Source organism: Pecten maximus, chromosome 19 (genome assembly GCF_902652985.1).
Source record: "Pecten maximus chromosome 19, xPecMax1.1, whole genome shotgun sequence".
NCBI lineage: Eukaryota > Metazoa > Mollusca > Bivalvia > Pectinida > Pectinidae > Pecten > Pecten maximus.
Genome location: NC_047033.1, coordinates 23,071,607 through 23,134,961, shown reverse-complemented (window position 1 = coordinate 23,134,961; position 63,355 = coordinate 23,071,607). Strand labels below are relative to the sequence as shown.

Sequence of the window (63,355 nt, the reverse complement as noted above, 5' to 3'; positions counted from 1 at the left end):
AGTTAGCACATACAAAATTTTGAACGATCTTAAAGCTCTTAAGGAATGTGATTACTGATTCGCACTTTGTCAGTATAATGTGACCGGCTGGGTGACATGCTGGATGTATTCGACAGTATGCCTCATGGAGATAGCACTATACATTAGTCATGAATTTCATGCTGTCACATGGAAAAACATGAATATACTCTAGACTCCGGGAACCAACAGGCACTAACGGCATTACCGTTTATAAATGACCAAAGCTGTAGATACAAAAAAAGTAGGACGTTAAATAATACAAAACTAAACTTTACACACACACATTCGTTTTTCTCTTCATTCCTTCGTGCTACCTGTTATAATGTTGACTCTAGAGACTAACGCACTATGATACGACTGGGTTCCGAAAATATTCCAGCGATTAGTAATAGCATTAAGCCGAAACTTACAAGTGAGTTCTTCATTTTGGTCAACATTTTTCTCTCAAAAAAAAAATGGGGAAAAAAACACCGAACAAAAAACATGAGTTTTATTGTACGTTAGTATAAAGTAAATGTCATATTTAGTTAACCATACGGATATATTTAACCAAGAAAAAATTGTATAACATGATGAACCTTGTTCTAGAGGTTGTTATCAAAACGCGTTCAACTTTAGGACCTTCAGTTTGGTACCAGATCAAAATACATTCCCTGCACAATGAGAACTTTTTGATCGATTACTAAGACTTAAAGGTAATAATAGAGTATATTAAAACAGGGCAATTGCTAAATGTCATAACTAAAGCTACTTTATATCGCTACACTGACTAACAGGGAAACTTACATTCTACACTGCAGAAGTATAATGGACGATGACGTTCTAAGGTGTAAAAGATCATCGGAACATCTGGTAATGTTAACGACATAATTCATTCTGTAAAACAGGAAAAATACCTAATTTCAGCAGTGTCTAACGTCGGACGGCAAACCATGCTTTGGCCTTTGTGGTAACGATACCTGGCCACTTAATCCCAAGCGAACGTCCCAATCGACGGTTTGTTTTGACAGTTATGGGTAATAAATCTCCCCTGTGGATATATCCTACAAATGCATGCTCTTTGGCTGTATACCTTCCCATACACCAATAACTTTGTTTATGGATGTTTGCTCTTAAATTCACCGTTGTTTGTTATATTTCGGTTCTAGTCAATCCATCCAGAAAACGTCATGTAAAATGTTATGGAATCGAAAACGTTTATAAATCCGCCTTTACACTTTCAACTTCAGGACGTTGAATCCCCTTCCAAATTTTGGGAAATATGAAGCATGAAGCCCATGAAAAAGGCACGAGTCGGATAATATATTGTTCTTTGAGTGCGGGTGCGTGCGCTGTGTGCGCGTGCGTGTGTGGGTGCGTGTGTGCCCGTGCGTGCGGGTGTGCTTTACCTCTTATCTTTCTGTTTCTAATGCTATATTCTCGTTATGATATATCGCGTCAACAGTTTGTTTTACCTGAATACCTTGCAACAATGACCAAGTGAGACTATATAGAAGGGGTTACTAAAATATGTGCCGCAGTGGGATGTCTGAAATGACATATGTGATTAATTAGTGTTGACGTCAGTATTTTATTGACCCCGTGTCACACTTTTATCTCCACTTTGCGTATCATAATAATTGATTGTCACTCTGTCATTTAAGTCTACATTATTTCATCCCCACCTGATATTTTAACATAACATTTTTGTTAAATGCACCCATTTTAAACAAACGTTTGACATTGTTTATGCTATATATGAAATATGAATACTGAATTATGTGACAACGCCGCTTCATGGTTAAAGCCAGAATACATATACATATTTGTATAATTTATCATTAATGTAAAAGAAGCGATGTTTGTCCTTTTTAAAGAATAATTTGTTACACTTTTACTTGAATGTTTACAACGGTTATAACATGGTAGTTTCTTGTAGTCACTTTGAAATCGTTATACGTATTAATAAATATTCTCAAAACAAAGGAAGCATACATTTGATTACAGTATATGTCTTGATGTTTATATAAGTCAAATTGCACTTGCGTCCATCTAAATATTTAAAATAACATAAGTGAGTAACGTTGTTCTCATCTTGTCTATTTAACATCCATTACAATTGTACTTTGAGGAAAACGGTGTATCTGTAGTTCCCTATTCTCTATTTAACGGAAATCATCTTTTGTCTGTTGATGTAAACTTACCATTTAGCTGAAAGACAATGTGATTAAAGAATATATCATTTATGCATTGAACTGCTTTCAGTTTGAAGTTATGGGCTGATGAATGCCAACTGGACAAAGGCAAATTAAATGAAGCGAGTTAGCGATTCATGTTGGAATTGCCTTTGTCGATTTGGCATTCACCAGCCCATAACTTCCAACTGCAAGCAGTTCAATGCTTATATTTACATTTGACAACTATTCTTAAAGACTTTATCAAGTAACATCGCTTCTGCGATGAATGAATAAATTATTATCGTCAAAGACGGAACAGCCGTTTTAACAGCCATCTTTCGTTATCACGGACGTGACAATTATGACGTCACAATAATAATGTTTGGAAGTTATGGACTCGTACCTTCAAGTGAGTTTGATAAGTTATATAGTGGAACTGCAGTGTAAATGTAAATATTATTTGTTGAACGCATCACTTGTCTACGAATGACATCAACAAAAAACTTGCGTGTATTTTATAGATATATTTTTAGTCCCCACGAGAAAAGGGAACCCGCGACAATAGGAGAACAGGATATTCTTTGATACATTTACGTGGTCTGACAGGTGAAACATGTACCTTTTCAAGTCCGATCGTGGAATCGAACACCGGTCAGCTGTCTAAATTAAAGGCCAGCTTGTTACCAACCCGACCACCCACAAGTTTTCCAGTATTGTTTATGACCAGACAACATCCATATACATAACATCGTGCTGTACGTCCTACAGATAGCTGTCTGATAAGAGGTGTACCGTCTGATGAGAGGTGTACCGTCTGATGTCCCCCCTATGTTTTCATTCTTTGATTAACTCATATTGTCTTAATAGATACTTCCTCCCACTTTACAAACGGGTATCATTACGGCTTCTTATTCTGGATCTAACCCAAATATTTCAAGTCCTAAAGTACCTACAGGGCATATCAGCATCAATTGTAATCTTAAAACTCCATTATTTATTATATTATTGTAAGAAAATATATATGGTGTCTCTAAACATTTTTTTATCTTAATTTGCTTTGGATGTCGGACGATTGTTGCTCTGAATACGTAATTTGCTAAAGCTAAATGACGCTGTGAAGTGGCAGTAACCACTCAACCTACTGTACATGAATCATAGACGGATCAAAGACAGCATTGTCTCAAGTATAATAAATTTGACGTTTATCTACAGAGACGAGCTTTTTTATTGGCAATATTGCCGTAATTTATTGGCGGCAAGTTAAAGTATTTCACAACGAGAAAGAGGCACAGCTGTTTGACTCCAGCTTTATTTGAATAATGAACATTTTGGCAAGTTAAACGCAAATCAGGGAAGAAAGGAAGAGGGTTAATAAAACAAACGTAAATGAGTTAAAGAGGTTGTACAGCAACTTGTTTCTAAGTCAGTCTAGCGATATTTCCTAGGAATCATATCAGAAACAATGAACTGTTATTGAGAACATCTATGACAAACGCAACTTGTATAATGTATTTTATTACATTTTTACCAGTGAAATATCAAAAATTATCCATTCTATAAAGGTGGTATTTTTTACTAGTGAAAAATATCACTTTTGCTGATTTGACGAATCAAATTAATGATTAGAAAATACCAAAATAATTGACCAATCAGAAAGCCCGACATATATGTCAGCACCTGGACAGGGGGAACTACTTTTTTATGGAACTGTAGGCCTAGTTAGCATACGGGGTAGGTTTTTCGTTGATAAAAAATGTAATAAAAAGAATATCTAACGGTGTCTTCAGTAATGCGCACTCGTGAAAAATATCAAAATATTAGCCCCACTCGTGAAATATATTTGGTATTACTGAAGACACCGTTATATATCTTCTATGTCTTTGAATTTGTAATGTGCTGCCCTAAGATGACGTCTGGATCTTATTTATATTGATTATTGTTTACAGTCTGTCGATATACCGATTAGACCACCTGTTTACAGTCTGTCAATATACCGATTAGACCTACAGTTTACAGTCTGTCAATATACCGATTAGACCTACTGTTTACAGTCTGTCGATATACCGATTAGACCTACTGTTTACAGTCTGTCAATATACCGATTAGACCTACAGTTTACAGTCTGTCAATATACCGATTAGACCTACTGTTTACAGCCAGTTCTGTCAATATATCGAATAGACCTACTGTTTACAGTCTGTCAATATACCGATTAGACCTACTGTTTACAGTCAGTTCTGTCAATATACCGATTAGACCTACTGTTTACAGTCAGTTCTGTCAATATACCGATTAGACCTACTGTTTACAGTCAGTTCTGTCAATATACCGATTAGACCTACTGTTTACAGTCTGTCAATATACCGATAAGACCTACTGTTTACAGTCTGTCAATATACCGATTAGACCTACTGTTTACAGTCTGTCGATATACCGATTAGACCTACAGTTTACAGTCAGTTCTGTCAATATACCGATTAGACCTACTGTTTACAGTCAGTTCTGTCAATATACCGATAAGACCTACTGTTCACAGTCTGTCAATATACCGATAAGATTTGTCGGTATTTTAAGTCACCTAATGGAAATGAATCAAATAAATAATAAGAAATGTGTTAACTTGAAAACAAGGTATCCACCAACGAATACTTGCCATCTTGCCTTGTACACAACTTGTTCTTTGATAGTTTCACAGGCGTTATGGCTTTTCTCTTTTGTAGATATTAAATCAATGACCTGTGAGTAGTCATACCTCCCTCATATAAGCGTTGTGCAGGGATTAATATAAAGGTCGACGTTGGTGTCATAAAAAACACATCTCAAACAAAGATTGTCATCCGACTGGATTTCTATTGTACGTTATTGCTAATCAACAGACGAAGGTCCAAGTACTCACGACTGGTAGAGAATGATGTCTTTATCTACTTGGTGTAGGGGCGTAAAGACGCGACCGACAATGTCAAATTCTGGAAAAGGGAGGGGGGGGGGGGGGGGGGGGGGGGGGGGGTGCAAAATTGTCTCCTTATTTCGTAGTTGTCAACATAGAATTTGAAAAATTGCTTTATGTTTATTTAATTCCTATTAATAAAAAATGCAAGTCCGAATGGGGTTTAAAAGTGTTTACCCCTGCAAGTCCGAGAGGGAGAAATATATACGTCTCTGACTGTTTACTACCTGGTTGTAAGCACTTTCTTGTGATTCGCTGGTATGAACGAATCCTTCCAAATTAATTGTCTTACTTGCCCTTCTCTCTCCTAACTACATACAAATCACAGCCAAGTGTCTGTATGTTGAATTGGACTAACCCCCTTGCCTCAATAACGTATGAAAAAAGGTATCCCTGCTCTCAAAATATTTTCAAGGCACACCTTTAAATGCATACAAATATGGCTTTTAATAGAAGCAATCATGACGAATTTTATGTTTACAATGAAAAGAAGGCTTTCAAAAAAGAGTACCGACATGGATAGATATATTGGGTGCAGGTACTTATGCTTGGAGGAGAAACATTTGTTTTCCGTGAATTAACGCGCCACATCTACTTTACCACCTATTTTAATGTCGAGTGTGTGCGGTCCCTTCCAGAAGTGATGTTCTATATGACCCGACATGTTCCTTTCATGTTGTCCACGATAGATGTGTGCTTCAGAAGTAGGTATTATCTAGGGTTGTTAATTATGCTACATAGGTTACTCATTGAGGAAAAAGTCAATGACAACCTGCCAGGTAGTCCTGGTTCATGCCAATCCCCGATAGATCCCGTTTAGTGTATATTAAATTCTTCGTATATATATTTATATTGTTATATATCCGGCGTTTTTCACATACAATAAAATGAAGGGCTGTGGTATCTGGTGTTAATACAGTATTTGTAAACTAATATTTAAGATTGCCTTTTTTCTGAATCGATCACTTGAGTGTCAGCAAGTCATTTTATTTCATAAAAACTAAAGTTCAGAACGAGTCCCAGTTCCGGCGTATGATTAATATATAACTTCCAAATATATGGCACTGAAAGCAAAGCCTCTAATTTCGGAAAATTTATACATAATTAATATGCCATATTTCAACGATATTGATCACTATTTTTGTTCAGTGTTCCTTATGCAATATTGGCAAAAACAGAATATGTTCAACCTTTCTTTGATGCTTCAATTTATCTGATTTGTTTTAACCTGTATTAAGCTTGGATTGGTCTTTCAATATAGTTATTCATCCCATATGTATGTAGAATGACCAGAAAATTAGATATTACATTTCTTAGCTTGTCCAGTAAGCCATAATGACTGTTTTCCTGATTCCAATTAGGGTGAAAAAAATGTTTAAAGATTGTCTTATGTATTTTCTTTTATTTGTGTAAGAACATACACAAATTCATTTCTGTTGCAATTTATCCAGGTTGAAATTTAAATTAACAGGACTTTTTTTTGAATAATTGTATTGTTAAAAAAAATATATTGCAAATAGAAGTTTAAACTCTAACTTTGTTTAGTTCATGAGATCATCAGTTCAATAAAACAGTCGGTAAATTGTTCGCAACCGTTTCTTGATATCAAAATAATAGAATTTAGTATTAGGATATTTCGGCAATTGTGGAGTATGTTAAAAGTGGAATGAATAGCATTTTGATTCATATCGAATCATGCATATTTAAATTAATTCTTCTTTTGGTGTTCTCGTGAGACTCTCAATTATGCTGCATGTAAATGACATGCTTAATTATTTATTAGCTCAAATTGAAACTTGTATTTACAATGTTTAAAATATGAATTCCTGATTCGTTTACACAATTAGTTGCTAATCTGCATTAATTTCCATTTATACTTCCGAGCTCGATTTTTAATAACATTTAATGTCATATGTATATTATTCGAAAACCAGAACGTTTACTTCCTTCAGGTGATCATTTGAACTATACGCACCAATAACATACACGGGGATGACGTATTTAACAGGTATAAATAGGCACTGGAGGTTTGGAACCGAAAGCAATATTGACATTTAAATAATTAAGAATTGTAGTAACTATCACGAATTGATCTCGTTTAGTATACCAATAAATCATAAATCAAACGTTTTAAAAAAGGATTTTACAATCTGTATTTTTGGGATTTAGTGTGATAATACATTAATAGATATACATGTACATACAATTTCAAATACAATATTTGTGACAACCGTTTCGGTTTTATCTTATCATTGTTTTTATTTGGTAACATTTATCAGTATGTTCATTTTAATTGATGAAATAAATTAACAACAAAAATACATTTAAAACTTTTTTTCCCGTCTGTTAAGCTCAATCTTGCCTGAAATGATCCTGAGATGGTCCTGAAATGATCCTGAGGTCCTATCTAAGTGTTTTAATATTTTGTGTCTGTCCGAAATGTAAAAATAACACAGTTTAAAATTCTCCAGCACCGCTAGTGCCATTCAGCTGAATGTGGTGAAGATGTTATTGAAAAGCAGTGTACAAAGTTTTGTTATTTTTCACCTTAGTTGAAATGTTGACACGGCTGTCATTTTGTAATATAATTGCGCAATCATGATTTTCCTGAACAACATCTATTTTAAACTTCTTTTTTTGAAGTTCCACTAGAGAGAATCATTAGTTTTTCCTGACAAAGTGTTGTTATTATTTAGGTAGGTCCAAGATGTGTGTTTTAGAAGTAGGTACTATCTAAGATTGTAAATTATCCTTTTTAAGTGACTCGTCGAGTGGGGAGAGTCAATGACAACCTGCCAGGTAGTCCTGGCCAATCTCCGATAGAGAATGTTATTGTTTCAAATGTGTATCAACCTTTAATATAAAGTAAGCTCTTTATAAGATAGGTCTTTTGTCACGAAGTAATGACCTATCATAAACATAAACAGCTACAATACGTACATGTATCTAGTGAATTACAGAATTTTGAAAATGTTTGGCACTGAAAGCAAAGCCAGTTACTTAAGATAATTTAATACATATGCCATATTTCAATGCAATTATTCTTGGCTAGTATTGACAATATTGATAATTATTTTTGTTCCATCTTAATTATGCAATATTGACAAAAAGCGAATATGTACAATCTTTTTTTGATGCCATAGTTTTTTTCTTTAGTCTGTGTTATAAATGGACTGGTCTTTTAATATAGTTATTCATCCCATATGTAGAATTACCCACAAATTAGATATAACATTTCTTAGCTTGTCCAGTTAGCAGTTATGATTTTTTTCCTGAATCCAATTAGGGTGAAAACATTTTTGAAAGGTTCTTTTCGTTTTTTTTCTATAGCATCATACATAAATCAACTTATGTTGCAATTATATGAAGGTTGAAATGTAAATTGACAGGACTGATTTTGAATTATGTTATTTTTAAAATGATATATTGTAAATAGAAGTATAAACTATATTTCTGTTTAGTTGATGAGAGCATCAATCAATCAAACAGTCGGTTGTTGTCCGCAAACGTTTCTTGTTTCGTTGCTCGTTGAATATGTTAAAAGTGGAATGTATAACGTTTGGCTTCATATCGACCCATGCATACATATTCAAATTACAGCGTTTTACTTCTAATGTCCCTGTAAGACTCTCACTTATGCTGCATGTAAATGAATGCTAAATTATTTATCAGCTAAAATTAAAAATTAAATCCACAATTTTTAAAATATGAAATCCCGTCAAGTATACACAATAAGTTGTAGGATAATTGATCTTCATACATTTCAATTTCTACATCCAAACTCCATTTTAATAACATTTAAGATGTCATATGTATGGTATTCGAACACAAGAACGTTTATTTCCTTCAGGTGATCATTTGAATTATACTTAAAGAAGCGAACTCGATTAGTATACAAATAAATAATAAATCAAACGTTTTCAAACAGGAGTTTACTATTGTTATATATGAGATTTAGTGTGATAATGAATTAATATATATATAGATATATATTTTAATTTTCTGTCGTAGTTGTACCGACAGAAATGTATATAATATATGTACAATTCGTATCCATGCGGTGCAGCAGTATAAGCTGCGGGTATTTCTGGCTAGGCGATTGGGTGCCGTAGATCGTGAGTTCGAGTCCCGGTCAGGGCACGAGTCATAAAGTTGTCTTCCTTCGTCAATTGTGTTACTATGTTATATATCTATTTATTAGCACACTGTATCATATACACTATGTGTTGGTGATCCGAAGATATAGATTTGAATTTCCTGTCGTAGTTGTACAGAGAGAAATATTTATAACATATGTACAATTCGTATCCATGTATGTAAATACATTACGATCCAGGTATTCATATCATCTTATAAATGACTTCCACAATGATCATGTCAGGGTGTCGGGCCGACCATCACTGCGCCATTGAAACGTTCTTTTTTAAGAACGCCGATGTGGTGCAGCGGTATAAGCTGCGGGTATTTCTGGCTAGGCGATTGGGTTCCGTAGATCGTGTGTTCGAGGCCTGGTCAGAGCACGAGTCAAAAAGTTGTCTTCCTTCGTCATTTGTGTTACTATGTTATATATAATCAATTTTAAATACAATACTTTTGATTATCCATTTCGTAGCAATCGCATTATAGCTGTGATATGGTAAGGTTTATAATTTTATTCATTTTAATTAAATAGCATATCATGTTTACATTTTAGCGTTCCCTCATGTCCCGCCAGTGAGATTCTTGCCTGAAGTGATCCTGAGATGGTTCTAACGAAGTGTTGTTTTAAAGATCCAAGATGGCACCCTCAGTTTTAAATACTTCAGTTTCGCTGGTGCCATTGAGCTGAAAATTGTCGAGGATGTTATCGAAAGGAAGCAGACAAGGTGTTGTTATTTTTCGTCTTAGTTGAATTTTGACCCGACAACCACGCCAACTATTTTCTAACATGATCAGTCGGATGACCATTAAGGACCTCTTTTTCGACCATACATACATATACTATAATAGCTAACAATTTCACCGCTGATTTGCTTTGGAAGTCTGCTTCACACCATAGTTGTCAGTGTAAAATGATAAACACAAGGCAGGAAAAACTATGTAAACTCCTATTGATAGAATGTTTATTTAAAGTCACGTTATATTTATCACCGCTGCAACAAGTACAGATCATTTGGGTTCGCAAACGATAAGAAAATAAGCACGTTGACATAGCTTATGGGGAAAATGGATCAATGTTTAGCCAAGTTATGATACATTACGTACGACACGTTCTACGAAATTACAAACCAGACTCTCTTAATACCAAAGTATGTAATTAACACATTTGCATCATTTGAACAGTTTTTAAAATCAGGAATCACAATGAAGAACATGAACCAATGGATATTAGTTTATCATTATGTAATTCAACTTGAAGTAGCTCATTGTGCTTCACATAACGTCGTGTCAGTGTAAGAATATCATTTGATAACAGGCAAGGTTTTATATTCAACTATCATTACGTTTGATGCAATGTCTTTTCCAAACGATAGTACTGTGTCGTTTTCATTATTGTAGATAGTTTTTTTTACGTTTTTTGTTTAGTTTTCCTTTCGTATATTTTTACATAATTATGTTATTTTGTGCACAGTTTCCTTCAGTGATGTAAAATATTTAATTGTCAAAGGACATTTAACCAAATTATTAATTAACGGATCAAGTTACGACAAACGCAGTCTTTGGATGCCGGCTTCTAGATGACGCTTTAATATTCTCTACAGCAGCCCATGCTATTGGTTTCACCTTTGAACACAAATTTAAACAAGCATTGTAACTATGTAAACGCTGTTGATCTTCATCACAAGATTTAAGTAACTATAGATTTATTTAAAAAAAAATAGTCATGAGTGTAACAATCTATGTTTACATTTCGACATGTTTCGTTTGATATATGTCGTCTCGTCTTTTCCACATTTTACTCACTGTTTTTTGCCCCAACGACCTTTATCGTGTTGATGAGCCGTTAAGAATTTTTACCTGAATAACATTAAAGGATCAAACAACCGCATTTCTTTGACACAGTTTGCATGCGAGAAACAATTGTATTTGACTTGTATTGACGGTATGTTAATGTTACCTATATGATATGAACAATGGCAACATACGTTTGAAAGGGTGGTAAGCGTCTGGTGTTGATGCGCTCGCATACCTGTCGTTAAATCAATAAAAAGAAAAACGCATGCTACCTCTGGAACAGTGAACTACAACGAGACGTAGTTTCCATGTCAGTAGTGCCCAATTCACAAGCAATATAGTGGAAGATGGATAACTCCTGTGTCATTCGTTTGTCAACTTTCGTGGTTGTTAGATAGCGATTGTGCTTGTATGGGGATTCATCTTCGTAACAGCCAAGGCAAATGCTATTCCTGTCCTCCAGCGTATTCATGTCTACGAAACAACACACAACGTTGTCCTGCCCCCCCCCCCCCTAAATACGTATTTCTGTCCCTCAAACGTCACAGCGTATTCCTCTCTCCCAAACGACACAGCATATTCCTGTCCCCCAAACAACACAGCGTATTCCTGTCCTCCAAACAACACAGCGTATTCCTGCCCCCCCAAACAACACAGCGTATTCCTGTTCTCCAAACAACACAGCGTTTTCCTGCCCCCCCAAACAACACAGCGTATTCCTATCCTCCAAACAACACAGCGTATTCCTGTCCTCCAAACAACACAGCGATTTCCTCCCCCCCCCCCCCAAACAACACAGCGTATTCCTATCCTCCAAACAACACAGCGATTTCCTCCCCCCCCCCCCCCCCAAACAACACAGCGTATTCCTGTCCTCCAAACAACACAGCGATTTCCTCCCCCCCCCCAAACAACACAGCGTATTCCTATCCTCCAAACAACACAGCGATTTCCTCCCCCCCCCCCAAACAACACAGCATATTTCTGTCCTCCAAACAACACAGCGTATTCCTGTCCCCAATACAACACAGCGTATTCCTGTCTCCCAAACAACACAGCGTATTCCTGTCCTCCAAACAACACAGCGATTTCCTCCCACCCCAAAACAACACAGCGTATTCCTGTCCCCCAAACACACAGCGTATTCCTGTCCCCCAAACACACAGCGTTTTCCTGTCCCCCAATACAACACAGCGTATTCCTGTCCTCCAAACAACACAGCGTATTCCTGTCCTCCAAACAACACAGCATATTCCTGTCCTCCCCCAAACAACACAGCGTATTCCTGTCCTCCAAACAACACAGCGATTTCCTGTCCTCCAAACAACACAGCGTTTTCCTGTCCTCCAACAACATAACCTATTCCTGTCCCCCAATACAACACAGCTTATTCCTGTCCTCCAAACAACACAGCCTATTCATGTCCCAAATACAACACAGCGTTTTCCTGCCCCCCCCCCCCAAACAACACGACGTTTTCCTGTCCTTCAAACAACACAACGTATTCCTGTCCTCCAAATTCAACACAGCGTATTCCTGTCCCCCAAACAACACAGCGTATCCATGTCCCCCTTACAACACAACGTATTCCTGTCCTCCAAACAACACAGCGTATTCCTGTCCTCCAAACAACAGAGCGTATTCCTGTCCCCAATACAACACAGCGTATTCCTGTCCCCAATACAACACAGCGTATTCCTGTCCTCCAAACAACACAGCGTTTTCCTGCCCCCCCCCCACCCCCCCACAAACAACACAGCGTATTCCTGTCCCCCAAACAACACAACGTATCCATGTCTTCCAAACAACACAACGTATTCCTATCCTCCAAACAACACAGCGTTTTCCTGCCCCCCCCCCCCAAACAACACAGCGTATTCCTGTCCCCCAAACAACACAGCGATGTCCTGTCCCCCAAACAACACCGCGTATTCCTGTCCCCCAAACAACACAGCGTATTCCTGTCCCCCAAACACACAGCGTTTTCCTGCCCCCCTCCAAACAACACAGCGTTTCCTTGTCCTCCAAACAACACGATGTTTTCCTGTCCTCCAAACAACACAGCGTATTCCTGTCCTCCAAACAACATAACGTAATCCTGTCCCCCAATACAACACAGCGTATTCCTGTCCTCCAAACAACACAGCGTATTCCTGTCCTCCAAACAACACAGCGTATTCTTGTCCTCCAGACAACACAGCGTATCCATGTCCCCCTTACAACACAACGTATTCCTGTCCTCCAAACAACACAGCGTATTCCTGTCCTCCAAACAACAGAGCGTATTCCTGTCCCCAATACAACACAGCGTATTCCTGTCCCCAATACAACACAGCGTATTCCTGTCCTCCAAACAACACAGCGTTTTCCTGCCCCCCCCCCCACCCCCCCACAAACAACACAGCGTATTCCTGTCCCCCAAACAACACAACGTATCCATGTCTTCCAAACAAGACAACGTATTCCTATCCTCCAAACAACACAGCGTTTTCCTGCCCCCCCCCAAACAACACAGCGTATTCCTATCCTACAAACAACACCGCGTATTCCTGTCCCTCAAACAACACAGCGATGTCCTGTCCCCCAAACAACACAGCGTATTCCTGTCCCCCAAACACACAGCGTTTTCCTGCCCCCCTCCAAACAACACAGCGTTTCCTTGTCCTCCAAACAACACGATGTTTTCCTGTCCTCCAAACAACACAGCGTATTCCTGTCCTCCAAACAACATAACGTAATCCTGTCCCCCAATACAACACAGCGTATTCCTGTCCTCCAAACAACACAGCGTATTCCTGTCCTCCAAACAACACAGCGTATTCTTGTCCTCCAGACAACACAGCGTATTCCTGTCCCCATACAACACAGCGTATTCCTGTCTTAAAGACAACACAGAGTATTCCTGTCCTGCAAACAACACAGCGTTTTCCTGTCCCCCAAACAACACAGCGTATTCCTATCCTCCAAACAACACAGCGTATTCCTGTCCTCCAAACAACAGAGCGTATTCCTGTCCCCCAAACAACACAACGTATCCATGTCTTCCAAACAACACAACGTATTCCTATCCTCCAAACAACACAGCGTTTTCCTGCCCCCCCCCCCCACAAACAACACAGCGTTTTCCTGCCCCCCCCCCCCCCACAAACAACACAGCGTATTCCTGTCCCCCAAACAGCACAGCGATGTCCTGTCCCCCAAACAACACAGCGTTTCCTTGTCCTCCAAACAACACGATGTTTTCCTGTCCTCCAAACAACACAGCGTATTCCTGTCCCCCAAACAACACAACGTATCCATGTCTTCCAAACAACACAACGTATTCCTATCCTACAAACAACACCGCGTATTCCTGTCCCCCAAACAACACAGCGATGTCCTGTCCCCCCAAACAACACAGCGATGTCCTGTCCCCCAAACAACACAGCGTATTCCTGTCCCCCAAACAACACAACGTATTCCTGTCCCCCAAACAACACAGCGTATTCCTGTCCCCCAAACAACACAGCGATGTCCTGTCCCCCAAACAACACAGCGTATTCCTGTCCCCCAAACAACACAACGTATCCATGTCTTCCAAACAACACAACGTATTCCTATCCTACAAACAACACCGCGTATTCCTGTCCCCCAAACAACACAGCGATGTCCTGTCCCCCAAACAACACAGCGATGTCCTGTCCCCCAAACAACACAGCGTATTCCTGTCCCCCAAACAACACAACGTATTCCTGTCCCCCAAACAACACAGCGTATTCCTGTCCCCCAAACAACACAGCGATGTCCTGTCCCCCAAACAACACAGCGTATTCCTGTCCCCCAAACAACACAGCGTATTCCTGTCCCCCAAACAACACAGCGTATTCCTGTCCCCCAAACAACACAACGTATTCCTGTCCCCCAAACAACACAGCGATGTCCTGTCCCCCAAACAACACAGCGTATTCCTGTCCCCCAAACAACACAACGTATTCCTGTCCCCCAAACAACACAGCGTATTCCTGTCCCCCAAACAACACAGCGATGTCCTGTCCCCCAAACAACACAGCGTATTCCTGTCCCCCAAACACACAGCGATGTCCTGTCCCCCAAACAACACAGCGATGTCCTGTCCCCCAAACAACACAGCGATGTCCTGTCCCCCAAACAACACAGCGTATTCCTGTCCCCCAAACAACACAGCGATGTCCTGTCCCCCAAACAACACAACGTATTCCTGTCCCCCAAACAACACAGCGATGTCCTGTCCCCCAAACAACACAGCGTATTCCTGTCCCCCAAACAACACAGCGTATTCCTGTCCCCCAAACAACACAGCGTATTCCTGTCCCCCAAACAACACAGCGATGTCCTGTCCCCCAAACAACACAGCGTATTCCTGTCCCCCAAACAACACAGCGTATTCCTGTCCCCCAAACACACAGCGTTTTCCTGCCCCCCCCCAAACAACACAGCGTTTCCTTGTCCTTCAAACAACACGATGTTTTCCTGTCCTCCAAACAACACAGCGTATTCCTGTCCCCCAAACAACACAACGTATCCATGTCTTCCAAACAACACAACGTATTCCTATCCTCCAAACAACACAGCGTTTTCCTGCCCCCCCCCCCCCCCAAACAACACAGCGTATTCCTGTCCCCCAAACAACACAACGTATCCATGTCTTCCAAACAACACAGCGTATCCCTATCCTCCAAACAACACAGCGTTTTCCTGCCCCCCCCCCCCCCCCAAAAAAAACCAAAGCGTATTCCTGCCCCCCCCCCCCCCCAAACAACACAGCGTATTCCTGTCTTCCAAACAACACAGCGTTTTCCTGCCCCCCCCCCCCCCCCCCAAACAACACAGCGTATTCCTGTCCTCCAAACAACACAGCGTATTCCTGTCCTCCAAACAACACAGCGTATTCCTATCCTCCAGACAACACAGCATATTCCTATCCTTCAAGCAACAAAGCATTTTCCTATCCTCCTAACGACAACGGGTTTTCCAGTCCCGAAAAACAATACAATATCCAATTGTTTATTGGTATCACAATGTCGGCAAAGACATCATATATGAAATCTTGCAACCCCAATAGTTGGCACTACTGACTGCAATATAAAACACAGTGCCGAAAATAAATCAGTATGTACATTATAATAAAAAAAACATTACGCACACTAAATTTGTCGGTATGTATACAGCATAATAAAATATATGATAAACCTATCTAGGATTCGGTTATACATAATAGAAATATTACGATACTTATGCTTATCAGGCTACACAACACCATAAAAAAACAGATATTTATGACAGCCAGTGTACATGACATGATAGAAATATTACAAGGCTTATATGACAATTAGTGTAAAAAATACAACAGAAATATATAGTACTTATGACAATCAGTGTAACCACACACTAGAAATATCACAAAGCTTATATGACAATCAGTGTAAAAAAATACAACAGAAATATTACAATGCTCACTCAATAACGGCCTGTATATAGACAGTAAAACAGAGAAGTAATATATCCTTACTGTTGACAGGACGTTAAAAAATACAAAACATGCTGATTACAATCGGTATAACAGGCAAAAGAAATATAAAGAAACCTAGTAAGATTTGATTTATACAACATGATAGAGATATTATAAACCATCATATAAGTCGATATATACGTCACAATAGAAAGGTTTTAAAGCCACTTAAAAGTCGATATACGTCCCATCATAGAAATATTATAAAACATCATATAAGTCGATATACGTCCCATCATAGAAATATTATAAAACATCATATAAGTCGATATACGTCCCATCATAGAAATATTATAAAACATCATATAAGTCGATATACGTCCCATCATAGAAATATTATAAAGCATCATATAAGTCGATATATACATCCCATCATAGAAATATTATAAAACATATAAGTCGATATACGTCCCATCATAGAAATATTATAAAACATCATATAAGTCGATATACGTCCCATCATAGAAATATTATAAAACATCATATAAGTCGATATACGTCCCATCATAGAAATATTATAAAACATCATATAAGTCGATATATACATCCCATCATAGAAATATTATAAAACATCATATAAGTCGATATACGTCCCATCATAGTAATATTATAAAACATCATATAAGTCGATATACGTCCCATCATAGAAATATTATAAAACATCATATAAGTCGATATACGTCCCATCATAGAAATATTATAAAACATCACATAAGTCGATATATACATCCCATCATAGAAATATTATAAAACATCATATAAGTCGATATACATCCCATCATAGAAATATTATAAAACATCATATAAGTTGATATACGTCCCATCATAGAAATATTATAAAACATCATATAAGTCGATACACGTCCCATCATAGAAATATTATAAAACATCATATAAGTCGATATACATCCCATCATAGAAATATTATAAAACATCATATAAGTCGATACACGTCCCATCATAGAAATATTATAAAACATCATATAAGTCGATATACGTCCCATTATAGTAATATTATAAAACATCATATAAGTCGATATACGTCCCATCATAGAAATATTATAAAACATCATATAAGTCTATATACGTCCCATTATAGTAATATTATAAAACATCATATAAGTCGATATACGTCCCATCATAGTAATATTATAAAACATCATATAAGTCGATACACGTCCCATCATAGAAATATTATAAAACATCATATAAGTCGATATACGTCCCATTATAGTAATATTATAAAACATCATATAAGTCTATATACATCCCATCATAGTAATATTATAAAACATCATATAAGTCGATATACGTCCCATCATAGTAATATTATAAAACATCATATAAGTCGATATACGTCCCATCATAGTAATATTATAAAACATCATATAAGTCGATATACGTCCCATCATAGTAATATTATAAAACATCATATAAGTCGATATACGTCCCATTATAGTAATATTATAAAACATCATATAAGTCGATATACGTCCCATCATAGTAATATTATAAAACATCATATAAGTCGATATACGTCCCATCATAGTAATATTATAAAACATCATATAAGTCTATATACGTCCCATCATAGAAATATTATAAAACATCATATAAGTCGATATACGTCCAATCATAGTAATATTATAAAACATCATATAAGTCGATATACATCCCATCATAGTAATATTATAAAACATCATATAAGTCTATATACGTCCCATCATAGAAATATTATAAAACATCATATAAGTCGATATACATCATAGAAATATTATAAAACATCATATAAGTCGATATACATCATATTAGGAATATCATCATCATCCAAAAAACAAAAAAAATACCAACTAAAAACAAAAATCGATTCATTTAGCATACAAAGCTAACATTAGTAAGCAAAACATTATAACCTAAGTATTACGGTACCAAGGGAATGTAAAGAAACAAAGTAAATGTTAGCATACTTAGAATAATGCAGCAATATGTACCTGAAGAGTGATTCACCAGCGATCCACACAGACAGATACAATGTGGTAGAACTGGAATATCTGTTCCCTTATAGATCGAAGTATTTTAGAGAAAAGAATAGGTTTGCTGCATCCCAATATGTACTACCCAACCGTAGGTGATGTCTGTGGTGTCGAACAACGCGTAATATATAATATATGGTGCAAGAAAGGACAGCAGAGTATTACCATAATAATATCGATTTGTACGTTCTGCACTCCGCATCAAGATCGGTATTAAAGGCGTTTGCGGTGATTGGTGGTTGTAAATTGTCAGTATGTGACTTGATAGTGTGTCACACTTACCTGTCCAGAGATGAAATTTGTTGTAACAGGTCTGTCGGCCAACACATATGTAGATGACCATGAACACAATCCCAAGCTCTGGTAATTTCATTATATCAAAGTTCGCTGTAGATATACTATATAATGAACCAAATCGGATCTTGGCAGATGCTAAATGTTCGTTGTGACCGACTCTCCCAGGAACTATCAATAAAAAGGTGAATGTGATCCTTAAAGGACAACAGCTGTAGAAGGAAAAGCAATACAGAACTAAACCAAAAGGCAGATCACGCAACAACAAAAAACATATCGCTGGCATTAACTAACTATAAGCTTAAGGTTACCTATGTTAACCGGTAAGAACTCGTTAACCAACTCTAAACTATAGTTTACCTATGTTGATCGGTAAGAACTCATTAACCAACTCTAAACTAAAGTTTACCTATGTTGACCGGTAAGAACTCGTTAACCAACTCTAAACTAAAGTTTACCTATGTTGACCGGTAAGAACTCGTTAACCAACTCTAAACTATAGTTTACCTATGTTGACCGGTAAGAACTCATTAACCAACCCTTACTAAAGTTTACCTATGTTGACCTGTAAGAAATCATTAACCAACTCTAAACTAAAGTTTACCTATGTTGACCGATAAGAAATCATTAACTAACTCTAAACTTAAGTTTACCTATGTTAACCGGTAAGAACTCATTAACCAACTCTAAACTATAGTTTACTATGTTGATCGGTAAGAACTCACTAACCAATTCTAAACTTAAGTTTACCTATGTTGACCGGTAAGAATTCATTAACCAACTATAAGCTTAAGTTTACCTATGTTGACCGGTAAGAAATCATTAACCAACTCTAAACTATAGTTTACCTATGTTGACCGGTAAGAACTCATTAACCAACTCTAAACTATAGTTTACCTATAGTGATCGGTAAAAACTCACTAACCAACTCTAAACTTAAGTTTACCTATGTTGACCGGTAAGATCCAATTAACCAATTCTAAACTTAAGCTTACCTATGTTGACCGGTAAGAACTCACTAACCAACTCTAAACTATAGTTTACATATGTTGACCGGTAAGAACTCACTAACCAACTCTAAACTAAAGTTTACCTATGTTGACCTGTAAGAAATCATTAACCAACTCTAAACTATAGTTTACCTATGGTAACCGGTAAGAACTCACTAATCAACTCTAAACTATAGTTTACCTATGTTGACCGGTAAGAAATCATTAACCAACTCTTAACTTAAATTTACCTATGTTGACCGGTAAGAACTCACTAACCAACTCTAAACTATAGTTTACCTATGTTGACCGGTAAGAACTCACTAATCAACTCTAAACTATAGTTTACCTATGTTGACCGGTAAGAACTCACTAACCAACTCTAAACTATAGTTTACCTATGTTGACCGGTAAGAAATCATTAACCAAGTCTTAACTTAAATTTACCTATGTTGACCGGTAAGAACTCACTAATCAACTCTAAACTATAGTTTACCTATGTTGACCGGTAAGAACTCACTAACCAACTCTAAACTTAAGTTAACCTATGTTGACCGGTAAGATCTAATTAACCAATTCTAAACTTAAGTTTACCTATGTTGACCGGTAAGAACTAATTAACCAATTCTAAACTTAAGTTTACCTATGTTGACCGGTAAGAACTCACTAACCAACTCTAAACTATAGTTTACCTATGTTGACCGGTAAGAACGCACTAACCAACTCTAAACTATAGTTTACCTATGTTGACCGGTAAGAACTCACTAACCAACTCTAAACTATAGTTTACCCATGTTGACCGGTAAGAACTCATTAACCAACTCTTAACTTAAATTTACCTATGTTGACCGGTAAGAACTCACTAACCAACTCTAAACTATAGTTTACCTATGTTGACCGGTAAGAACTCACTAACCAACTCTAAAATATAGTTTATCTATGTTGACCGGTAAGAACTCACTAACCAACTCTAAACTTAAGTTTACCTATGTTGACCGGTAAGAACTCACTAACCAACTCTAAACTAAAGTTTACCTATGTTGACCGGTAAGAACTCATTAACCAACTCTAAACTATAGTTTACCTATGTTGACCGGTAAGAACTCACTAACCAACTCTAAACTATAGTTTACCTATGTTGATCGGTAAGAACTCATTAACTAACTCTAAACTTAAATTTACCTATGTTGACCGGTAAGAACTCACTAACCAACTCTAAACTTAAGTTTACCTATGTTGACCGGTAAGAACTCACTAATCAACTCTAAACTATAGTTTACCTATGTTGACCGGTAAGAACTCACTAACCAACTCTAAACTATAGTTTACCTATGTTGACCGGTAAGAAATCATTAACCAACTCTTAACTTAAATTTACCTATGTTGACCGGTAAGAACTCACTAACCAACTCTAAACTATAGTTTACCTATGTTGACCGGTAAGAACTCACTAACCAACTATAAACTATAGTTTACCTATGTTGACCGGTAAGAACTCACTAACCAACTCTAAACTTAAGTTTACCTATGTTGACCGGTAAGATCTAATTAACCAATTCTAAACTTAAGTTTACCTATGTTGACCGGTAAGAACACACTAACCAACTCTAAACTATAGTTTACCTATGTTGACCGGTAAGAACTCACTAACCAATTCTAAACTAAAGTTTACCTATGTTGACCTGTAAGAAATCATTAACCAACTCTAAACTATAGTTTACCTATGTTAACCGGTAAGAACTCACTAATCAACTCTAAACTATAGTTTACCTATAGTGACCGGTAAGAACTCACTAACCAACTCTAAACTATAGTTTACCTATGTTGACCGGTAAGAACTCACTAACCAACTCTAAACTAAAGTTTACCTATGTTGACCTGTAAGAAATCATTAACCAACTCTAAACTATAGTTTACCTATAGTGATCGGTAAGAACTCACTAACCAACTCTAAACTATAGTTTACCTATGTTGACCGGTAAGAACTTATTAACCGACTCTTAACTTAAATTTACCTATGTTGACCGGTAAGAACTCACTAACCAACTCTAAACTATAGTTTACCTATGTTGACCGGTAAGATCTAATTAACCAACTCTAAACTATAGTTTACCTATGTTGACCGGTAATAACTCACTAACCAACTCTAAACTATAGTTTACCTATGTTAACCAGTAAAAACTCGTTAACCAACTCTAAACTATAGTTTACCTATGTTAACCGGTAAGAACTCACTAACCAACTCTAAACTTAAATTAACCTATGTTGACCGGTAAGAACTCACTAACCAACTCTAAACTATAGTTTACCTATGTTGACCGGTAAGAACTCACTAACCAACTCTAAACTTAAATTTACCTATGTTAACCGGTAAAAACTCACTAACCAACTCTAAGCTTAAATTTACCTATGTTAACCAGTAAAAACTCGTTAACCAACTCTAAACTATAGTTTACCTATGTTAACCGGTAAGAACTCACTAACCAACTCTAAGCTTAAATTTACCTATGTTGACCGGTAAGAACTCACTAACCAACTCTAAACTATAGTTAACCTATGTTGACCGGTAACAACTCATTAACTAACTCTAAAGTTAAGTTAACCTATGTTGACCGGTAAGAACTCATTAACTAACTCTAAACTAAAGTTTACCTATGTTGACCGGTAAGAACTCATTAACTAACTCTAAACTAAAGTTTACCTATGTTGACCGGTAAGAAATCATTAACCAACTCTAAATTTAAGTTAACCTATGTTGACCGGTAAGAAGTCATTAACTAACTCTAAACTAAAGTTTACCTATGTTGACCGGTAAGAACTCATTAACTAACTCTAAACTATAGTTTACCTATGTTGACCGGTAAGAACTCACTAACCAACTCTAAACTATAGTTTACCTATGTTAACCGGTAAGAACTCATTAACCAACTCTAAACTATAGTTTACCTATGTTAACCGGTAAGAACTCATTAACTCACTCTAAACTTAAGTTTACCTATGTTGACCGGTAAGAACTCATTAACTAACTCCAAATTATAGTTTACCTATGTTGACCGTTAAGAACTCACTAACCAACTCTAAACTATAGTTTATCTATGTTGACCGGTAAGAACTCATTAACCAACCCTTACTTAAATTTACCTATGTTGACCGGTAAGAACTCAATAACTAACTCTAAACTAAAGTTTACCTATGTTGACCGGTAAGAACTCATTAACTAACTCTAAACTAAAGTTTACCTATGTTGACCGGTAAGAACTCACTAACCAACTCTAAACTTAAATTTACCTATGTTGACCGGTAAGAACTCATTAACCAACTCTAAACTTAAGTTAACCTATGTTGACCGGTAAGAACTCATTAACTAACTCTAAACTTAAGTTTACCTATGTTGACCGGTAAGATCTAATTAACCAACTCTAAACTAAAGTTTACCTATGTTGACCGGTAAGATCTAATTAACCAACTCTAAACTAAAGTTTACCTATGTTGACCGGTAAGAACTCATTAACCAACTCTAAACTATAGTTACCTATGTTGACCGGTAAGATCTAATTAACCAACTCTTAACTTATATTTACCTATGTTAACCGGTAAGAACTCATTAACCAACTCTAAACTATAGTTTACCTATGTTGACCGGTAAGATCTAATTAACCAACTCTAAACTTAAGTTTACCTATGTTGACCGGTAAGAACTCATTGACCAACTCTGAACTATAGTTTACCTATGTTGACCGGTAAGAACTCACTAACCAACTCTAAACTATAGTTTACTTATGTTGACCGGTAAGAACTCACTAACCAACTCTAAACTATAGTTTACCTATGTTTACCCGTAAGAACTCACTAACCAACTCTAAACTCAAATTTACCTACATTGTATGTTGACCGTTAAGAACTCGTTAACCAACTCTAAACTTAAATTTACCTATGTTGACCGGTAAGAACTCGTTTACCAACTCTAAACTAAAGTTTACCTATGTTGACCGGTAAGAACTCATTAACTAACTCTAAACTAAAGTTTACCTATGTTGACCGGTAAGAAATCATTAACCAACTCTAAACTTAAGTTAACCTATGTTGACCGGTAAGAAGTCATTAACTAACTCTAAACTAAAGTTTACCTATGTTGACCGGTAAGAACTCATTAACTAACTCTAAACTATAGTTTACCTATGTTGACCGGTAAGAACTCATTAACTAACTCTTAACTAAAGTTTACCTATATTGACCGGTAAGAACTCACTAACCAACTCTAAACTATAGTTTACCTATGTTAACCGGTAAGAACTCATTAACTAACTCTAAACTTAAGTTTACCAATGTTGACCGGTAAGAACTCATTAACTAACTCTAAACTATAGTTTACCTATGTTGACCGGTAAGAACTCACTAACCAACTCTAAACTATAGATTATCTATGTTGACCGGTAAGAACTCATTAACCAACCCTTACTTAAATTTACCTTTGTTGACCGGTAAGAACTCATTAACTAACTTTAAACTAAAGTTTACCTATGTTGACCGGTAAGAACTCATTAACTAACTCTAAACTAAAGTTTACCTATGTTGACCGGTAAGAACTCACTAACCAACTCTAAACTTAAATTTACCTATGTTGACCGGTAAGAACTCATTAACCAACTCTAAATTTTAGTTAACCTATGTTGACCGCTAAGAACTCATTAACTAACTCTAAACTTAAGTTTACCTATGTTGACCGGTAAGATCTAATTAACCAACTCTAAACTAAAGTTTACCTATGTTGACCGGTAAGATCTAATTAACCAACTCTAAACTAAAGTTTACCTATGTTGACCGGTAAAAACTCATTAACCAACTCTAAACTCTAGTTACCTATGTTGACCGGTAAGATCTAATTAACCAACTCTTAACTTATATTTACCTATGTTGACCGGTAAGAACTCATTAACCAACTCTAAACTATAGTTTACCTATGTTAACCGGTAAGATCTAATTAACCAACTCTAAACTTAAGTTTACCTATGTTGACCGGTAAGAACTCATTGACCAACTCTGAACTATAGTTTACCTATGTTGACCGGTAAGAACTCACTAACCAACTCTAAACTATAGTTTACCTATGTTGACCGGTAAGAACTCACTAACCAACTCTAAACTATAGTTTACCTATGTTTACCCGTAAGAACTCACTAACCAACTCTAAACTAAAATTTACCTACATTGTATGTTGACCGGTAAGAACTCGTTAACCAACTCTAAACTTAAATTTACCTATGTTGACCGGTAAGAACTCGTTAACCAACTCTAAACTAAAGTTTACCTATGTTGACCGGTAAGAATTCATTAACCAACTCTAAACTTAAATTTACCTATGTTGACCGGTAAGAACTCATTAACGAATTCTAAACTTAAATTTACCTATGTTGACCGGTAAGATCTAATTAACCAACTCTAAACTAAAGTTTACCTATGTTGACCGGTAAGAACTCACTAACCAACTCTAAACTAAAATTTACCTATGTTGACCGGTAAGAACTCATTAACGAATTCTAAACTTAAGTTTACCTATGTTGACCGGTAAGAACTTAAGTACCGCTACATCGTCCTTTTCATTGTATCTAGACAACAAAAAGGACGATGTAGCGGTACTTAAGTTCTTACCGGTCAACATAGGTAAACTTAAGTTTAGAATCCTTTTCATTGTATCTAGACAACTAGGGGGCCGCGGTGGCCGAGTGGTTAAGGTGTCCCGACACTTTATCACTAGCCCTCTACCTCTGGGTTGCGAGTTCGAAACCTACATGGGGCAGTTGCCAGGTACTAACCGTAGGCCGGTGGTTTTTCTCCGGGTACTCCGGCTTTCCTCCACCTCCAAAACCTGGCACGTCCTTAAATGACCCTGGCTGTTAATAGGACGTTGAACAAAAAACAAACCAAAATCTAGACAACAAATGTTCAAAACATTGCAAAAAGGACGCAAGATATTAGAACAATACAAAACCCAATGAATGGTTTCCTTCCTTTAAAGACAGGTGTCGGGACGAGGTTCTCCTAACACTGCTCATTCTACTGTATATACTGAGGAGATTTTCAAACATCAGTGTATAGTTTGTAACGAACCTGTCACAGTAATCCATTTCTTTGACTGTATTGGCCTGTGGTTTAAATAATATTTAAAGATTTAAACTTGATTTTGAAATACTAGTTTGGGTACATTTATTATTGATTCCGTTATGTTAATGGGTCTAGGATATTCATGTGAAAAAAGATATGGAAAAGATAAGTATAGCTTTATAAATATAAAAATATATATATGTATCTTCATCTAATAATATGTACTATAAATGTATTTTGATATGAAAAAAATATATGTTCAGTTTTTAGGGAAGTGACTATCAAATTGAATAAATGAATAAACAAAGCTTTACATTGTTTCGTTGTCACTCTCATCATTAAAGATATTGACAATTGTTTTCCGCCAATCTATTATTAGCATACCGTTGATAATTATCTGATTACCTTATTTTCAACATACAAAAATCTCATTTCTCGCGTGATAATCCAGTTGTGTTTATTAAAATGGACGATGCTTTTGTATCATACATCATATGCGTTTAATAGTTTTATCATTATTATATACCTTTAGACAAATTATAACGTTTTGTACAACCATTTCGTTAAAAATAAGTATTTGTTTAGAATTTCAACTTTTTGTTTTGAGCAATGGCCGTAAAATATTGCAAGAAAAAATAGTCTTTAGACATACGCCGCGTTAAATGTGCAGGTCTTTCATGATCACGAATACCTTACTTATCAAAGCAATAGACCCAAACGTTTAAAGATCAACAAATGTAATGGAATAGTTATCATAAGCATGTCATAATGCATTTTATACAAAAGCTTACCATACATATGATCTTAATGCTAGGAAATTCATTGTCAAAATAAATAGTATAGAAAAATGTAACTTAAATATTAATCAATACCCGTCATCATCGTAATCAATAGAGCCCTGGAAAGAATCGACGAATGATTTCCTTTTTATTTCTTATATCGTACAGTATTCATCGTAATGCAGGCAATATGGCCACCAACTGTTGATCGTCTGTTATGCGGCGCTGTTTCTGGTTTGTGTTTGTCTAAGTCGATCCATGGCCTGATGGTCAGACAGTTACACGTGTAGTTCGTTATCTGGACAATGTTAAGGACATAATGATACAGGCATGTTGATGTAGGAGGTAGTAGAGTAACGACGGCTCGGACATAGTATACCCCTGGCTCGCTGTGTTGTGTCTGATGCTGCCTTTCGTCGCCAATGCAATAACGCCAGAACACTTTAACCTGTTCTACACTGAAAACAAAACATCTTGCGCGATACATCAAAACGATCGGAAATTTATCTTCGGGAAAGTTTATGTAGCTGTTAATTTTGCACTCGAAGACGATTTGTGGACAAGCTGCTATTTTATATGGCGACGAGATGGTGGCATTCGTTCGATGAGGACTATATAGGCGTTTTGCCCTGTGACGTCTGATGTCGGGCAGCTTGGCCAGCTTTGGCATAGTATTATAGAATTGAAGCCACATCTACACATATTTTCATAATTACGCGTGTATTTACATGTACTAAAAGTAGCTTAAATGTCTTCTATCCACCGACGTAGAAAGTCCTATAATCACTATTTTTGTTATATAAGTAATTAGGCTTGTTTTGTTAATTATGTTATGATATTAGCTGTTGTAAAAATTTAACGCCTAAAATAAAAACACATGTTCATGATGTCCCCCTAGGAGCTCGCATTGATATGGCATTTCGATGTGAGATGGACGCAAATACACCTGGGAAGCCAAGGCCCATCCTGCTGTTCTGTATTGAACAATAATGTGTTTCCAACATTGGATAACTATCCCGTCATAAATGTATTTCCGCTTTGTCCATTTTATCTATTATGTTCATTTTTCGCATTTACTTTTTTTTCGATAGCTTTCTGTTATATTGAAGCTTGTTTTAAACGTTTTTGTCCTTTCCTAAGGGATCAACAGACACTTGTATTTGTTTTATAAAATGTATTTAATGGTTAAATAAATAGCCATTTAAAAACGTCATGCATTCCTTTATTGTAGGAATTTCGTAATGTTAATATTAATTATATGTTTAATGTAGCATACAGCCTTATAGTCGTAATTATTGCAGGATTTATTTTCTATCATTTTTTTTTCATTCGAATATTTGTTTTCAAATATTATTGTCCTTTGTTATTTTGGTATTTTATTTTTTGTCCAGATATCTACTTTTTCCAACTGATTTCTTTGAATCTTGGTAGGTTTTATAGAAATGGTCTATAATTTGATTTTCCTGAGAGGCATTTTGATTCGACCTTTTTTTTGCAAAACTTATTTTCTTATTTTTTTTTTAAGTGTCAATTGATTTCTGTCCTAAGATCCTACATAATCGAATGATTTCTTTGAAACTTGGTAGGCATTGTAATCATGATATCAAGTTATATTTTATGAGTTGGAAACTACTTTTGCAACTCCTGATTACTGATATTCCTCAAACTATAAGAAATTTAAACATTGATTTTGTAGTGACAGGAAGGGTTCAGGTTAAAACATACCACCTATAACAACCAAAAAGGTAGCGTACATATTATTTCATTATAATAAGACTATATTGCTTTCGATGGTTACATTGCTACGCCCTGGGTCCCTTGTTAAGAAAAGAATAATTCCACCCAAAAACATATTATTTTCATAACATTTTTTTGTGTTATCTTCGCGTTGAATTTGCTCTTAATTGAAAAAGCTTTCACTGTTTTATTCTGTTTAAAATACAATTAGGAATAAATCGTGAACATAACTGATATAAGGTTCGTTGTTTATTGACTCGCCGTAAAACGTTCCCGAGCGTACTCCCGAAAAACCGGCCTGATGGTTTTAGCAGGCTTTCCCGTGATTATCATAACAATACCACATAGACAACTGCGATTTTCTATCAATTTCTTCACCGCATCCCCCTCCCCTTACTGACACCATCGGACAGACCGGCCATACCAATATACTAATTCCCACCAATGCAGACATAAAAACACGCATGCGTGCATGGCTACTTGGAGTCTCGGAGAAACTGTTGCGTTGAAGCATGAAGCTAGACTATGGTGTCTTTATAGACGTTTCCAATACACCCTCCTAACTGTATATACCACCTTGCTACTTATATACAAGCGATGCAACTCTATAACCAGGGAATAAATGCCTCAGTTACTCATATCTCATCAATCTCTTAAATTCAGACAAAAATGTCATGGCAGATTTATTAAAAATATTAACTTTTATGAAAGTTAGGTATATAACGATAATCACAACAACTGATATTCTGTCTTATCGTGATATTTTGGAACATATTAGAGGTAGCATGCATACCGACAAGTGATTAACGGATTATCTTTTATCCAGTACATGCATATTTGAATATTTTGTACGCCCATGGATTATCAGCGAGTCCTGAAGAAGTTTAAAAATTCAAATTCTTGTTCCAGACACGCCCGTGCAGTTGACCCTCTACGGAACAGGTTTTTCACGCGCATTGGAGTATAACATACCTACGCACGTGCACGTCATTCCAGGAGGGAGCCCTCGTAAGCACGTGTGTACAATCATTTCAGAACGGAGTTTCATTAGTCGGATCAGTCGTCCGTAAAAATAATTCAATCGCGTGTGAGGGATCCGAATCAAACCATGGCCCATGCGCTGTGTCACGTGGAGTGTTAGGGCATGCTCTCTGTTTCCAGTGAAACCTGTGTGAGTTATCTATATGCATTTGTTGTGTTTCGTGGTTACTGTGGATTGTACATACAGTGTTATAGGATAATACACGCGATTACAAGGTAAGTGTTTATAGTGTAATAATGTTGTATTTGTTATCTGTGTCTTAAACACCTGTTCAATGCTTACTGCAGTTAAAACCACATATTAAAAGTAAATAATATCCTTGGTGGATGTATGAAAGTAATGATTATAAATCCGTTACCATGACGACGTATCATTTTGGTAATCAATAAATGCTATCCCGGATAGAAAACAATAGTTTATCAATTAATTAGCATACCTATTATTTAATTGTAATGTCTATAAATCAATAGTTCCTCAATCAATGATCATACCTATCATTTACTTATTTTGTCTATAAAACAATAGTTTCTCAAACAAACATCATACTTATCACTTACTTATTATGTCTATAAAACAATAGTTTATCCTTATGTCTATAAAATACTGGAATGTAGGTAATGCTGTATGTGACCTAAATCTTATTCAGTTTGTAACATTTCCATTCTCATTGTTTTGTTTACATTTGATGGTCCTACTCTTCTATGTACAGGTTAGCGAGGGTTGTGCTTACCAACCTATCACCATTACAACCCACAATAGTTTCATATATGATATATTTGTTTGTTTTTCAAGTAGTTCGATTTGTTCTTTTCATGAGCGTTACGTGAAAATTAAAAAAAAAAAAAAGGAAAAAGAAAACGGGCCCAACAGTAAAGAAGACCTACATGAATGTATCGAGTTACGTAGTGGATAGATAACACGAACAGAAACTCTGTAATACGTTATGTTAAGCTTGGTCAACTTTAAATAGCATCATTATATGAGGTAACCAATATTTGTGTAACTTCCAACAAAGAGCTTCACCTAAAATTGAGAAAAAGAGTATTCAGAGCACACAAATGAACTTTTAACTCATTTTTCCCCTAAGGGAGACCACCTCATTTAAAACCTTATAGTACATCAACGTATGTATTGCTGTCATCCCAATAAAGACTAGGTTAGGTCTGAAAGTCTGCAGGTAAAAAACAATGTAAGATGCCATTTTTCTTACAGAAAATAGAAATGAATCTGGTTCTGGTTTTATGAATGTTTCTTAAATCTGGGAAACCTTAACAGCGATGGAATTTTATTATAAGATATGTTATAAGCTACAATCAATGTAATATACTACTGTATGAGTAGGGCAATTTGAGATTACGAACTTTCAACACTGACAGAAATAACCCAAACATGCACTATTTATGTATTTAAAAAAATTCTAGCAGGAGAAAGACTGGGTCTATTTCTAGAGGAATCCGTTTAAAAACTGCTTTATTTCAGACCCCCATCAATCTGCAAAAGATACTCGGCATAATTGTCTATCGGTAGCGAGCAATGAATGTAGTTGTCTTCTATATACTCGAAACTTCCCTTCTCGTATCTCCGTTATTCTTAACAAACACGTGTTCTAACCAGAGAATAACTTATCATGTTTTCCAGTGGTTAGCTTACATTCGCTACGGCGTAAAACATACATGCATTTGTATCTGTATAACGAGTTTGTGCATACGTTTCTTGTGTATTATCTTTGTAAATTGTGAGATTAATCGAAACAAGATAATAACCAATTCGATACCTTAGTTACGATAATTTATGCCCGTTACATAATGTTCATTGCTTTGTCTGATTTATATACACTGATATGTAACGTTATGTTATTGTTTGGGAGGGTAGCTTTTATCTTTTCATCAAACCTAAGTGAAACATTTAATATAGATCCTTTACCTGTAAGCGTCCAATTAATCAAAATTATGTTATGTTTATGCAATTACATGTGTTAATTCTAAAGTATACAATCTCATATTTCATATTTTAATTGATATACTAGCTAAGTTCAAGTATGAATTACTTATTCCAACACATATTCGAAAACCTTCTATTTTTAATTATTACAGAGTTCAGGTGTCACCAGGACGTAACACAAAGGAACTAACTTTTTTGACTAAATGTTATTGTTATGTATATGTGTGGATTGTGGATATTATCATGTCGTATATATCAAATCCGGTACATCTACATGCAATTGGCACTTCATTCGAAATGTTATAATGTAAAGTAGTAATTCATATCATCTCGTATCGTTCTTAACAGAAATAACATAAACCTAACACAGGACAGAGTAGGCAGCATGTTAACAAATGAGCATTATGTTTACCGAACTAATGTACCCGAATAAGCAATTTTGAAAAAAAAAATGTTTTAGAACGAGATGGTATGTTCAAAGACGCCAAATTTCAGTGTGACTTTTGTAACGTTGCAATATCACAATATCACTACCAACTTGATTAAATAATTTATCACATGCCTTTACAATGACAAGGAAACGTCCACCTTGTCGATCTCGAAACAATAATAAGTTATGTACTAGCGCGGTTTGATACAGCATATATCAGATGATGAATAATTGGCAGGAATAGCTACCTAAGAATATTTTACATGGTTTTCGCACGCCTATTTATTGTGTTACCTCTGGACACCAGTCGTTGAAACACTTCCAGAAGTCCAACACCCTTGTCTTTCCTGGTATGTACATTATCTACATTGTTTGTCATTGTATTGAGAGTTTGTGAGAGCAAGACCAGGAGAACCGTTCCAGGCCGTGACATTCCACAAGCGTCTAACATGACACTTGACTTGTCATTTAAGTTTGATGCTCAATATTGAAATGGACTCACAAGGAAATATACATGTAGTCGACCTATGATCGATAATGGACTGGGGTAGATAGGTCCTGCTAACGTTCCTGTGGAACATAATTTGATGGATAATTAAAATTAAAGTGATCATTATGTTGGTCTTTTCAAGATGTCACCGGCATTAAATGATAGCAATTTATAGACTGTCGTGAATAGAGTGATATTATCACGTTCCGACATCCTACTGTAGAAACAGAGCTACTTTATTATTGTTTCCATTGGTCTCCTATCATGTTTCGTCATGACGCAATGATAGACAAATTATAATGACACCGACGCATCCCTTCTTACCATCAACTTTTGTAGACTTTGATGTCTGTCGCCAAAGGGACAAGACTTTTCTCAACAGTTAACGTTTAACCAATATCGAAAGTGAATCAGTGCCAGGGAGTGATACCGGGAAAAATTAGCAGGAAATAAGAGAAAGATAATATCTCGAATTCCGTTTCTTATTTTAGAGCATGAGCACAGGAGGTCGAATTATAACAGCAAACCTGCAGAACAGTCATTTGTTTATAAAAGTAATCGGGTTCAGGTTTGTTTAGAGGAAGAGGTATTACACACGTATGTGGTACAAGGTTTTGTAGTTAGGTAGTTGTCATTATGATATGAATGGGTAAGGTGCCAAGCTGTCATGTCCGGGTTTGGCACTTCAACAAGATATGACTTTGAAATGTCTGATATCGCCATCTTCGGTCATTGTATACATATATTTATACAACTTTAGACAGCGACAGGAACTTACTTGGAGCATTAATTGCAATGCAGTACTAGTTTGTTCATTTCCAATAGACCTTTGTTAGTTGGTACATTAGTTAATTTTTCACTCGTGTTAATGAGTCGCCTATTGTTATCTTTCATAGCACACAGACAATTGATATCGTATGTGTACACCAATTAGCCTAAATGATAGTACCGTCATGAATGTATAGGTTTTGTAATAAAAAACATATTGGTTCATTGGTGCACGGGCATGGCATCATCAGTTCAGTAGAAGACGTAAGGAAAAGCTGGTACAGTTTTTAGCGGCAAATATTTGTAACATTTGTATGCTTTTGCCTAATATTTACACTGGTGTCCTCGTCTTGTAAAAGCTATTATGTTCCAATCATACTTGTATTTACACGTATTTCCCCTCGTTAACACCATAAAAATTATGTAGTTAAGGCGATAGTGTACACACGGTTTATACAGAGACGATGTGCTATTCCCTGTAGAACATGTTCAGTCGATGGTACCCATGGGTCCATCTCCGTGCGAAATTAATCGTTACAGATAAAATGTGTATAAAATATAAATACGCTGAGTATGGCTCCATGAAACCTTATCTACAGAATAGAATCATACTTACTCCTTGTTTAGTGCACCAGTTCACCTTAAGACACTGTAATCTATATATTACGTAAATACATTCAAGTAAGAAGATACGATTAATAAGCTTGCATTAAAATAAGTAATAATATGTTTACAATACCTTTTAATTTGATATTCCATTTTTCTTATCTATCCGTGCTTAAAATAAACATCAATTTAAAAAGGATTTTATTACAAATTTACCGATATTTCTATGTCACAGATTATCACGGAACTATATATATGTTCAAATTAATGTTTTGTCTTCCTTGACATTCGGACATAGGTCAACAAATATTAAGAAAAGATAGTATGTATATATTCATTTCATATTATATCTAAAACATACAATTTTTTTTTTTTGCAAAAGAAAGGGACAATAATGTTAATTTCGAAAGTAGGAGTTTATGAAAATCACGACATGTTTTACATAAGTGTTGAATTTAATAGTGTTTTTTTTTGTATCGTTAAAAGTATTCAACTAAAACGTGATTGGCAAAATACTTGTATATGGATTCAGATATGCCCATCGCAAAAAAGGTTCGCAGTGAATCGAAACTCCTTTGCAAGGTCGATTACATATTTAGTACAATGCTATATCTAGAAATATCTTATGATATTATTTTGAGGAATTCAATGTTTTTGTTACGTATTGATGGAGATTATGTTATTGACTTAACAATCGTGCACATTTAGAGTAAATTAAAGTTGTATAATAACACACGATTATATAATTTCCTCCTTTAAGTATAAATTAATGATCGCCAATGTTATTCCACTGGTCCTCTGGTTAAATACCACTCGTAGATAGAGCCATGATGAGACGTTTGTAACTGAGTATCACAACTGTTTTCTCTAATATATCTGTTTGCCAACAAGGCTATACCATTCCATTGCCCCAGTGTGATTCCAATGAAATATGTTTAACATCCCGTGTATTTATGACCCTTGACCTTTACTAACAAGCCTGGTCATTCGGTTCCGCACGTGTTGGCACGAGACACATCTGTTGCTAAGCACCTGCTGCAGTCTATATTTACATGCCAAGGTCCCTTTGAAGCTAGCATTAAATACAGAAATCTACATAATGTTCTCCAAATTGTGTACTGCCTTTTCAAAGCTACCATCAAACCGAGTTATTTTGGTTTCTCTAGCGGCGATCCAGCTGTACTTACCGGTAGGTGTATGTACATAGTACTGATGCTCTTTTAATACTTCAGCGTTTAATAGTTTACAAATCATATGTTCTTGGGCCAATTCATATTTCTGTTCAAGCAAATTTAACGCGCATTTACATCAGTTTAAATAAGTTTTATATATAATAATTATAAATATTTTGTGATGATACATTATACATTATAATTGGAAGCAACTTCAGTACCACCAGAAATTGTACTTTCTAACCTTTTAATTTCCAAAAGTTCACTTAATACACTATAGATTTTTTTTTTTTTTTTTAATGAAATAACATAGTAAAAACAATCATTAATTTACAGTCACCGTTTCTTTACCAATCAGCACTGACCATACTGTTTCGGACATCAATGGAATTAGGACATATTTGGGGCTTCGTTACAGCCAAGGTCGTAAATCAGAGTAGACAGGTGTCTTTGATGGTACTGCTAGGTGAAGAAAGTCTTCGGAGAGATGTCCCAAAAACATGATTTCTTATTTTCCCAGACTGATGCAATGACTTTACCTCATCAACAAAAAAAATCAAGCACGGATTACTCAATACACATTACGTCACGACAAAAAACTCATTAGATCTGTATTGGTACAAAAACATTAGGACAAAAGCAGTCCTGACTACATATCGTGTCCGTTTGAGAAGGGCGTATTGTTGATAGGATAACACTGTACAGACAGGTATAACCGACGGACGCGCTGTTCTTATCGATAACAATCGGTGTTCCTTAGGCAAGGCGGCCTACACATAAGTAAATACATGCTACAAGTGCATTTTCACAGACATTCTACATTTCTGCAGGTTTATTACGTGAGCATGTACAATGTGCACGAACAATACATCGTAAAGCAAATATTGAATTAAGTTGCCTTAAAGTTTATATGAAGAACGCTTCGAAACAATCAAAACATCATAGGTTATATTTACTAGGACGTTGAAATACTTCACAAAATCCCTATAAAAATACACATTTTACCTATGTAGCTGATTACATAGATGGTCTAGTGTTTTAAGTGGATAGTGACTGTTCTGACACCATGAACACTCACGTTGGCCACTCCTATAGGAAGAGAGTTATTGTCTGTTTTTAACAGCTCACAAAAACTAACAAGAACTTCAGTTATGCAATAGTATTCTGCTTAAAAATAAATTAACAAAAGCCGACGATACTCCACACAAATCATCCGTCGAGGAGCTCTAATAGAAATTAATCAGTACTTTCACTTGGACGACACGTCTGTGAAACACATCTCTATCGGACATTGATTGAACAACACGTAAAATACTGCTGGAATAGTACGGGGCCTTGCGTTAGTACCAGGTAAAGTATTATCCTAATCACTGCACACTTCATATGGCCTTACCCCATCCACCAAAACGAGCGCCCTAAGTACTGTAGTACACTTTCGATAGTTTTCGTCAAGTTGTTTAATTACTAGATAAGTCTTTTTGAGGAGAATGCTGTAGTTCATCAGTACACCATATAATAATTACGACCTCCACGTCGTCCGTGACTACTGTATAGTTATGTCCTATCCTCTCGTTTTATCAAAGTACGATCGTTACTCGATTTTTTGCGGAATTGTCGCCTTTTCCTGTTAAGATCTCTTAAGGCGTCTTTTTAAGAGAAACACGAGGCTTAAAACATGTTCTTTCAAAACATAAAACTTTTTTTTTTAGGTTTTAATAGTACAGTGTATATTTGCGTAAGACGCAATATTGTTTGAAATGTGGCCGACCCTACGTGATTATGTTGTATTGGAATACATTACCATAGCCTCTTAAACCATAGGTCAAATATTTCGCAAATTCAAAAATAATATCGTTATAGCAAACCAAATTATAAATAAAGGATATCGAATTGTGCTGTTGAACATAACATATATATTGATATTTATCATGTCATACGAGTGAAATATATGTTTTATTCAACGGGAAAAAGTTCAATTTTCTTTTTTGATTCATTTTTGAACGACGGAACAAAGTGGAAAATCTAGACGTTGAAAAAGCCAGGGAAACAGTAGCATACTCCGTGACGCCGTAGCCATATGACGTTATGCTTGGCAACATATGGCGACGCCATTTTGAATGGACTTTTATTTGTTTTTGTAGATACACATTGATAACACATTGTTTGATAGTAAAATTGAAATGACTGGGACTAGATATACCTATGGTGATTATTAGTGTATGTTATTGCGTCTTTAGAAAGCCATTCAGAAATAAGAAGATTCTGACCGAGGGTCAATTTTAACAGGGGTCCATTTTCAATGTCACACCGTTTCCCCTTTTCGCAATGTTCCTATGTACTATCCACAACCGGAGCTGCATCCTCTTTACGTGATGTCCTTAGCTTTACTCGGGCGTTTGTTTATACCATTCCCTGGTTTATTACGTATTCTCTTTTGTGTTTAGTCTTTAGTAAATACATACTGATGTCCATTTAGTGATGGGGTTTTAAATGATACGTATTATATGAAAAACATGCGCAGTGGATATAAACGGAACTTGAAACTGAAAAAAAAACTTGATCCTGTACGAACATTGTATGGCCGAATGTGTTACCCTGCTGTGTGTCATCGACAGTATACTTCAGTAAGATATCACTATAAAATTAGCATCAGTTCCGCGCCATCATAAGGAGACAAACCAGAACATATTCTAGTCTCATAACACATGCACTCAACTCGTACACAGGGGTGGCCGTCTTTAAACGACCTTAGCTATCGATAGAAGTTAAAAATTCAAAACCAAACAAAAAGCATGTACAATGTATAGTGCAGCAGTATAGTTGTGTTTTATACGAATATACAGATCTCAGTAAAAATAGTCTGTGGGATTGAAACTATCAAATAGTAATATAAAAAAGGTTCATATCTTGAAAGCACGATGGCTGTATTGCAATGCACGTGTATAATGTTCTTTGTCCACTGTCTAGGCCTGCCATCAGATGTAACAACCAAACAAAACGTAACTATTTACACCGATAACATAAGACATCACGGTTTCCGGCCAAATGGTGGCCCTTTTGATTAACCAAAATATAGATATCTCGTCTTTTCCGTATAAATTGTTAACTTATCTGATATATCATACTGTTTGAAATGTTTAACGTGTGCAGTTTGTATACTCTGCATTAAACCATAAGCTATCTTGGGAAAGGAACGCATACCATCAACAGGTTCCTTACAACCTTATATTTACTTCTAATGTTTGGGATTCATCCTGACGTAATAACACAAAAAATTAGGAAATGATCAAAATAGTGTTTATTCACAGTATGGGTCTGGCTCCAAACCATGACGAGCAGTAAGGCTTATCATTTACCGGACCAAAGATAGCCTCGATATAGCTCGGTTATCGGTGCAATTTAAACAATGTTATCACAACATTCTCTACACATCGGTCGAATTACATGTGCATTTTCTGTGTAACGACCAAACGAAATGCAAAATGTGAACAAAAACGGTATGGTTCCTATCCAGAAATATTCATTTGACCAATATTATGTTATTTTATGCGGGACCCAATCCGATGTTACCAGATATTTGGTATCTATACTAAATCAGCATCCTCCTTATTCATCCAAGGCCAAAATAACTTGTTCAACTGACGGGGAAAATTAGCCATATATCTCAATGATCAAGTAGGTTTTGTATAATTAAGTGAGTGAATGAAAATCCCCGATTCTATGAATATCAAGGGTGATAACATATTCGGAGCTTTTAAGAAATGTAAACTTTTAGGTAAAGTTTTATCAACTTACACAAATCACTCGTCTTGGCCCGGATGGAACGATTTTACTTTATTTGACAGTTACATAATTTTCCCCGTATTTACCTCAACATGCTTAAACACATCTCCTAAAAACTGAATATGTTGCTTGGTACACTGTTATCCGTAACATAAATGCTTTTTTTTTGTAAATATTATCGATTCAAACAAGCTACTGACTTTTTAAGTTAAATATATCCCTTTAAATAGATGATATTCCCATTCATAACACACCTTCCGAGATAACGTTGATAGACTATTCAGTCCGTTGCATAATCCTTCAGTAAAACCAGTCCGTTTCCACTTTCTAACTTAGTTCTATAGGTGTCTGTCGTTTGAATCGCGTTTCCAATTATTTCTTTATTTCGCCATGCTGCGCTCTAATGTGGGAACACACACATAACGACATGTCCTGTTTAAGAATAGTTGGGCTATTTAGATTTACTTTTATAAAAACTAGAAATATAACATATTCAGGCAATAACAATTTAGCGAATAACATAACTTTTGCGTAAATTGCGGTGCATACATACACACACACACACACACACACACACACACACACACACACACACACACACATACATACATACATACATACATATAATCATCGAAAATAATGAGAGTGAAGGAATTCTGTAATCAAGCGATCCTATTTTGGGTCTTGATCTATTTCATTCTTTGTAAACTCCCTAAACATAGCTCTGGTTTGTTTCGGGAATTACCCGTTCCTAAACAGTCATTATAATCAGACCTAGATGCACAAAAATTTTTCTATAAATAACATTTGTCAATGTATAGCAGTGGAGATATCCCCTACTTGTGTTTAGGACACACCATCAAAGTAAACGTAGATCTATGATATTGATATACAACTTTGAATATGTATTTCAAAACAAATTTAGTAATTACTTATTCAGAACAATGGCCTCTTCATTGATCCTGACTGTCCTTCCGAATTGTTTAAAAAGCACACACGTGTATATTATTTATCACCATCAATATATCAAAAGATGCATTAAAGGTCAGATGATGAATTTGAATCTTCCTCATGCAGCCCTGATAATGGTCCGAATTTGAAAATAATGTCTTCAGGATTCATTCATCAAGACTACATATTTCTTAAAATGTCCACTGGCACCATTGTTGTCTCATGATTTTGGTTTATTTTATTTATCGTCTTATTAACAGCCAGGGTCATTTAAGGACGTGCACGGTTTTTGGAGGTCGAGGAAAGCAAGAATACTCAGAGAAAAACCATCGGCCTACTTTCACTAGTTCATTATACCTCGTTTTTTATTTACAGACGATCCATTGACTATAATTTCACTAATACATGTAGGCTCCTGTCAAAACAGTAATAACGAACATGGCAGTTGACGTAGACAATTGAACTATGTATGTACGTTTGTGTTATATGCACAAAAGTCACGTACCAATCCTTTGTAGAAAATTGTCAGTTGTTGTTAACCTAATGTTCGGTTACCTTGGACATATAGCCTCTAAGTTAGCAGGGCACATGCTGATGTTATAAAGACATATTGCTCCGCTTGTTACGTTCAAATATAGGTCACAGATAACATAATTGCTAATAGGTACCTCTGTGAGCGAAAGCTTGGCAACCGATCACACGTACTGAGCAATATGCATGCTAAACTTCCCATTTGATCCACTCGACGAAACACTCATTTTACAATAGAAATTGATTTTTCAATAAGAGTGCATCGGATTCCGTACGGGTTTTTTGAAATAAAATTCACGTTTGCTTTAAATCATTTTCCGAATGTTTACTTTTGGAAAAAGTTTGAAACTTATATATTTTATTGCTTGGGTTATTTCAGCGTTGTAATTATTTAAACGGTTAAGGAACTTTATAATCAAACAAACTAAAACAAATGCTAAGATTTAATTCAAAGATCATCACCTCTTGACAACCTCCAAAAGAGATAAACGGCCATAACTGCACTTTACGTGGCAGGCTATCCAATTCTAGAACGTGACATACAAGTCAGGTACAAAGTTCACGAGATGTGATTTTAGTAAGCATCGCCCCGCAAAAGATTTCTTGGCGGGGGACAAAGAGAGGGTGAATAGGCGACAGTACCTCCACGCAGTAGAACGCCTTCATATGCATGTATAACAAATGATACAGACGAATTATAAAATCAGGCTGTGGTTGCTACAAAGGATGCTTACTACAAAAGTAAACCCATGGTTCACTCAATAAAGAGAGATGTTACTTCAATAGTAACAAGAGGCCAAGGGCCTCGTAGCTCTCTGGACGTTGATTTGAAATCCAGCTTGTTTGTATATACAGTTACGTGCCAATTTTAGTCTTTCAATTTTTTTAAATTTTGTTATATATTCTTTGTATTTTCAACTTTTTCAATGAATTTTCCTGACTTTGTGTATTGATCGTTTTAAATGAAATTTTGTACTCTCATAGAGAATTGTTTCCCGTTTCATCTCATAATATTTTCACTGTTTTCCGATGTATATGACTAGAGAAATCATTTTTTTTTTTACAATACCTAATTTTAGTAACGTCATATAGAGAAATGGCGTCACACGGAAATTATCAGTGTAGAGAATTCTGTATTGCTCCATACTCAAAGGAAAAATAAATAAATATTATGAGAAGAAAATATGGACATTTCGTAACAATGTCAGGAAATTTCATTGAAAAAAAGTGGAAATACAAAGAATATATAGCAAAGGAAGAAAAATTGAAAGACTTTTGGCACGTCACTGTATTTGACCATTCTCTGCATCCATAAACAAGAGACCCAGAGGGCCTGTATTGCTCACCTAATTATTTCATGCATTATATGTTTACATCAAGTAAGCATATTGAGTCATGCCCCTCAAGCCCCTGGGGGCCAAGACTCACGGTTTATACAAAATTTATTCCCGTTGAAACTAGGATGCTTCAGACCAAATCCTTTCATTCATGTAGCAGAAGGATCTTAAAGAGTTTGTTATATGTTTCCCCTATAGGCCCCGCCCCTCAGACCCCTGAGAACCAAGATCCAAATATAAGTGCCCTGGGCCTTTTGGTTAGAGAGAATTCACTTGAACACACCTTTTAGTCCTTCATCCAAGCATGCTACAAGACAAATATCAATGTCCTGGACCTTTTGGTTAGTGAGAGGAAAATGTTTGAAAGATTTTTAAGACATTTGACCCCAGTGACCTTGAAAGTGGGTCAAGGTTATTCATTTGAACAAACTTGGTAGCCCTTCATCCAAGCATGCTACAGGCCAAATGTAAGTGTCCTGGGCCTTTTGGTTAGTGAGAAGAAAATTTTTGAAAGATTTTCAAGACATTTGACCCCTGTGACCTTGAAAGTGGGTCAAGGTCATTGCTTTGAACAAACTTGGAAGCCCTTCATCCAAACATGCTACTGGCCAAAATATCAGTACCCTGGGCCTTCTGGTTATCAAGAAGAAGTCGTTTAAATAAAAAGTTTACGGACGGCGAACGACGACGGACGATGGCATGATGACTATAGGTCATCGGGTCAGATGACCTAAAAATGCTATATTTCCCCCTATTGGGCCAAGCCCCTCCAGTCCCTGGGGTCCCAGACCTACATGTACGGTTTATACTAATTGATTAACCCTTAACCTAAGGATGTTTCAGACCAAATATTTTCACTTCTGCATTAGAAGAAGGATTTTAAAGAATTTGATATATTTCCCCTAAAGGGCCCGACCAATAGTCAGATAAAATGTTTCACGGTTTTTGACTAGTAGTGATTTAAAGGAAAAGTTGACAGATGGACTTCGTGTGCTGCACCATGGCATAAGCTCCCCAGCCCTATACCTCGCGGGACACTCTGTACACTGTAGCTGACGACATAACACGCATAGCAGCAAATTTTTGCAGCGGCACAGGGATACGTGTGTTGCAGCACATTACTATATACACATTACAGTGGGTTGATATAGGAACTTTGCCTTATAACTCCTCAGAATAACGTTCGGCATGTCCCTGTGACATGAGTATGTCCAAAATGACACCGTAAATTGACGATTACTCGAAAATGAAAACATTTAACAACTCAAACTTCTTGTCAAATCTAGTTCGTGTCGACCCCAATCATGTGTCTTGAAATCCATTCTGACAGTCCCACTGTTTCTGATATCCTCTGTCCACAAAATTTTAATAATTCTACTTCCGGCAAAAACATGAGAATGACTGCGTAAGCTCTCCTGGACTCCGTCCAGAGAGCTAAAAATAGGCCTTATCGCTAGAAAGTGGAAGGAGGTAATAATTGATATACTCGATGGTGACTATAGGGCATAGAGTGTACAATAATGCATGGAAACGCTTCAAATGGATACTGCAAAACATTAAACTGACATTTAACGCTAACATGTGACGCTTAGATGTAAGAGCTTAATTCAGAAGTAAGAGTAGACTACGGCCGCTACAGAGAAATCTTAATTCAGAAGTAAGAGTAGACTACGGCCACTACAGAGAAAGTTTAATTCAGAAGTAAGAGTGGACTATGACCGCTACAGACGACACTTACTTCAGAAGTGAGAGTAGACTATGACCGATAAAGAGAACGCTTAATTCAGAAGTAAGAGTAGACTATGACCGAAAAAGAGGACGCTTAATTCAGAAATAAGAGTAGACTACGGCCGCTACAGAGGATACTTACTTCAGAAGTAAGAGTAGACTACGGTGGTGGCTACAGACGACATTTAGTTCAGAAGTAAGAGTGGACTATGACCGCTACAGAGAAAGCTTGGTTTAGAAGTAAGAGTAGACTACGGTGGTGGCTACAGACGACATTTAGTTCAGAAGTAAGAGTGGACTATGACCGCTACAGACGACACTTAGTTCAGAAGTAAGAGTGGACTATGACCGCTACAGACGACACTTAGTTCAGAAGTAAGAGTGGACTACGGCCGTTACAGAGAAAGCTTAGTTCAGAAGTAAGAGTGGACTATGACCGCTACAGACGACACTTAGTTCAGAAGTAAGAGTGGACTACGGCCGTTACAGAGAAAGCTTAGTTCAGAAGTAAGAGTGGACTATGACCGCTACAGACGACACTTAGTTCAGAAGTAAGAGTGGACTACGGCCGTTACAGAGAAAGCTTAGTTCAGAAGTAAGAGTGGACTATGACCGCTACAGACGACACTTAGTTCAGAAGTAAGAGTGGACTACGGCCGTTACAGAGAAAGCTTAGTTCAGAAGTAAGAGTGGACTACGGCCGTTACAGAGAAAGCTTAGTTCAGAAGTAAGAGTGGACTACGGCCGTTACAGAGAAAGCTTAGTTCAGAGGTAAGAGTAGACTATGGCCGATACAGAGAAAGCTTGGTTTAGAAGTAAGAGTGGACTACGGACGCTACAGAGGACACTTAATTCAGAAGTAAGAGTGGACTATGACCGCTACAGAGAAAGCTTGGTTTAGAAGTAAGAGTAGACTACGGCCGCTACAGAGAAAGCTTAGTTCAGAGGTAAGAGTAGACTACGGCCGATAAAGAGGACGCGTACTTTAGAAGTAAGAATGTGTTAGGTCGCAACCAAAAAAACGTTTACTTTAGAAGTAAGAGCAGACTGCCATCGCTACTTCAGACATAAGACTACTATACGATCGCTACACAGACATTTTCTTTTAAAAAATACTACAGCCACAGCAGAGGACGACTGACAGGACGTTTACATCCGAAATAAGAATAGGTCAGGTTGCTAAAGGATACGCTTGATGAAGAAGTTAGTGTAGGTCACAGCTGCTAAGGCGGGTGGTTACTTCAACAAAAATGAGTTGATTACGGCCGTTATTGAGGATGGTTACTTCAACAAAAATAACAAGACTACTGCCGCTATAGAGGATGGTTACTTCAACAAAAATAACAAGACTACTGCCGCTATAGAAGATGGTTACTTCAACAAAAATAACAAGACTACTGCCGCTATAGAAGATGGTTACTTCAACAAAAATAACAAGACTACTGCCGCTATAGAAGATGGTTACTTCAACAAAAATAACAAGACTACTGCCGCTATAGAAGATGGTTACTTCAACAAAAATGAGTTGATTACGGCCGCTATAGACGGTGGTTACTTCATCATCAACAACAAAACAAAAATAAAACAAAAACATGACAACTTCCGCTATAAACGGTGGTTACTTCAACAAAAATGAGTTGATTACGGCTGCAATAGAGGGTGGTTACTTAAACGGAAATGATTTTATTACGACCGCTTTAGACGGTGGTTACTTAAAAAAAATGAGTTCATTACGGCCGCTATAGAGGGTGGTTACTTAAAAAAAAGGAGTTCATTACTGCCGCTGTAGACGATGGTTACTTCAACAAAAATGAGTTCATTACGGCCGCTATAGAGGGTGGTTACTTCAACAAAAATGAGTTCATTACGGCCACTATAGAGGGTGGTTACTTCAACAAAAATGAGTTCATTACGGCCACTATAGACGTTGGTTTTTTCAACAAAAAATGAGTTCATTACGGCCGCTATAGAGCGTGGTTACTTCAAACAAGAAATATCTTTAAAAAGATAAACGGCATCGTTTTAATGCTGGTGGTTATAATGTAAAACTACTGGTGAAATAAATTAACGAACTACGATGTAATAAATAAATGCGCAGTTTCAGCACGGATAACAAAATTATATCAGTTTGAATCATTTTGGTGATAATAAGACTGCAAATGTGTCATTTGAATAGATGCATCCACTTATTCAGCTTGCATTCAATTTAAAAGGGACATCACGGTAAAAACGTTGCAATTTTCACTGAATGTACGCGTTTTGTTCCTTTCCAGTTATGTTTCTGTGCTGTTCCAATGTTCACAGTCAATCCCTATGTCCAGCTTGACCACTCGATTTAGTTGGGAATCCCCCTCTAAATTTAGCGCGGAAATTATTTTTAGATCATTACGTGACTGTTTTGAAATCGTGGCAACACAAACACACGATAGTTTACAAGGCGATATCTATATTCCATCTGGGTTAGTTGGATAACGATATTATACACAGTGGTTTAAATGTTAAATAACACGTTCTGTATATATTACGGCACACATATTTATGTGTAAATACCGAGTTTGTGTAAATATTACCGAGATTATCATGACCTACTATCAAACAATCAAGCAGAATACGAGCGGCGTCCGTATTACTGTTGTTTTCATGTTTGAACTGTTACAATCTATCGTACTGCTTCCCCAGTTTAATTCTAGGATTGTGTTTGACCCATTTTCCTATTATTCTCTTCATTGCGGAAGCTGTTATCGTTTTCAACCCCAGTCGATTCACATTGGAAGCCATTTTTTAGTTTGTTGTGCGCATGCGTTTATCGTATATGTCACAAAATTTGCATATTCAGAGTGATAACATTTTAATAATTGATAATTGATGTTTTTATGTACATACATCATCGAATTCGAATGGTCATTGTTCAGAAGGTTATTTTTTTAAAAGATATACCCAATAATATGATAAAAAATACAAAATAAATATTGGTTTACTGTGAGGTCCCTTTAACTTTGTTTCGTTTTTAACTGTATATCTGCATTTTGCATTGACCGCTACATTGACCAATCACATACTTCATCTTGACCAGAACGCCACCTGTCGCGTCATATCCGGGGCCAAAAGAAAATTAGACGGCTATGCCGAAAAAAAAAGTCTGCTGCCACTATAGACGGTGGTAACCTCAAAGAAAAAGGGAAGACTATGACTATCATTGCTACTTCAGAAGTGTGATTGGTATCACAATGTGTTGATTATGATACGTTTTGTTAGGCCATAATCAGTAAGATGCTACATAATGTACATTGTAAGTGTCGGTTGATAACCGGAGTGTCCACAGCACACTGTTTCCGTAATGTCTCGGCTATGTGTCAGCAACACAAGTTCATAATGTTTTTGATACTCCTGGTGTTTATGTGTTCCTTAATGAGTGGATAGATATAATAGTTTTGAAATGTTTCGTTTGATTTGAGACTGCATTCTTGTTCCTATTCCTATTCTTGTTGCCTGTTTTTCGCACAAATAGACAAGAAAACACACCTTCACGTTCAATAAAGCACGAAACATGTATAATCTGACGACAATGCTGATTAACTTAAATACAATTAACGGCTTTAAAATCTGAAAAAAAAAGAAACAAATACAAATTGTCCTGCATGCGTTTTGTATAACTTGTCATCCTTAAATGTTCTATTGATGTTAATAACACCTAATTATATACAAAACCAATCACCGATATTAAAACTTTATTGACGAAAAACTCGTAAAAAGGGCTCTCATTTAACGCAATTGATTCACACATACATATGTAAGTAATATTCATATTACATTTATGTCAGTCTTGTGATATTATCATCCTTTCCTTGCTATTCTGAATTGTCGAGAAGTTTGAATTTGAATTTTAGTTTTGAACAGCCTTCATCTGTTCACTTTTCCGACAGAGATTTGTCTGTACGCTGTAGTTCCGAGATATACTTGGCTCAATCACTGTAGTGTTGGTATTGTAGGCATATTTTCATGTGTTGGTATCTGTAGAAGACGGTCTGTGAGTTGTAATTCTTGACAATTTACTATTCCTTGAAAAAATAGGAGATGTTCTAAGTAAATAATAAGAAGTAATAATTATTATACAATATTTGATTAAATACTGCTTTGTATAAATTGAATAATTTATTCTCTGATTAAGCTAACAATGCTATTAGTTGATTGACTGTTTATCAGTATTGTCAGTTTACGAAACAGATTTATGTCAAATCTGTTGAAAGGATTCTTATATGTTGCAAATCTTAAACTGTGTGCTATTGAATGAAGTCTTTTTTGACCTACCTAAGTTTTACAAATCTTTTCATAATACGTTCGAAATGACAACAAATTTGACCAACTGTTTTGGTAATAAAACTTCAAGCTGTCAGTACTTGTTAAAATACCATTTCTGCGGATTTAATGTAATGTCAGAATACCGTGCCGGTGTGGTATTCTTGCGTTCCCGGTCAACTAGCCAATTAAGAGGTTATAACATGTTCTGATGATCCTCGACGAGACCTATCGGTCGGTCATCATCTGTTTTTGTAAACGCGATAACACTCCTAAGTCATTATAGGAATGTCTTTCGCGCTGGGAATGAAAAAAAAATCAGTGAAGTGCATATCAAGGGAGTGGTTGAGGAAGATGTACGATGAAATTTGGTCAGTTAATCGGAAGGGCTTAAATCGTGAATTTTTCCAACTTCTACTCAGGTAAAAAAGAACATTCAAACTCCGAGTCAAGACGTCATATCTCAAATTTGAAAAATGAAAAGGTGTCCATGTTTTCAACAAAGAACAGCTACATTCGTCATGGCCGTTTAAGTTGGAATATCTGTCACTTACACGTAGGCTGTGAACAGACATACGTAAGATAACATCCTAGTTCTAGTATACATATGGAAACTCTCGTCACTGGGAAAAAGGTTAAACAGCTGTCATATTGTTTGCCAATTTTCGGCATGTGTATTTTTAATACACGTTCTTTTTCATTGAATGCACACCTGTGTGTGATATTTAAGGCCTATACTGTATCACAGCTTCTGGCTCTTGATTCTGACAGTAATGCTAAACGAAGCCCAAAAGTTCTATATTTCTTAGATGTATATTGTATATAATCTATGTACCCTAAATCTCGTCTGGTGGACGATATAATTTTAGAAGTCCATCCGCGCTTCAGTATCCCTCCGCGATATACCTCCCCACAAGATCTGGCGGATACTTATAGGCACTATCTCATCTGCGCCGCGGATCGATTGCTCGAAGAACGCGCCAGAAATGAACAGTTATCTTGCAACATTATCTCAATACGTCACTTAAAATTTTAAAAACTTTCCGTATTAACAACGGTAGATAAACGGTCGTTTAAATCCGTTGGCACCGCAGACACTTAGCTATCACCTTCCTGTATCTACGGAATCAATCTGGGTGTATATATGCCCTAGGTAACGATGGAGGTGATGTTAAAAGGATGGAGGCTATGGACGGCGGGAATACAGGTGTTGGTTAGTGTCAGTTTTAAATATAAACTTGGATAGCGTGTAAAATATTAGGGATATTTCTATGTATAAGAATATTACAAGGTTTTGTGATACAGTAAGAACAGACATTTTGTGTATTCAAATCCACAGGTCTTTTCTACTTTCTGAAAGTGTTTTTGTAATATATGTCGTTTATCAGTAATTTTGAGAACAGCTATCATATCAAGAGTTGACTCTAAAATATTTAAATCAATTACTCAAAGTTACACTTTCAATGTGGGTTTAGTATAATTTTTATCGGGCAACAAGAAACATTGCGTCATTTGGACGACAACTTTCACGTATAATCATTTGTAAGCTGGAGTTATTAAATAAATGAGTACATGTATTGAGTTATTAGCGTTTTGAATGAACACATTTAAAAAAAATTAAATTGGGCATCATTAATAATGTACTAACATCAGAAATGAGTTTTTTCTTATTTTATTCACAGAGGTCTACATCTTGTTAATCTGGGTAATATCAATAGAAAAATAATAATAGTCCCTACTCTTACTATATCAAGAAGGTTTAACACCTGGAAAGTCGAATGGGGGGAGGGGATAGCTTCAATTGATTTTCAATTTCAGTTAAATCCGACTTAAAAATATCAAATGCACACACACTTCAGTAACGTACCTCGGTTTAGAATCGCATTTCATTCTATTGCGTGAGACAGTGATTTGAATATGAGAAAATGGACCAATAGCGGTCGTGATAGCCGACGATGCAGCAACCGGGGCAATCTGATTGGTCGACAGCTCTGTAAACAATACTTACTATAAATATTGACCAATCAGAACGTCCATTTTCAAACAGCTCTAAGATAGACACCCTATCTCCATTCCACAGTCGATTCATCATCCAATCTCCATGTGTTACCCCTTGGTGATATAGTAGAAGTAGGGACTATTATTTGTTTTTCAAAAAAAAAAAAAAACCTACAAAAAAAAGAAAAAAAAAGAATCAAAAGCAGACGTCTGTTTATCATTTAACTAAATGTTAAAAGAGACCAACTATCTGTGAACTAAAGAACAAGATTGATATCCATACTGAATAGTATGCCTCTACTAAAGGAAGCTATAATTCTATGTAAGGGTTTGCCCCATTTACACTTGTCTGACTGTTAACTTCCAAACACAAATTTTGAGTCTCATATACTCTATCTTAATGAGGGTTGATTGTAGTAGTCATTACTAGGACATGGATACACCCGAAACATGTATCCCTACAGGTCGCTATGTTAACGAGACGTCCCAGACTAACTAAACATGCTAAAGGTAGACAGCTCTGTATAAATGAAGAGAGCATAAAGTCATGGGAATGGAACAGAAAGTGTAATTACTGTACGGACCATCTAGATCAGTCAGACTGATGATGACACTTTGTTATCGCTATAACAAGGCTTTCAAACACACACACTCTAAGATCGTTAATGCCTCTACTAAAGGAAGCTATAATTCTATGTAAGGGTTCGCCCCATTTACACTTGTCTCACTGTTAACTTCCACACACATTTTTAATGACCGGAAATGGACTTCAATTTATTGATTTCACGGATACTTATGAAGGCGCCTGTCGGTACTGTATTTAGTATGGTATTGTACGCCTGGCAGGCATATTTAGTACCGAATTGCACAACTGACAAGCATATTTAGTACGGTATTGTACAACTGGCAAGTATATTAAGTATGGTATTGTACAACTGGCAAGTATATTTAGTACCGTATTGTACAACTGACAAGCATATTTAGTACGGTATTGTACAACTGACAAGCATATTTAGTATGGTATTGTTCGACTGGCAAGCATATTTAGTTCCGTATTGTACGACTGACAAGTATATTGAGTATGGTATTGTACGACTGGCATATATTTAGTTCTGTATTGTACAACTGGCAAGTATATTTAGTTCCGTATTGTACGACTGGCAAGTATATTTAGTTCTGTATTGTACAACTGGCAAGTATATTTAGTACCGTATTGTACAACTGACAAGCATATTTAGTACCGTATTGTACGACTGACAAGCATATTTAGTATGGTATTGTTCGACTGGCAAGCATATTTAGTACGGTATTGTACAACTGGCAAGTATATTTAGTATGGTATTGTACAACTGGCAAGTATATTTAGTTCCGTATTGTACGACTGACAAGTATATTTAGTATGGTATTGTACGACTGGCATATATTTAGTTCTGTATTGTACAACTGACAAGTATATTTAGTTCCGTATTGTACGACTGGCAAGTATATTTAGTTCTGTATTGTACAACTGGCAAGTATATTTAGTATGGTATTGTACAACTGACAAGTATATTTAGTACCGTATTGTACAACTGACAAGCATATTTAGTATGGTATTGTACAACTGACAAGTATATTTAGTACCGTATTGTACAACTGACAAGCATATTTAGTATGGTATTGTACGACTGACAAGTATATTTAGTATGGTATTGTACAACTGACAAGTATATTTAGTACCGTATTGTACAACTGACAAGCATATTTAGTATGGTATTGTACGACTGACAAGTATATTTAGTTCCGTATTGTACGACTGACAAGTATATTTAGTTCCGTATTGTACGACTGGCAAGTATATTTAGTACCGTATTGTACAACTGGCATATATTTAGTACCGTATTGTACAACTGACAAGCATATTTAGTACCGTATTGTACAACTGGCATATATTTAGTTCTGTATTGTACAACTGACAAGTATATTGAGTATGGTATTGTACGACTGGCAAGTATATTTAGTACGGTATTGTACGACTGACAAGCATATTTAGTACCGTATTGTACAACTGACAAGCATATTTAGTACCGTATTGTACAACTGACAAGTATATTGAGTATGGTATTGTACAACTGACAAGTATATTTAGTTCCGTATTGTACGACTGACAAGTATATTTAGTACCGTATTGTACAACTGACAAGCATATTAAGTATGGTATTGTTCGACTGGCAAGTATATTGAGTATGGTATTGTACGACTGACAAGTATATTTAGTATGGTATTGTACAACTGGCAAGTATATTTAGTACCGTATTGTACGACTGACAAGCATATTAAGTATGGTATTGTACAACTGACAAGTATATTTAGTTCTGTATTGTACAACTGACATGCATATTTAGTACGGTATTGTACAACTGGCAAGTATATTTAGTACCGTATTGTACAACTGGCAAGTATATTAAGTATGGTATTGTACGACTGGCAAGTATATTTAGTACGGTATTGTACGACTGACAAGTATATTAAGTACGGTATTGTACGACTGGCAAGTATATTTAGTACCGTATTGTACAACTGGCAAGTATATTAAGTATGGTATTGTACGACTGGCAAGTATATTTAGTACGGTATTGTACGACTGACAAGTATATTTAGTACCGTATTGTACGACTGACAAGCATATTAAGTATGGTATTGTTCGACTGGCAAGTATATTTAGTTCCGTATTGTACAACTGGCAAGTATATTTAGTACCGTATTGTACGACTGACAAGTATATTAAGTATGGTATTGTATGGTATGGTATTGTACAACTGGCAAGTATATTTTGTATGGTATTGTACGACTGGCAAGTATATTTAGTATCGTATAAAGTCATGGCATGATTTGTAACACACTACCGAATTATCCAGACATGACAACAACATAATGTAAATGAATGGTTTGTCACATTTCCGTTCCAAGGGTATGACACTTCAATAACATGGAAATGTGACGTTGATGTCGAATGACTCAAAACACCAAATCATCGCGTCACTAAATATTTCAAGTAAACAAAACCATACTTCCCTGTATATTGTTATTCCCTACAGCCAAGTCCTATATGTGAACATGATGGGTACCCCTTAATCGCAGGAAATTTCTTACAAATAAATAACTAAATTTATCTCGACTAGTGTTTTAAAGAATAAGTTAGTTCACCTACTTATGTTAGGATAAGGCAAACATAATATAGCTACTTATATTCACCTACGGAAGTCTAAGTCGGTATAATGTGACCGGGTGGGGTGTGCTGCTGGGTGTCTACGGCAGTATGCTTCAGTGAGGTAGCACTTTAAATCGGCAAAAGTTCCGGACTATCACAAGGAGACTTAACACGAACATACCACAGCCTCCCAAAACACACATACGCACTCACCACACGCATGCATGTCGCACGCACGGGAGGCCGTTCTTAAATGACCTTAGCTGTTAATAGGACGTTAAACAAAATACACCAAACCAAACCAAAACCTAAGGAAGACACATTTATATGTGAATCTATTAATGAATGCGTCATTGTTTTATTCCACTCTCATACTAGGTCTTTCTTCAAAGGCAATATTACTTCATAAAGCGTTAGGGGCAGCCTCAGTGTTCGCATGATTCATCTACAACCATCAAGATATAGTTTCTATATCAATGTTAAACTGTTAACATACACGAAGTCGTGGAAAACCCGAAAACTGTCGGTCTTAACCACTACATATGACTTATCATACCACCTTCATGTTTAATTATAATAGGGAGTGTACGAACTCATTTTTACAGATTTCATTTGATGTTATAGCGTTAATCACACCTTTGTGCTCACCATTAATTGGCCATAATGACATTTTAAGAGCTGATTAACCATTAGGAATGTTATAATAATGATAATGTTTATGGCAATAGAATATATATCAAAACTATTCATTCATATGTCGTTATGGCACGCTTGTATCCTCAATGAAATCTATTTTTTGTGATCGACTTGTAAAATAAAATAGGATTACTTGTTTATTCTGTTCAATATTCAATATCAAAAGGCCTAAAAGAGCTGTCAATTTGCCTTAAAACACAATCAATTCAAATATAGAACACGCAAATATAGTTGTAAATAAATCGCTTTCATATTAATATGATTTAGTTTTTAGTTCGATACTGAAAGATTTAAACGAGGCAGATATTATGCTACTAATGTAGTGATATACTGCGTAATGGTTCTGATAGATCAAACTTAACTGCCTACAGCATTTCTCACCTTATTGGCCACGTGTTTATACGGTGCAGTTCCTATGTCACGTACTAATTTACAATCAAGTCGATAACCTACCAACCATCAATGTGGAATTCATCTAAGTGGTTTCACCTAAATTCTTATGTTTTTATTGTTGCATAATATATAATTACGTGGGTTTTTAACATGTGAAATTAATTTATGTTGAGCAATAGGGTATACACTTCCCTCGTAAACATCAAAGCCATCTTCATCGAAACAGTCAAGCTTTTTCATTAAACCTATCAAAGACCGATTAACCTCTTTCATAGTATCCAAAAACACCGATCCAGCACATTTCATACTAATTCACTTCATGCCGTAAATTTATCAGACTTTATAGCTAATAAGTGTTGCAATTGAGGACAAAGTGTAACCTTTTTGATAATTTAATTGGTTGTTAAATGGGACATTTACAGCTATGCTATGATTCAGTGTTTAATGCACTGTAAGATCGCCGTCAAAGGTCAGATGTGGGTGATTTAAGTCAGGAGTACAACTTTCTGTCTGGGTTTAAAAAGTTCATATATAGTTTAGATTGGTAAATTTGTGAACGTTCCTGGTACATTATGAATTCGTTTGAGATGTCTGACGGAATTTCAGAAGGTGATGCAAAAACATCAGAAGTATCTACTGATTGAATATCACTTTCCTAAAGACACTGCTTGATGAAATCTTGCATAAATAAATGTGTATTCTTGGAGTTGTCTTCTTGATGATACTAACAATGAGCAAAAACTACATGTCTTTTTTCTTCAATTTGTACAATAACAACCAATGTAAATGCATTGTTGGCTGCAGCATTCTCTCCCGAATACACGTTCCTTTGGTTCGAGGTTATCTGCTTATTACAAAATTTCAATATTAATTAATATCGCTTTTTGTATATTTCTACTTATAATGCTACATCTGAACCAAGAACTATTCACTTAACCAAAAAATCTTCACTGACCAAAATATGACCTATGAACTCCAGGTGACATTTGCCTGACCTCAGTAAAAGTTCAGCTGCTATATCAACAAGTTATTAACTAAATTCTGAACATACTATAAAATATGTATGCTTTAATCCAACGTCTAAACTTATTGTTATATTGTTTTTGCATGGAAATCATTGTTTTTATTGTTATGTACAAAATTATACAGTTATGCAAAGTGTTAATAGTATGCACTGGCCCCATCATCCAAACTTAATCTCACACATAGGCCCATCCCTTTATCCCCATATACACCTCATTACACCCACGCATACCCCCTTATCCTCAATCACATATACTGTCGAGTTTTCGCAGTCAACCTACAAAAAGAGACACCCTCGCCCCCTCCCTCATCCCTACAAACTTACACAATATAGTCACCAATTAAATTGTCGTTTGTCTACTTCCTAATAAACTCTGAAAGCAGTATTTACTATTTACATCTATCATGTTATAGGACGCTTTAAATATATACGGAGACCATCATGTATGTGTTGCCCTTGCGTAAGTAAGATACATAACCTGACAATCCCTAACGTTCTATGTTATATCTTAGGAAATCCGCTACATACATACTGCTTGTTGGTCTTCAAGGGTTAACATGCGTCGGTGTTTATATTTAGAACATGCATTATCTTACACGTGTTCCAGAATAGAACCACTGAAGTAATTTGTTCATTATGTTTGCAATATCACTCACTCAAAATCTATGTGAAATGTAATCTATCATAGCATTTCTGAGTACCCCCTACGAAGAGACGAAGAGCTGACTTTTATTGCCATCATCCGTAGTTTCGTACCTGTGATTTCATTCAAACCCCAGATGTTAAGTTTCGCATTATTGGTAGTGTTTATATCATTCTATATTTATCACATACCTACTGTAGAAATTATGTAACAGTTGTCATAAACAAACTGTGCTTGAACATGCTTCACTGGCCCACTCTATTGTGACTGACAAATCCAAACATAGTAATATTTTATGTCATCTAAATTTAGTAGTGGATATTTCTGACCAGATAGTGCATGCTTTTTAATTTGGTTGATCACAAATCCTCCTTATATCTAATCAATTCACCCATGTAATTTTTGTTCATGTGTCACTCTTGTAATAATTATACTCTAGGGCGTTTTTCATTGGCTGCTCATGTCATACATCGAGTGTGACGTCATAGCATGGACAAAGCATTTGAGGTCATGATTAGTGAAAGGAGCAACAAAACTTTTGAAAACAAACTTGTGATTAAGTCCGTCCACATTTTTACTTCATAATCTGTCAAATAGGAAATTTTCTGAGCTGATAAAAACTAGCTGAAATGTATTTGCCAAAGACCGCAAACATAAAAACTTCATTTCATGAAATGTCACATGAAATGAAAAATCATTTGAAATCCTATAAATGACTTATAGTTCCGGATCGAACTGTAGATATCGTATCTATCATCAAATATACCAGCAATCTAGGTTACACTAATATAACGTGCTCACAAACCTGAACAGTAGAAACAATAAATCCACACGGCTAACGAATATTCATTAAATAGAGTCTAGTTGAAAATAAGTGTTAAGGTTATCAGCTATCTTGGAATCACTTATTCCAAGATAGCTGATAACCTTAACACTTATTTTGACATATCATTGAAAACCATACACTTTATGGTTTTCAATGATATGTCATTGCCAGGCCAAAGTTTCAGCAATATAATTTCTTAAATTTATATATTTACATGGAAAGCATTGAATGTGTAATTATCGTAAGACGTCTTACCTCTGATGATTTCCGATGGTAAATTTTAACTTATGGAACGTTGGTAATACTTGTGCGACTTAACCTCCTATCCGCTCACTGCAGTACAAATCGGCATTTCTCTGTAAATATTTAACCTATATTATATTTCTTGTTACGATGTTAAACTCTCTCGTAACAGCTGGGTTAGTATAAAGAAGAGTGTATTAAGATACCAGTGTTACAATCGGGAACCTAGATCAAATGGTGTCTCTTCAAAGGTCATCACCCGAAGTAAATCTACGATTCTACAGGTGACTTACTTTTTATTGAATTGATCATTCACAAACTACAATTTTCTATTTTGAAAAAAAACCAAACTGATTGATATTTTGAATAGTTAGCGGTTTGAGCCTCTTCAACGAGACTCGATTTTGAATTTTTTTCTTGGCTCCATTAAGTGTCTAGCCGCATATCATATCTACCTTTCGTAATTTTAAATACTTCAATCGTCTTGCTTCTTGGTCGTCGATAAGATAAATTTGAGAAATTTATTTTTCCTGTTGCTATCCGTGGTAACTGATATCATTGAAGTCTGAGAGATATTCAACATCCCTCGCTGAACACCTTCCATCGTCGATATGTATTTGATTTTCTGAGGGCCCTTGCTGGTATATTCAACGAGATTCCTCACAAAGCTTTAGCGTAATAAACCGATTTATATCTAGGCGTAAAACGTAAGTTCTATGTATTTAGTTGACTAAACTTTCTTTAATGTTTCACATAAAAATTCAATAATACATGACACTCATGTGAGAGTCTCTAAATTCGCTATCAGTTAACATGATGTTTTCATATATACGGTTTTATATCACAAGAAATAATAATAAATTTAGGTTTCCGCTGGCTATGTTGGTTATGATCAGTTTATTGTTACAAAAATCAAATCCAACTTTCGTCAAACTTGTTTATGTATGCTTGGTCGCTTCCGTACATTTATAGAACAAGAGATCTAAGAAGGATCATTACGCCCATCAGTGATCTTCTCTCTACTTTAATGATTTCATAACAAAGAGAACAAACATATGAACGCATTGAAAATACTTTCTGTGAATTAGAAAATCAACTATCAGCCATTTTGTTTTCTGGATCAAACAAAAAATCAAAAGGGCGTACCTTGTGACCAAGGGAAAACAACATATGAATTTTGAGATAAGGGAAATCTACGACATATCTCTGTGAATTATAAATAGCAGACTAAGATTCGACTGTCAACCGCCTTCTGTCCTGGATCAGACTCGAAATAAATGAACAAAACAAGGGAAAAGTCAAATCTACATATGACAAAATGTGAAAAAATCTTTCCAGTACTATTGCGATAACAAACTCTCAGAAACAAAGATGTTCCCCGGTTCAGACTCAAAATTATAGGGCCATATATAGGAACCAACAAAAAACTTTTTTCTCAAGCTTGAAAAATATGTTTCAACAAATTGAAGATATGGCCTCTTTGTTATTTGGTCAGATTCAAGTTGAACGGACAAAACTAGGAACCAAGGGACACATACATTCAAATTATTAGAAATATCCCCCAATACTTATAGTGATAACAATCTGTAACAGTCTAAATTCCAAGATGGCTGCCTCTCGAACATTTTGTTTTCTAATTTTGCCTCAAAATTGTATAGGGACCAAGGAATACCTAAAAATGAAAATTGAGAAAGATCCTTTAGTACTGTCTGAGAAATATCTTCGACAAGCGTCTGTTCGCATGTTGTTTTTGGATCAATCTGAAAATAGAAAAAACAATGCACAACGAGGTGATAAGGGAAACACACACGTAAAATCCACAAAGATCCCTTGGACATATCGACAATAAGTTTTTTATGGCCGACCGGCCCGAAGGATGGACGATGGAAGAAAGGTGCTCTGAATAAAGAATATCTTGTGTAGTAACATGATAGCTTTGGCCATGTATCACCGGTTATATAGAGTTTCATGAATATTTGCTGCAAGAGACGACAAGGCTCAGTAAAACTGTTTTTTGTTTGTTTTTTGTTGTAAAAATAGGAAAAAGAAATAATAAGATCTGAACAGACTGGAATGTTATGGGAACGATTGGCGCGTGCGCACGCAAATAAATCATGCACCTATAAAAACTGCATCGCTGTGTTCCGTCACAGGAATGTTTGATTAATTACTTCGATATGTCCTTCATGACGGTACTAAGTCGCCTACTTTATTGTAAAATGGAATAATTACTCCTATACCAAACCTCTGTAAAAATAGCCTCTCCTTTCAGGGGAGAGTTTAATATATCCCATACATAATCGTGAACAGGTGACTTCCTCAATTAAAACAGCGGCGGTTGTGTCTGTAAACTTTCCATGTAACAGGTTGGTTTACTAGAGATAAACAAGGGTTAGGACAGAATGGAACCCTGTGCTCGTCATAAAGGCACGTTTAGATTTATGTCCCTTAGATCAAATCACGTGATCTCTACAGGTTCGCCTATCGTTTGATCGATGCATGCTATCAATCGAGATATATCTTCAATAATACAATTTATGGAAAAGAACATGAAGTTTTGGCAGGTAGAAGTAAATCATTATCTGGATGCCTGACTGAACTGTATCTTCGTCAGACCCTAGACACAGCACTGGTTTGTGTTACGTAATTGTGTAATATATCAGTGGCCAGGTATCTCTATGATCACAACAACTGCTGAGGAGCAACCTTGGTGGATAGGGTCAACAATAATGAGCTATAAATACGACTAGTTAACAGTTGTTCTTTAAACTTTATTTTCGGAGTTCATTAGCCCTGCTGTTATTTATCATTTTGTAAATCTATTTAAGTTTAAACGAAAACTTTTTATCGTTTATGATATACAGGTATGTATACAAGGAAATATTATAACAAGATCCTAAACTAATTTTCTATAGACGTAGCGAAAACAAAAATACTTGTATTTACGAGGAGAACGTCTCGTGGTTAATTACTAACAATAGCCCAGTATCGCTGGGGGCATTATACACCTGTAGTATTACTTTAAACTTTACAACTGAATTAGTAAGTATGAGTTCGTCGATTTACATTCTTCAAGATTGCCATTTAGCTCATACCTATTCTTTTTTGCTCAATATTTCACATTAAAATCTGAAAGGTTCAACTTTTTTTTTTATTATCTGAGCCAAGTCTATGTGAAATACAAGCAGTGAAAAAATATGCCATTTAATGTGATGAAAATCTAAATAGCCTTCAATATTATAAATTATAATCGGGAGTTTGTATTGTGGGAACTGCAAGGAGTGCGGAAAAACAGGAATATATTGCAGCCCCCCAACCCCCCAGGAAAACCCCCACAAACACGCTACAAGCGGGCATCTTGCACGCGTGAGAGGCTGTCGATAGATTACAAAAATATTTTAAACCAAACCAAACTTTTGTGGTATAGCAGTTTGATTGCACTATACTCGGCGAGCTCCATATTTCCTGGACATCCACTTCATGGGATCTCGTGTATTGCGAGAACTTTAAAGTATTATTAAACAAATGTAATAGATATACACGTATTGGACAATGGAAATACCTCCATTGATTACCGCATTCATTAATGTTTCCACATCCTTAATTCTATAATAATTGAATTGACACTCTAAAAAGTGGACAAATTCCATTTAACTGATGTGAGTGTGCAAGAACATCATTTTAATTTATGATCTAAACATTATGATTTTTTAAAGATTTTCTGGTCGCTATTTAGAGACGCACAAGTTTGAGTAAAATAAGCAGCAATAAAGAATACCTATCAAACTGTGAAGGATTCTGTCAAGAAATCTTTGTGATATTCAATGGGAAAACGTTTATTTTTTCATTCATTTTATTTCAAAGATGAAAATTAACACAAAACTCTATGCGTTGAAAAATGGCCGTAGCGTAATCTTTGTGCGTTTTGCGCTCTTACTTGGTGAGACTGGCTTATAAAACTGTTCTTAAGCGAGAAGTTTATGAAATAATGAAAACGTTCAGAAAAATTATAAGTTGGCGGATTCTAAAATGATGAATGGAAAGTGCAGTTCTGATTGGTCAAAAAGAAAAGTGATGTCACCCTTACTTGATGAGAATGGCTTGCAAAACTGTTCTTAAGCGAGTACTTTATAAAAAAAACAAAGTGATGAATAGAAAGAGCAGTTCTGATTGGTCAAAAAGAAAAGTTACGTCAGTGTTATCACAGCTGATAATACAAGCAGTTGTGATATAACTGTTTATCACATAGATAATTTTAGGTTATATATATATTAAATGTATTTTTCATACATATGTACTTTAGGACGTCTTGCTCTTACTGGCTAAATGTTGTAACATTCAATTTATCTGTGGTTGCTTTTAACCTTATAATATGATATGAGTACACGTGTTCTCAATATAGCTTAAATGTGGTATACAATAGGTCTGAACATTATGTAAAATTTACGGAAACTATCACACTAGTGTAAATTACAACTTAATCAGTAGCTATACTCTCAGAGCATTATCCATTTTGGTGTATACATCAGCTCGGGTGTTGAATCCAAGTATTCCATTATCTGTATCTTATTGTTCTTTGTTAGACCTATGAGTGGAGTGACGCTTGAAATGAAACTAAGTCTTGCTTTTATCCTCTAAATGTGACACAAAGCCATGTTTAAAACGTGTCAGGTAGGATGGCGTGCTACTCCCATCAGTTTCTTTGTTTCAATGGAAAGGATATCCTTAAATCCTCAGATACAATCTATTAATATTTTTTTGCCATTTCTGAGGTTATCTCAATATGATTTAACAACATATTTTCGTCCGCCTCTACACATTTGCAATGTAAAGAAACATCCTGAATTACTAGGCGGATGTTAACGTACTGGATAAACTATATGTATTTAAGGGTTAAATGTATAAAGCGCATTAAATCAAGTTTCAGGAATTTGGTAAACGATAATCAAATAATGCATACACTACTTCCTTGTTATAGGTTTACATTGGCGCTGATGTTTTACAATCAAGAATGAGTTCAACAGTCGATCTGATCTAAGGTTTTACTTAAGGCAAAACATCCTTAAATTAATTTATTCTTGTTATGCAACTGCAGTGTCACCAAACTCTGAGGGACGAATATACTCACTGCAACAGGGACAATAGTAACTATTTAAAGTATTCTGAAACTCTGATGAATGTGTAGTTTTTACCTGGTAATCATGAGGCAGGTGAGCGGAGTTAGGTTTGGTTTGTTTTTGTTTAACGTCCTATTAACAGCCAGGGTCATTTAAGGACGTGCCAGGTTTGGAGGTGGAGGAAAGCCGGAGTACCCGGAGAAAAACCACCGGCATACGGTCAGTACCTGGCAACTGCCCCACGTAGGTTTCGAACTCGCAACCCAGAGGTGGAAGGCTAGCGTTAAAGTGTTGGACACCTTAACCACTCGGCCACCGCGGCCCCTTCTACAATATGATTCCTACGGTGGAATATTGTACAATAAAGGGCGAGGAACTGATCATTTTCATCGAACGATGGTTAGCCCTAAACTAGCCCGAGTTTCCTCTGGCCCTGGCACCATGTATGGTGTAGGTGTCAGGGCCAGAGGAAATTCGGACTAGCCCTAAACCTAGTATCATACTGTTACACTGTTTAGTATTCTCATCATTTAGGGTGGTCGGGTGGCACAGTGGCAACACGCTTGCCTTTCACCTAGGCGGCCGGGGTTCGATTTCCCGATCGGGCGTAAGATCTGCCTGACAACGTGGTTTTCCCCCAGGTACTCCGGTTTCCTCACACAGTAAGGCCCCTCCCGCTTCAGCCCGGGGCCAACAAGCGTGATTAATATAAGTTGATATAACTTGTTTCGCAATTGTTGTAAGATAAACATAGTTTGCATTTATTTTACATTTTTAAACTCATACGGATAATTCAAAATACGCTCCGATTAATTTACATTTCCTGTCCCTGTGTATATACATGTAGGATCTGGTACAAGGCGCCATTAATTAAGTCAGCGGGGCGTAATTTTACTCTTTAAATGTAATAATATTCCAGAATGATGGCACTACAAGTTTATGTTTTTATTGTTTATCTATGATCATTATATACATAAATATAATTCCTTAGCTGCTGTTAAGAATAGAAAACTCTACAAAAGAAATAAAATCATCAAACATGGAAATATGAACGACCAGCAAAAACAGTTTACATCCTTGTAAAGCAGCGAAGAAATTCTTTGTTTCGTTCACCCGCCAACCCAATGCCAAAAAGTGTACTTTAAATGCACTTCTATTTAAATTAACGTTAAGCTGTCCCAGCATCATTATTGGTGTACATTGTTACGAGGATGAAACAATTCAACAGTGGTGATCATTTTACCATTCCATACAGATTACATCAGGATTGTGATTTAATTACCCATGTGATCGTTTATTTGTTAAGAGTACGTTAATGTATAAAATTTCAACAGCAGGTTTTTGCACGTGTTAAACACATCATGGGTTACGCATTTTATCAGAGAATATTTTCAAAACAGATGTTTAATACCAGTGTCGAATTGTTATAAAGCAATTTATTTGTAATTGTCTCCATATACTTGTTGTTATGTCACTTTTGATTGTGTTTTAATCACCTCCATAACTGGAAGTACATCCAAACTTGATCAGTTCGAAAGTGGTCATAGCAGGGATCCACACTCCATATCTTTTTATTTACTTATCAGATATATCTAACAATCTGGATGTCAACAAAAGGTAAGTGGTTAATA

At 36.0% G+C, this 63,355-nt stretch overlaps 1 protein-coding gene across 1 annotated transcript; it reads left to right on the top strand.

The window, feature by feature from the left end:
- Window positions 1-14,243: 14,243 nt before the first annotated feature.
- On the top strand, window positions 14,244-16,409 carry LOC117317475 (extensin-3-like). The gene is made up of 2 exons (XM_033872285.1): window positions 14,244-15,457; window positions 16,322-16,409. The coding sequence occupies exons 1-2, from the start codon at window positions 14,244-14,246 to the stop codon at window positions 16,407-16,409; spliced, it is 1,302 nt and encodes a 433-aa protein (XP_033728176.1).
- Window positions 16,410-63,355: the final 46,946 nt, after the last annotated feature.

Excerpts from the sequence above, each read along its gene's own strand:
- LOC117317475 (XM_033872285.1), top strand. The coding sequence starts at position 14,244 with ATGTCCTGTCCCCCAAACAACACAGCGTTTCCTTGTCCTCCAAACAAC. Across the intron at positions 15,458-16,321 it reads TGTCCCCCAAACAACACAGC|GCTACACAACACCATAAAAA; the intron begins GTATTCCTGTCC and ends TATGCTTATCAG.